Source organism: Rhinatrema bivittatum, chromosome 9 (genome assembly GCF_901001135.1).
Source record: "Rhinatrema bivittatum chromosome 9, aRhiBiv1.1, whole genome shotgun sequence".
NCBI lineage: Eukaryota > Metazoa > Chordata > Amphibia > Gymnophiona > Rhinatrematidae > Rhinatrema > Rhinatrema bivittatum.
In genome coordinates this window covers 115074643-115146731 of record NC_042623.1, presented here as the reverse complement: position 1 = coordinate 115146731, position 72089 = coordinate 115074643, and the positions used below count along the sequence as shown (strand labels likewise).

General features: G+C 43.7%; 1 protein-coding gene across 1 annotated transcript; it reads right to left on the bottom strand.

The window, feature by feature from the left end:
* Nucleotides 1-19828: 19828 nt before the first annotated feature.
* Nucleotides 19829-68704, bottom strand: ATP23 (ATP23 metallopeptidase and ATP synthase assembly factor homolog). Its single transcript, XM_029615883.1, is given in 9 exon segments — nt 19829-20306; nt 20309-20332; nt 20335-20407; nt 20409-20432; nt 42465-42548; nt 55440-55577; nt 64342-64423; nt 64516-64561; nt 68438-68704. Coding segments are annotated over 9 exon segments (699 nt in total). The 5' UTR covers nt 68589-68704; the 3' UTR covers nt 19829-20229.
* Between the last annotated feature and the right edge of the window lie 3385 nt (nt 68705-72089).

Here is a 72089-nt window from a genome sequence, read left to right as displayed (position 1 = left end):
TTCCTCCAGGGGTTCTGACTCCTCATCTGAGATGTCCATGTCCCCGAAGGTGGGGCTTCTGGGTGGTGGGATCACTTCCCTGGGCATGGAGGGTCCCGGCCTGTTGAGTTCCTCTGGTGGAGCCTGAGGCCGCATGATAGGAGGCCCCGGTTGCATGTGGATGAAGGTATGCAGACCTTTGAAGAATTCCACCCAGGAGATAGATGCTGGGTCTAGACTAGGGGGCGCCGTGTTCCTGGGAAGCCCCTTTGATGGGGGGTCCCGCTGGGACCGGCATACTTCTCGAGAGGCTGGGGTCCGGTACCGGCTGGGAAGGGCCATGAGTTGGGACCCCTAGGGCCTCTTCGCACTGTATACACATGGCCGTGGCCTCCTCATGCTGTGCAGCTCTAATGTGGCATGCTGGGCAAAGGCCCTGAGCTTTGAGTTTATTTTCCGGTGGTGCCATGGCTTGTGCACGTACAATACAGTTGTGTGTTCCGGTGTGTGTTGAAGTTGCGCGAATAGGTTTGGTGCGCGCATGCAGGGAGATGTGCGCACAGGTTGAAATTATGCGCCCGGCACAGTAAGCGCGTGGCTAGGCGCCACTGTGTGCACGGATCAAAACAGCGGCCAGGGCGGCGAACAGAGCCAAAATGGTGACGGCAACCACGCAAACAATATGGCGACCACCTCGGAGGGTCTCCACATGGGAGGGCCCTCTGATTTGACCGGGGTCTAGCCCTGCTAGGGCCGATCAACCCGGTGGTATTGGTCCCGGCTGGCGACCTGTGCGTCTCCTCAAGCTTCGGAGACCGGAGACTTTTAAATAGATTTCTACCTTACCTTGTCTCGGCGCTTCCTGGTTTCATTCTGGGCGGTCTCCTGCTGCGGGGGGAGAGGGGCTAGGTCCCCGCCGAGGGTCGGCCGCTGCACCGAGGCTTACCGAGGGATCGCAGAAATCACCTTGGGAAATCTCAAATGGGGGAGGGACCCAACGGGTGTCACCACAGGAGAGCGGGGCTTGTCTGTAGAGGTAAGATTTTCTTCTTAATTTGGTTTTTTTGGTAAGATTACTCTAACGCTGTGCTAGCGTGCATAGAGTCCCTAACTGCTATGGAGACAGAAAATACTGAAGAGCTGCACTTCAGGCAGGGGTATATGTACTAGGGCTGATGTCAGATTGAAATCTGATCCGTCTCCAACTGCTATCAGGAGTACACTATACCCATTGGCCCTGAGTCCATCTACTACACGCTAGGAAATTTAAGTTATCAGCTGAGTCCAGATATCCCCCTGTTTAAGTATTGGGTGTGCCACATAGAGAATAGAAGGAATGGGGTCAGCCACCTCCAACTTAATCTGCAGGCCTGTATGTCCTTTTCTCCTGCATCGATAACAAATGCCTCAAAACTTCTAAGTGCAGGCCTTCTGTTTAACATCCTCTCACGGATGAATGCAGTGGCGACATTTTTACTCCCCCTCTCTTCTGGATTATTTGCTCCACTTATCTGCAGTGGTCTTTTTATCACCTTCTTTTTCATTCTCATAATTAGAGGGAGATTTAGGTTGAGGATTACAGTGTTTCCAAAGAATTTCTAATTCTTCATCTTTATCAAGTAACTGTTTATTTAAACAGGTAATTTCAGACTTTAAAGCCTCATTCCGAGTACTAGCAATTTTTAGCTTCTCAATGAAATCAGCCTCACTCTGCTCATAGCATTGTCTATCTTCTGCCAAGTTGGCAGAAGATAACTTCTCTATTATCCTATTACAGTTTCCTTTTTTTAATTTATCCGTCAACATCTTAAGGCGTTGTGACCAAGCACTTTAATATCTAACAGTAGCCATATTAAGGCTGGGCTCTGCTTATTCTAATTTTTGCAAGATTCAAAAAATTGGCAATTATAAAAATATATCACATTTTCATACATTATACCATAATTAGTGATATATATTGATTAGAAATGTTTTATTGTATACAAAAATTTTATCTAAACACTTCAATACATTTTACAATATTTATTCTTCATCGGATACATAGAGTCAATATCAAATTTTCAAAAAACACAATCATTAAAAACTACCATTCATACACACATCCATACAATTTAAAAAATCTCTGACAATTTTGCACTCCCTTTTTTTTTACACCATTTCCCCACAATTTGATGCTTCCTTTTACACTTCCAACATGTTTCACCACTCAATAGGCTTCTTCAGGGGAGCATAATGTGAATCATTACTAACACCAATCTTCTCCAACAGTTCACCCAAATGTATCCTCTCTATAAAAATAATATTCCAATAACAATTATTAATCATAATTTTACAACATTTATCAGAAGATTACTCTTTTAATCAAAAAAATATTCTATCAGCACTGCTATACAAACCTCTCTCTTCAATTCCTCTTAATTCTTCCACTTCAAGGACAAGCACAATTTCTCCACAATTTCACCTTTGTTTTCTAAAACAATTACAAAAAAACCCACAGAAATGCCCCTACTTCTTCAGAGTTCAATTTCACCCATCCTCACAACAAACTTTAAAGGACTGAAAAAAACCTACCTCCCAAGTGCAGCACACCCAATCTTTCAACAGGTTCACAACACAATTGTAAGAACCTTGAGAAAATGGAGCTTTTTGATTGGCTGTGGCCGATTTCATAAGGTATAATGGAGAGCCTTTGAGATAACTCCGCCTTTTAAAAACAGCTGAGTGAACGTAAAAACGTTTAGAAAATGGAGCTTTTTGATTGGCTGTGGCCAGATTTATAAGATGCAATAGGGAGCCCTTTAAACAATTCTTCCTCTTAGAAATAGCTGTGAGATGGGATGTAAGAATGCTGAGAAGTTGGGAGCATCTTTGTGCTCTTTTTGGTGGTAGGTTTCCTTGAATTGTGTTCTTTTTGGATAGGAGTTAAAATTAACTTTTAAGAATTGGCTTTAATGTTGCTTGTGGTCTTTTAGAAAGGAAGCAAGAAACAAAAGTAAAACTGTGATGTGGACCCGTTGAAAAATTGGGAGTGCTGCACTTGGGCGGCAGGTTTTTTTCAGTCTTGCTTTCAGTCCTTTAAAGTTTGTTGTGAGGACAGATGTGTTATAGTTGAGCGGTGTTTGGGTGGATCCTTGGGTACTGTGGCAGATGACCACGCCCATGGGGAGAAGCCCGGTGAGGAGCCACAGTATTAGGCTAGATACAGAACCCACAAACACAGTTAGTTCTTTATTATACAGCTTGAAGAGTACCACCAGAGGTGGCAGTAGTGAGGCAGCCTGGTAGTTGCAGTCTCAGGGACCTCGGCAGAGGGAGCCCTTCTCACTCTGTTGGTCTCCGCAGCAGGTTTCCCAGCAAGGTAGTACTGTGGATGAGATAGACTGAGAGTTAGAGTACTCACTAGGTGTTTGCTGTAAGTAAGTATGCATTTCCTCCAGGTTGTAGAAGAAGGTACAGGCACCGAGGCAGGGAGAGCAGGCCCTCGAGGAGCGAGTACCTGTTCCCTGTAAAGCACCTGAAATAAAGCAGAGGGCCCCCGAGGAGTGGGTACCCAGGTTAGCAGTTACCCCATAGGGCAAGGAGAGAGCTTCCAGCGGCAGCACGGAAGCGACAGAGTAGCGTAGACAGGAATGGATTAGAGTCCTTGCTAACTCAACGAGCTAGCAAAATAGAATAGGTTATATACTCGGATGGCATGATGTCAGCAAAGGGGGGACGCCCTCGAGGTTCGCGCCAAGGTTGGAATAAAGACGTGGGTGACACGCATACGCGCGCACCCTAGTAGGTACCTGGGAGGAGCATGGCGGGAGGCTGCACCATAGCCATTCCGGGGACGCCGGAAAGATCGGCTTGTAGATGTGGCGGTAGCCATCTTTCATAGGTAAGCAGGAGGAGCCGTGAACAAGGTGAGGCAAACGGGGTGAAGCCGTCTAGCACTGACGGACGCAACAGTACCCCCCTTCAAAGGGCGTCCACACTGTTTCCTACCAGGTCTTGGTTTCTGAGGATGCAATCTATGGAAGTCTTGTAGCATCTCTTTATCCAGTATGTTAGCCAATGGAGTCCAAGAGTTTTCTTCAGGTTCATAGCCTTCCAATGTTAAGAGGTATTCCCATACTCTGCCTCTTTTTCTTACATCGAGAATAGCATCTACCTTGTATTCAATGTCTTCTTCTGTATCTATAGGTGTAGCTTCTGGTGTCTTGTTGGAGAACTCACTAAGGATCAATGGCTTCAATAGTGAGATGTGGAATGCATTGTGGATCGTCAATGTAGGTGGTACCTTCAGACTATAGGTGAGATTGCCTAATCATCGGAGAATGGGAAATGGTCCAACGAAGCGAGGAGCAAAGCGAGCTGAAGGTAGTTTAAGTCTCAAGTGCTTAGTGGATAGCCAGACTTTGTCACCAGGCTGGAAATCTGGAGCCTTGCAGTGGTGAGCATCATATCCTTTTTTAGCTCGAAGTTCTGCTTTAAGAAGCATCTCCTTTGTCTGAGTCCAAAGTTGTTGGATATCTTTGGCAGTAGACTGGGCTGCCGGGGATGACACTGATAATGGAAGTGGCAGTGGAAGTCATCTGTAAACCACTTCAAATGGTGTTGATCCAGTGGATGTTGCTGGATGAAAATTGTTGGCAAATTCAGCCCAGGGCAACAGTTCACTCCAATCATTCTGGCGAGTGTTCACGTAGGCACGAATGAACTGCTTGAGTGTCCTGTTCATTCTCTCTGTTTGCCTGTTAGATTGTGGATGGTATGCTGAGGTGAAATAGAGAGAAATATCAAACTTTTTGCATAGTGCCTTCCAAAACTTAGCTGTGAATTGGGCTCCTCGATCTGAGACTATGTGCTTAGGCATGCCATGTAGGCAGAAGATGTGCGTGATGAAGAGCTTGGCGAGCTCCATGTCGGTGGGTAAGCCAGGGAGAGCCACAAAGTGAGCCATCTTTGAGAACTGATCTACAGTTACCCAAATCGTGTTGTTTCCTCCTGAAAGTGGTAAGTCTACCACGAAGTCTGTGGCAATGTGTGTCCATGGTTCGTCTGGTACTGGCAAGAGTTGGAGTAGACCCCAAGGACGACTGGTGGCATCTTCTGTCTGGCACAATTTGCATAGGAAGCAACATAGGAGAATGTGTCTTCCTTCATGGTGGGCCACCAATAAACGTTTTGTAGCTTAGAGTTCTGCATTGGCCAGGGTGTCCTGCCAGTTTAGAGTCATGAGCCCATGCTAACAACTTCTTTCTGAAGTTCTTGGGTATGATGGTTTTTCCTGCAGGTACTGAGTGAGTAGCTGCCAAAATAACCCTTTCTGGGTCTATGATGTGTTGCGGTTCCTCTGGAATGTCCTCTGAAAGGAATGAGCAAGACAGGGCATCTGCTCTGATATTCTTATCTCCAGGGCGGTATTTTAGCACAAAGTTGAATCTGTTGAAAAACAGAGACCATCTCGCTTGTCTATGATTTAGGCGCTGAGTGTGGCAGAGGTACTCCAGGTTCTTATAGTCTGTAAAGACAGTGACTTGAGGTTGCGCTCCTTCGAGCCAAGGGCACCATTCCTTGAATGCCATCTTTATAGCCAGGAGCTCTTTATCTCCTATTCCGTAATTTTTCTCTGCTGGTGAAAAGTGACGGGAGAAAAATGAGCATGGTTGTGGAACTTTCGAATCACCGGCCTGACTTAGTAAGGCCCCTATGCCAACGTCTGAGGCATCGACCTCAACGATGAAAGGCTTGGTGGGATCCAGGTGTTGGAGACACGGCTTACTCGAAAAGGCATCTTTTAACTTCTGGAATGCAGCTATTGCCTCCGGAGAACAATTTGCAACATTGACACCTTTCTTTGTCATAGCTGTAAGTGGAACTGTAAGTGAGGAGTAGTTCTTGATGAAAGTCCTGTAATAGTTGGTGAAACCTAAGAACCGTCTGAAAGCCTTTAGACCGGTGGGTTGTGCCCATTTCTTGATGCTCTCGAGCTTCTGTCGATCCATTTGAAAGCCTTGGTTGGAAATGATGTAGCCCAAGAAAGGCACTGATTCCTTGTGGAATTCACATTTGGATAGCTTGGCGTAGAGATGGTTCTCATGGAGTCTTTGCAGTACTCTTTTGACATCCTCCAAATGAGTGGTCATGTCTTGAGAGAATATCAAGATATCATCTAGATATATAAAGACACACTTATAGAGGAGATCCCGGAAAATGTCGTTCATTAAATTTTGAAAGACAGCCAGGGTGTTGCACAGGCCGAAGGGCATCTCTAAATATTCAAAGTGACTGTCCTGGGTGTTGAAGGCCGTTTTACATTCGTCGTCAGCTCGAATGCGAAGTAAGTTGTAGGCTCCTTTCAGATCAAGCTTAGAGATCTTGGCTCCCTGTAGTCTGTCGAATAACTCTGAGATCAGAGGCAGGGGATAACGATCTTTCACTGTTATCTCGTTGAGACCCCTGTAATCTGTACATGGACGCAATGTTCCGTCCTTCTTCCCCACAAAGAAGAAGCCTGCGCCAGCAGGAGACTTGGAGGGATTTATGAAGCCTTTTTGGAGGTTTTCCTGAATATATTCAGACATGGCTTTATTCTCTGTCATGGAGAGAGGGTACACCCATCCCTTGGGTGGTTCAGTGTTAGGCTTCAGGTTAATAGCACAGTCATAGGGTCTGTGAGGTGGTAGTACATCCGCAGCTTCTTTTGAAAAGACATCTTGGAAAGATGCATATTGAGGCGGCAACCCCGGCATTACTGGGGTGGTTGGCATGCAGGGTATAGGAGCGACCTCCATTAGGCATTTACCATGGCAGTCTGGACCCCAATGTGAAAGTTCCTGTGTAGCCCAATTGAATTGAGGCATATGCTGCTGCAGCCATGGTATTCCCAGTACTATAGGGTGCATGGCCTTCTCTAAAACAAAGGAGGAGATAGTTTCAGAATGGAGAGCACCGGTCCATAGACATATTGGTTCGGTGAGTTGGGTTACTTCACCAAGTAAGGGCTCTCCATGAATGGACGACAGAAGTAGTGGAGACTTCATAGTGGTAGTGGGGATCCGCAGGTGCTCCACTAATCGTTGTAGAATGAAATTGCCTCCTGCCCCAGAGTCCACTAGGGCAAGAGTCTGGTACTCTAAGGGTCCGCAGATCAAGGATACAGGAAGAGAGAGTGGAGGAGAAGGAGCAGTAAGACCTAAGAAGAGTCCTCCCGCAGGACTTAGGTCTGCCAGTTTCCCGGACATATAGGGAATGTTTGAACAGCATGGCCCGCTTGTCCACAGTACATGCACAGCCCCAATTTCTTCCGTGTTCTTCTCTTTTTGGATGTCAGATGGCTGCGGCGTAATTGCATAGGTTCTTCTTTGCCAGCAACTGAGACCGAGGGAACAGGCCTGGGTATGGACTTAACTCGTGCTTCACCCTGAAAGGGTCTTCTGGGAGTCTTGGTCTCTTGAACCTTGTCACAAAGTCGGCGATCAATCCTTGTTGCCAACTTCACTAGTTCAGCCAAGGTCTCAGGCATCTCACGAGTGGCGAGCTTGTCCTTCAGACAAGAGTTCAGTCCTTCAAAGAAGAGTGTCTTCAGGCATTTTGGGTCCCAAAATAATTCAGAAGTCTTGAATTTGATAGCGAAATCAGCTAATGGTTTATTACCTTGCTTCAGGTGAACCAAAGAAGATCCTGCAGTGGTATACCGGGCAGGATAATCGGAAACTGATTTAAACAGTTCGAGGAATCCTTCAAGGTCATGAAGGATCGGATCCTTGCACTCCCACAGCGAATAGGCCCAAGACAAAGCTCGTCCAATTAGATACAACAAGATATAGGTGGTCTTGGCATACACTGTGGGAAAATGGCTGGGTTGCAGGGAAAAGTGCATGCAGCACTGGTTAATGAAACCCTTGCATATCCAAACTTCCCCCGAGAAGTGGGTAAGAGCAGTTAGAGGTAAAATAGTCTTGATCTTCACTTCAGACGGTGTAGCTTCTTTACCTGTGGAGGTAGGTGGGTTCATCTGCGTGTGCAGTAAGTTGAATGCAGCGGTCAACCCCTCCAGCGCATTCTGCTCTTCGGAGATTCGCTGGGCTAGGCCTAGAATGGCCTGCAATGCGGTGAGCTGAGCTGGATCCATGGAGTTAGCAATCTGTTATGGTTGAGCGCTGTTTGGGTGGATCCTTGGGTACTGTGGCAGATGACCACGCCCATGGGGAGGAGCCCTGTGAGGAGCCACAGTACTAGGCTAGACTCAGAACCCACAAACACAGTTAGTTCTTTATTATACAGCTTGAAGAGTACCACCAGAGGTGGCAGTAGTGAGGCAGTCTGGTAGTTGCAGTCTCAAGGACCTCGGCAGAAGGAGCCCTTCTCACCCTGTTGGACTCTGCAGCAGGTTTCCCAGCAAGGTAGTACTGTGGATGAGATAGACTGAGAGTTAGAGTACTCACTAGGTGTTTGCTGTAAGTATGCGATTCCACCAGGTTGTAGAAGAAGGTACAGGCACCGAGGCAGGGAGAGCAGGCCCTCGAGGAGCGAGTACCTGTTCCCTCTAAGGCACCTGAAATAAAGCAGAGGGCCCCTGAGGAGCGGGTACCCAGGTTATAAGTTACCCTGTAGGGCAAGGAGAGAGCTTCCAGTGGCAGCACGGAAGCGGCAAAGTAACGTAGACTGGAACGGATTTGAGTCCTTGCTAACTCAATGAGCTAGCAAAATAGAATAGGTTATATACCTGGATGGCATGATGTCAGAAAGGGGGGGGGGGGGGGGGGAAAGACGCCCACGAGGTTCATGCCAAGGTTGGAATAAAGATGTGGGTGACACGTGCACCCTAGTAGGTACCTGGGAGGAGAATGGCGGGAGGCTGCACCATAACTGTTCCGGGGACACCGGAGAGGTCGGCTTGTAGACGCACAGTAGCCATCTTTCCTAGGTAAGCGGGAGGAGCCGTGAACAAGGTGAGGCAAACGGGGTGAAGCTGTCTAGCACGACGGACGCAACAGGGTGGAATTGAAGTCTGAAGAAGTAGGGACATTTCTGTGTTTTTTTTGTGATTGCTTTTAGAAAACAAAGGTGAAATTGTGAAGAAATTTTGCTTATCCTCGGAATGGAAGAATTAAGAGAAATTGAAGAGAGAGGTTTGTATAGCAGTGCTGACAGAATATTTTTTTTTATTAAAAGAGTAATCTTCTGATAAATATTGTAAAATTATGATTAATAATTGTTATTGGAATATTATTTTTATAGAGAGGATACATTTGGGTGAATTGTTGGAGAAGATCGTTGAAGATCGTTGAAGATTAGTGTTAGTAATGATTCACATTATGCTCCCCTGAAGAAGCCTATTGAGTGGTGAAACATGTTGGAAGTGTAAAAGGAAGCATCAAATTGTGGGGAAATGGTGTAAAAAAAAGGGAGTGCAAAATTGTCAGAGATTTTTTTTTAAATTGTATAGATGTGTGTATGAATGGTAGTTTTTAATGATTGTGTTTTTTGAAAATTTGATATTCACTCGATGTATCCGATGAAGAATAAATATTGTAAAATGTATTGAAGTGTTTAGATAAAATTTTTGTATACAATAAAAAATTTCTAATCGATATATATGTCCACTAATTATGGTATAATGTATTCTTATTTTTGGGCATTGTGGCATGGATATACTCAGAAATCTTATTTTCTACACCATCAAAATAATTTAAGTCTGCGGCAACATTAGGACACAATACTGGGTAGTGTTCTTGGATCTCTTTAAATTGTGGACTTGATTTGGGAATCCTGGCCGCAGGCGGCCACAGCCGGGTCCCCCCCTTACCTTCTGGCTCGTGTCCTTCACCGCGGCCTACTCTGTTCTGGCTCAGGCCACATTGGAGCCTTCCTGCGGCGTCCTCCCCATGAGGGAGAAGGCACTGGCATCCTCAGGCTGCTCTGCCCCTTAGGCACGCACTATCCTCTCTGGCATTTACAGGGGCTGTGGCGGGAAACCTCAGCCCGGCCCCAAAACCCACGTCATCAGCTAGGGACTATATAAGAGTCCCGAAGATCTCCTTGCCTTGCCTTGGCAACAGGTCGACTCCTTGAGTAGCTAGTTGCTGATCCTGCTTGTTCTTGCTCCTTTCCAGTGTTCCTGCCTCCATTCCTGCCTGCTCCAGCTCCATGCCTGCTCCCGTGTTCCAGTTCCCACCTTTGTTGCTTCTCCGGTTTGACTTTGGCCTGGTTCCTGATATTCTCTGTCTGCTGCCCGTTCTGACCCTTGGCGTGTTATCCGGCTTCATCTGTCTTCTGCCTGCCCTGACCTCTGGTCCACCTCCTCGTCTTGCACCTCCGCTGCCTCCGATTTTCCAAGCCTTCAGCCTGCCCCGATCCAGACTATTCTCTGGCCGCCTCTTCGCCAGGAGACCTTTGCCTAAGTCCTGCCAGCGCCGGCACCCGGCTCAACCTGCAGGGAACGAGGGCTGGTATAAGTGAAGGTCCTGCCAGGTCTCCTGGTTCTGTTCCGCCTCCCGGCTACGAGTACCACTGTAGGCCTTCAATGGATCCGCCATACACTCTAGCCGGCCCAAGGGTCCATGTTCTCAACACTTGAGATGCATGTAATACTTGTATATTTTCATTATTTTTTCTTTTCTTTAATTAAACTTTCTTGGTTATATGCATTATCTTTCAAGTGTATTTTTGGAATTGCAATTTTGAAAATTTATAAATAAAAAGTAAAAAAACCCAAAACATTAGGACCCCATGGCTTCTTTCCACAAGCTGCTGCAATCTCCAAAAGGTATTTTCTCTTTGTTTCTGCTTTTAATTCTAACTTAGTGTCCTTTTGATTCCTAACAAATGACACTTTCTGTTGTGACATAGTGCTACAGTTAAATACACACACCGAATATTCTGTACTCAAAAGGTTTTCTTATGCTCTATCCTGTTTTCTGCAGATTACAAGAAAAATCTTAACACAAACTAGAAGGTCCCAAAATATACAAATCTGCCCTTCACATTAAAAGATCAAGGAATACACAGGCACAAATTAAAGATTCATATAAACCTTTCACCTGGAATCTAAAATCCTCGTTGCCATTTTTGTTACAGGTTCAGACCGTACACACTAGTATCCTGCCCAGGAGCTCTGACCTGGGGGGCTAATCTCATATAAACAAACACAATTACTGGGATTATACCTAGGGGCTTGAACCCAGGAGCTTATCCCCTACACAAAGCACCATTCACAAGCTTTGATTCAGTACATCACGGTTCCAGGTAAGAAAGAAAGTTTATTTGAGTAATAGGAAGATAGAACAAATAAAACCAGATTGTACAAAAGAAGTAATGGCAGATAACAATTGCTACATAGATATAAAAAGCTTATATTTCCTAAGGATCAGCCATGCCATCATTTCCAGGGCACTCTCTCCCCTTTCTTTCTCGCTGCCTCTCCTTGTATACTACAAATACTTGTGAAAGCAACAGTGTTCCCTCCCTCTTGAGTTTTTATCATATTTCACACAGCAATGTGGCCTTCATTCTTTTGCTCACGCTTTAGTATAAGTTAATTTCTAGTTTTCTCATCATAGACTTAGTGTAGAACTACATAAACAGACTCTTGCCTGTTTGTAAACATTTCACAGTGCAAGACAGTAAACAGTTCACCTAGAGGTTGGTCTGTGGCCTTCAAACTAGTTTGTGTCTGGGTGAAAACTCTGAATTCATACAGCCTAAATACTATACATCCTCGGCAAAAGTAACAAAAAAATGACTCCAAGGGAATAGCCAATTCTTATCACGGCGTGATAGCAGCATGGGATCTATTTACTGTCTGGGATCTTGCCAGGTACTTGTGACTTGGCTTGGCCACTGTTGGATAAAGGATACTGAGCTTGATGGACCCTTGGTCTAACCCTGTATGACAATTCTTTTGTTCTTATTACTCCAGAGGACATCATAAGCCATCTAGGCTTCAGCTTCCACAGTCCCTAAACTCTTTCCAGTAACAGAGAACTGGAAGGCTCATCTGCATACTTCTTCCAGCAGAGGACATTGCAAGCCATCAAAGTTCAGCTTTCACAGTCACTACACTCTTTTCAGTAGCAGAAAATTGGAAGGCTCATTTACATACTTTTCTCAGCAGAGGACATCACAAGCCATCCACACTTCAGCTTCCACATCCCTCTCTTTCCACTAGCAGATCAGAAGGTATGTGCCAAAACACTACTTTCGATACATTTTCAACAACAGCTTTAGTTTAGTTTGAACATTAATACTCTCAGAAATTTTAAATCACTAACAGGCCGATTCAGTAAAGTCCATGGGAGAGCGGGAGGTGCACGCACAGGCCACTCGCCTGTGCACGCAATGCAGTATTTAAATTAGGTCCAGTGGTAGAAACGGGCAAAAGGAGGTGCTAGGGACACTAGTGCGTCCCTAGCACTTCCTTTTGGCCCGGAGCGGCGGCTGTCAGTGGGTTTGACAGCCGATGCTCAATTTTGCTGGCGTCGGTTCTCAAGCCCACTGACAGCTACAGGCTCGGAAACCGGACGCCAGCAAAATTGAGCATCCGGTTTTCGACCTGACAGCCGCCACTCTACTTCAAATTTTTTTTCTTTACTTTTTTTACCCTTCGGAACCTCTGACTTAATATCGCCATGATATTAAGTCGGAGGGTGCACAGAAAAGCAGTTTTTACTGCTTTTCTGTGCACTTTCCCGGTGCCCGAAGAAATTAGCGCCTACCTTTGGGTAGGCGCTAATTTCTGAAAGTAAAATGTGCGGCTTGGCTGCACATTTTACTTACTGAATCGCGCGGGCATACCTAATAGGGCCATCAACATGTTGAGGGCGCTATTAGGTTCGGCAGGTTGGATGCGCGTTTTCCACCCCTTACTGAATAAGGGGTAAGGGAAAACGTGCATCCAATGACAAGTTAACAGTGCGCTCCATCGGAGCACTGTACTGTATCGGCCTGTAACTGAACACAAAAGATACTGCAGTTTAGTAGCAACAGAGGGATAGCCAGTCTTTTGCCTAGAGTGCCCCATGTATTATCTACCAGTTGGTGAGAAGTTATATGTATGCTCTCAGTGCAAAGAGCTACTAGAACTGAGAGAATGAGTGCATTCTCTGGATAGAGTGGCTGGGGCTCAGGCTGGTGAGGGAAAGTCTGTGCTGTGGCTGGAGGAGAAGCCTGGTAGGGCAGACTGTGCTGAGGTTGTGAGGAGGGGGTTTTGTCAGAGACTGCAGGCTGTACTGAGGCTGCTGGGGTGGGCGAACTGGCAGGCTATAGCAGGACTACAGGTTTGGCAGCCTGCACTGGGGATAGAGGGGGAGAGCAGGCTGCTTGAGCTAGGCAGGCTGTGCTGGGACTAGAGGGCATTAAGAGCCTCTGGAATTTTTATGGGTGGCTGTACTGCTGCTGGGGCTGGGGATAGCCTTTACTGCTCCTAGAAAGAGAGGGATGTGGAAATTGAAGTGTGGATGGCTTGTAATGGCCTCTAGAGTTCTCTGCTGGGAAAAGTATGTAAATGAGCCTTCCAATTTTCTGCTACTGAAAAAGAGTGTGGGGACTGTGAAAGCTGAACCTAGAAGCTCGCACTGTGATGGGGCTGAGTAGGCTGTACTGGGGATTCAGATCGGCAGAGCTAGCGGGGGGGGGGGGGGGGGGGGGATTTATAGGGGCCCCTGGGGAAGTTTCATGGGTGTCAGCTAGTCTAAATAAATAGGGTCATGCAGACCAGTAAGTATCTTAAGAAAGGACTTTAGATGCCTCTGACTCTTTTGTTCCTTTTGTGAAGGCACAGTCATTAGGATGATAAAAGACAGATAAAGACCCCTATCAGACCTGGAAGGCAAGAGACAGGTGATTGAGGAACCTATTTCTGTGCTGCATTGAGAAAGGGGAGCTTCAGAAGCTCAAAAGGGTGCTGATATACATATAAAATGGAGAGAGGGTATTGTTAAGGGATTCTGAAGAGGATAAGGAGATAAAAATCAAACAACTGTATCATCTGCTGAGGATAAAACCTACTAAGAATGCAAGGGAGCATATGGTTTGTGAAGAGGACCAGTGTAGAAACAAGCAATGGAAGGTGGGCTGCAAATACTTAGACATTTACTATGTGACTGTTTATCCTTTCCTTATATTCTCCAACAAAATCAGTGTGCTTGAAATAGGAATTTAGAAGCTTTTTAAATGTTACCTTATACAACAAAACCCTGTTGTATTCCATAAAGAAGGGTGACATCCTGTCCCTCGAATTAGTGAAATTGGAGAGTAGCGCATTATCGCATGGCAATAATTGGTCTGCTGGTTGCACCTAATCTTGTCATTAACACCACCACAGTTGGATGGAGCTTTTGGTACAGGCCTGTTAGCCAAATTCACCGCCACAGTGGCAGTTGCTGCCTTCTTGCTGTTAATGTCGCTTGTGCATCTGAAATGGTCCAATGCCCTCAACAAATGGTACTGCAGTCAAACATTTGTGCTGGCTGGCGCTTCACTGCTGCTACAGGGCCAATTCTTCAGCTCCTAAGCCTGCTGCTACTGGAGTTTGATGACGCCTCCTTCCCCCATAGTAGCTGAGGGCCTGCTCCTGCCCATACTCAGCATACAGCCAGCTCAGCTGATGTGGTGGAAGCTGCTATACAGCTTTCCTTCTGTTAGTATGCCTCCCACACTAATTTGGAGTCCTGTGGCATGCCAATCTGCTCCTATCACTCCTAGGGCTTTGCTGACAGCTTGTTCTTCATTCCAGCACTAGGTGCTGCTTCCCACTGGTCTGCAGGGGCTGGCTCTTAAAAGCATTCCCTCACTCAAACAGCTTTGAGAGTTGAAGAGAAAGAGAGGGTAGTGTTGCACTTGTTAAAAAGAAACAGTGTTGTCAGATATGGTTTAGGGAAGTGAAGAGGGGAGAAGGGATTGTGGATGTTAAGACTCTGAAATGTAATTTTTGACAGACATTTTCTAGTCTCTTTATAATGCCTACCTCTATTCATTAAGCACTAAAAACAATCAGAGAAAGCAACCAGTAATTTTCCTTCATCTCCCCACATTCCTATATAGAATAGGAATGGATAAGTATTGCAATGATCCTACAACTAGCCAGACAGTAGGATGTAGCTTCATGCAAAGATGACCTGTTGACCTTAGTTAGGCATAAGGTGCTTTATAAAAGTGACCTAATTCTTTTCTAAGAAAAAGCATAGTACTAATAAGTTTAAGGAAGAGGAGTCTCACCCGGCAACTAAAATTAAGCTTCTTGCTTGATAATTATATTAAAACCATCAGGCTTGGCTAATGTATTACAGTTTTAACCAGTTAAGAACATAAGAACATAAGAAATTGCCATGCTGGGTCAGACCAAGGGTCCATCAAGCCCAGCATCCTGTTTCCAACAGAGGCCAAAACCAGGCCACAAGAACCTGGCAATTACCCAAACACTAAGAAGATCCCATGCTATTGATGCAATTAATAGCAGTGGCTATTCTCTAAGTAAAATTGATTAATAGCCATTAATGGACTTCTCCTCCAAGAATTTATCCAAACCTTTTTTGAACCCAGCTACACTAACTGCACTAACCACATCCTCTGGCAACAAATTCCAGAGCTTTATTGTGCGTTGAGTGAAAAATAATTTTCTCCGATTAGTCTTAAATGTGCTACTTGCTAACTTCATGGAATGCCCCTTAGTCCTTCTATTATTCGAAAGTGAAAATAACAGAGTCACATCTACTCGTTCAAGACCTCACATGATCTTAAAGACCTCTATCATATCCCCCCTCAGCCGTCTCTTCTCCAAGCTGAACAGCCCTAACCTCTTCAGCCTTTCCTCATAGGGAAGCTGTTCCATCCCCTTTATCATTTTGGTTGCCCTACTCTGTACCTTCTCCATCGCAACTATATCTTTTTTGAGATGTGGCGACCAGAATTGTACACAGTATTCAAGGTGTGGTCTCACCATGGAGCGATATAGAGGCATTATGACATTTTCCGTTCTATTAACCATTCCCTTCCTAATAATTCCTAACATTCTATTTGCTTTTTTGACTGCTGCTTCATCGTGCGTTTAATGATAAATGAGGCTGCATGAATGTTCTTAATCTGCTCATTAAAAGATATATGACGATTTATTAATTGAATATTCAATTTTTGGAATATGCTCTTATGTCTAAAATAGTAAATGTACCATTAATATTTGATATTTTGCGGCTTGGTTTCTGTGAAGCTGAAATCTGTTGTTTGTATTTTATTTTGTTTTTATTATGTATGTATCCTTGTATATCGCCTAGGCCTTGTTAAGTGTTAGGCGATTAATAAATTTTAATAAATGAAATGAAAATGAAAAATGCTGCAGCACACTGAGCTGACGATTTTAAAGTATTATCCACTATGATGCCTAGATCTTTTTCCTGGGTGGTAGCTCCTGGTAGGGAACCTAACATCGTGTAACTACAGCAACGGTTATTTTTCCCTCTATGCAACACCTTGCACTTGCCCACATTAAATTTCATCTGCCATTTGGATGCCCAATCTTCAAGTCTTGCAAGGTCCTCCTGCAATGTATCACAGTCTGCTTGTGATTTAACTACTCTGAATAATTTTGTATCATCTGCAAATTTGATAACCTCACTCGTCGTATTCCTTTCCAGATCATTTATATATATATTGAAAAGCACCGGTCCAACTACAAATCCCTGAAGCACTCCCTTGTTACCCTTTTCCACTGAGAAAATTGACCATTTAATCCTACTCTCTGTTTCCTTTTAACCAGCTTGTAATCCACGAAAGGACATCGCCTCCTATCCCATGACTTTTTAGTTTTCGTAGAAGCCTCTCATGAGGGACTTTGTCAAATGCCTTCTGAATATCCAAATACACTACATCTACCCGGTTCACTTTATCCACATGTTATTAACCCCTTCAAAAAATGAAGCAGATTTGTTAGGCAAGACTTCCCCTTGGGTAAATCATGTTGACTATGTTCCATTAAATCATGTCTTTCTATATGCTTTTATACATACCAACAATACATACATACAACAATAACAATACAACAATAAGTCCTTTAGAGGAGGTTTAAAGCTGGCTTTGTTACAGATCTCATTAACTGGAACAACAACAACAATCTGTAGTAATACATGAGATATGAAAATAATTTGTTTTCATTTGGTAATGACAAAATGATTATGTTCTTTTGCATCCTTAACTATACAAAAATAATCAGAAATGTCTCAGTCATGCTACATAACCAAGTAACGAGTATTTCTAGCTAAAGAAAAAACTTTAAAATTACATAGCTGTTGGCAGTTACATCTTCTAAATCAGTGGTTACCAAAACCTTGTTTCGCAGCATTCGTGGCACAGGGTTCATTTGTTGTGGCACCACCACAAGCTTTTCCATCATCACTTTTTCTTACCACCCTACCCCCACTGGCATATCACCTTCCCTCTCCCCCACTGTTTGGCACCATCACCCTTCTATTATTCTTCCACCCCCCGGCATAATCATCACCTTCTCCTCCCTTCACTCCTCTACCCCCCCCCCCAACATATAATCACTTCTCTTCCCTCAAAACTGGCATTATCTTCTTCAACTGTCCTCTCCCTCCAACCTTGGTTTCATCACTTTTCTGTTCTCTCTCTCCCTCCAATCCGCAATAACACCTTCCCTCTCCTTCACTCCCTGGCATAATCACCTTTTCTTCCCTTCCCTCTTTACCTGTCTACCCTCTGGCATCACCTTCCCTCTCCACCCATTCCCTGGAATCATCTTCCTCCCTCTTCCTCCATATTTCCCACTCCCCTAACATCACTTTCAAACTCTCACCACTTCTCCCCCCCTGCATTATCATCACCTTCCCACTCTCCTCCTCACCCTAGCAGTATCATTATCACCTTCCAACTCCCTCTATCTCTACCCCCATCCCCTGGCATCACCATCAACTTCCCTCTTCCTTCAACCTTCTCCATCTTCTGACATCATCTTCTCTCGCCCTCCAACTCCTGGGATCTTAACCTTCTCTTCCCTCTTCCTCCACCTCCAGCAATAACTTTCTTCAGTTTCCCTCCACCCCTAGCATCCCTTCCCTCTCCCTCACTTTTTGGCATCATCATCTTTCCTCTCCCTCCAAACCCCTGGCATCATCACCTTTCCCTCTCCCTCACTTATAGGCATCATCAATCACCTTTCTTTCTCCACCCCCTGGCATCATCCCTTCACGTACCCTATTTCTCCACCCCCTGGCATCAACCTTTCCTCTCCCTCCACATCTTCCCCCACCCCCTACATCATCACTTCCCTCTCCCACCAACTCTTCCCATCACTCCCAGCATTACCTTTCCTCCCCTTCCACCTCTTCTCCCTCACCTTCTGGCATCATTCTCACATTCCCTCTCCTTCCCACCCCTTGATATTATCACCTTCCCTCTCCCTATCCCCCCACTCCTTGGCATCATCAACTTCCCCCTTTCTCCACCCCTCTCCGAAATCTGCTGACAGCATAATCACCTTCCCTCTCCCTCACCCCGGTATCATCACTACTTTCCCCTCTCCCCCCCGCTCATAACATTCTCTTCCATTCCCTCTTCCTCCATGCCCTTGGCAAGCACCATCTCTTCTTTCCCTCTATGCCCCTGGCATCCCTTCCCTCTCCCTCACTTCTTGGCATCATCATCTTCCTTCTCCCTCCACCCCCTTGGCATCATATTCTCGGTCTCTCCATCCCCGGACTCATCACCTTCTCTTCCCATGTCTCTCAATCCTATATCAACCTTCCCTGCACCCAACCCACTGGCATCATCACCACCTTCCCTCTCCCTCCACCACCTTCATAATCACCACCTTCCATCTCCCTCCATCTCTTCTTCCCTCCTCCTTGTATCATCACCTTCTTCGCCAGCCCTCGGGCATTATCACCTTCTCTTCCCTCCACCTCCCCCTCCAACATCACCTTCCACTCTCCCTCTACTCTTCTCCCCCACACCCTTCCATCAGCATCATCACCCCACTCCCCCACCATCCTCACCATCCTCACCTTCCTTTCCCTTTACACCCCATCCACATTCAGTTGTCCCTTTCCATTTTCACTCCCCCATCCTGGAACAGCAGAAATCTATGAGCAGGCTCACCTAGTGCTACTTCTTCCTACTCTGCTGGCTGCCCTATGCAATCAGAACAGCAGCAGGTCAGCACATCTGTTAAGACTATAGAGCTCCATATAGTTTCTATTGCAGAGGAGAAGCAGCAGCAGATAGAAAGAAGTAGCAGTTGCAGATGAGAGTCATCTCCATTGCCCTCGGCTGGTTGGAGGAGATCCGTAGGCCAGAAGGGAAATAGAAAATGAAGACTGAGGCCGCAGCACACCTGCACTTCAGCCACAGCATACTAGTGGGCCATGGCATACCGGTTGGGGAAACACTGTTTAAACACAAGTAGTCAAGTGCCAAATGGATAAATCTCTGAGATAATCTCAAAAGCTGGGGATTTAGACTTCTAGTTGGTAAAATTTTCGTCAAAAAATAAAGACAGATAATTGATAAAAGTAAAGTATAATGCAAGAAAATGTTTGGTAATACTCCAGAAACACTATTATTGTTATCTGATCTTACAGTAGTATCTAGTATGTCATTCTACAGTTATAATCTGAGCCCACCTGGTAACCCTGAATTCCTTGACAGTTTTTAAACAGGGCCGAAAATATTTCCAATACTACAACTCAATATAAACCATCACCTTTATATCAGTTCTGATTAAAAATGTATTCGAACCTGTGTTTTCATAGGTGAAAAACCGTAATTACTGTCAAAAGCATCCCAACTTTCCATTTCTCAACATGGAAAATACTGAGAAACAATAACGCATTGCAGGACAACTGTTTGTGACTCTGGATGAAAACAGTATAAGACTTTTATTCCTCTGTACAATATTTATATCTAAAATGTTATAAATTCAGAAAGAGGCATTATTAAGCTGAAGGGATGTAGCACTGACGCTACTAAATCAATCTCTATTACAATTACACAATATTGTTCAAACTGTTTCATGGCTTCTGATAAACAATTTTTACTAAATGTTGAGCTGAACAATATATATGATGAAGTCTTATTATATGGAACTTTTCTTACTCATTCAATTCCATGCTTATTCATATTCAATGAAACCTGGCTCTCTTATAACTGACCATCTAAAATGTTAATTTGGTAGTTCTGATCATAGGTATATCCATCTTGTCCTGTCAACACATATTCAATGTTCTTTTAATCACAGAAAAGAAATAGTCTATTTTACAAATTTGCATAATACCGGTTCCGATTCTGAAAATCTCTAAATGCATATTTTGCATCTGTTTTACTATGTGGATCCTTCCAAATGGTTCATGATCATTAAACACGTGTCAAAAACCTCATCCACTGCCTTTTCAGCAATTTCTTTGCTGACTTTTCGAACAGCCAAAATTGAACGAAAGTGCTCTGTCTCGTACGCAGACCTGAAAAATAAAATACAATAAACAGTTTCTAGCACAGAGTAAAATGCTTACTGTAAAGTGTTTTCTATAGATACCGGATGAAGTAGCCATGATGTGGGTGACTTTATCCAGCAGCAGCGAACAGACCTCTCTCTCTAAGCTAGTACCAGCTTTTGCTCTATTGAGCATGTGCAGGAATTCTCACTCAGGCATTGCCTTGTGAGCTATCTCAGTCGATTTGATAGCTAATCTAGCTAAATAGTTGATGCTCCAGGGAGGCGGATGGGTACTTAGCATGGCTAATTCATCCCTATCTAAGAACACCAGTGTTTAGGGTATGCACATTGCTTTTTCTGTCGATAAGCAGGGCTGAATTAGTCACGAATGTACCGGGTGCCAAGGTGAGTGTTTGCAGCGGAATGATTTATCGAAAAAGCAACCCAGTCGCCTTTTTGGAGCTGTGGACTACTGAGTGAACAAGCTACTGTCATCCTTTGATAAATTGGCCAGGACAATAATAGGACATAAAGGTGTGTATTGTCAACCAAGTTGCAACTTTGAAGATGTCTTTAAGAGGTACAGCTTGCAGATAAGAAACTGATATAGCCATGGCTTTCACCTGATGAACCTTGAAAGAATCCATAATCTGGATGCCTGTTAGGGAATAGCAATATGCAATACAATCTGCTAGCCAACTGGACAAAGTTTGACCACTGCTATGCCTATTTGGTTAGGACTGAAATAGAAATAGCTCTGAAGCCTGATGATGTGGCAGAGCCCTTCTTTTGTAAAAGGTTAGTGCCCTCAGGAAGAATCTAGGGAATATGATGGCTGATTAATAGGGGAAAGCTTATACTATTTTCCATAGGAATTTTGAATGGATGGCAGAGAACTACCCTATTGTAGAAAAATGAAAGGTATAGGGTGAGGAGTAATGAGTAATTAACTAGAGCTTGAAGTTCACTGACAATTCTGGCTGATGTATGCTACTACTAAGTTAGGAATCTGAGGAGAAGCCAACTCCAGTGGTTTTTTTAAACGGTGGTTTCATGAATTGCGTAGGACTGCATTTAGATCCGTATGGAACAGGTAGTTTTTGCGACTGGAGGTTTTACCTACCATAAAACCTTTCATGAACCTTGGACATTAACAGATGTGTGGAGATAAGTTTACTTTCGATCTGTGTATGGTAAGTGGCTATAGTAGTGAGATTTCACTCACTGATGATGAAGTGCTGGTCTTACAGCAGACAGAGAATAGCAAGTAGTTAAGCAAGTCTTTGGTTTGCCTGAGAATGGACTTCAAGGAATTTGCTTGATGACCATGCAAAAACTCTTTTCATTTAAAACCAAAGGCTCTTCTAAGTTGATGGTTTTCTTGCAGATACTATGTTGTCCTCCATTTCCTGGGTTAACGACATTATGGTGAATACCAAGTGTTCAAAAGTCAAAGCCTTCAGGACTGTGAGAACGGTAGTTTGGATGAAACAGGTGTCCTCTTCTTGGGTTAATGGTTCTGATCCAAGATGGATTGGAGGGAGTATTGGACTAGCTGCACTAGTACGGTGAACCAAACTTGTATGGGCCACTCTGAAGCTATGAGGATCAGACAGGCCCTGTCTTTGAGTGCTGTTTGCATTTTTCTGGATATCAGTAGGATTGGTGTGTAAAGGCATACATGAGATCTTAATTCCAGTTAAGCAGAAAATCAACCTGAGCTATTCTGAGTTTGTTGGGAAGAATGAAGAAAACTACTAGTTTTCTCTTTTGTTTCTAATACAAAGAAGGCTATCACAGACTCTGACTCCAAAAAAACCAGACTTAAATAAAAATTAAACAGGATCTGGTGGCTACACTCTCTCATCCTTCAAGAAGAGTTTCATTAGAAAAATTTGCGATGGATGCCCCCCACAAGACTGTGGAGACCTCACACCAGCCCTTTCCAGATTCAAGGGACTTGGTCATTCCAAGAAGATTTGATTTGGAACTTTCTTAGAACTGAAAGTGATCAGATATGCTCTAATAACCTTTACTCGAATGCTCAAGGAAAGTCATCCTCATTTAGACTGACAACCAGGTCGCCCATTTCTATGTAAACAAAACAAGGTGCACAGGTATGGACTCTTTTTACCTAAAAGCGTTTAAAGATATGTGAATGAGCAAACCAAACATCATGCCATGCTGTAAGTGACCTACTTTCCAAGAATCTCCAATACATTTAGATGCCTTAGCATCTTGTGATGACACATGATCTCAGCAACAAACTGTTTCTGAAGATGATACACCAATATGATGGTACAAAAAATTCTGAATCATGTATAGGACAAAACAACTAGAATATCTCATTGCATGGAACATACTACAGACTAGAGAATTCTTGGAGCCTGCTGCTAACCTCAAAGCCCCTCTCCTGGTAAAGAAGAGTTCCACAGACAGTTCCCCTTCAAAACAAAGCCTTGGACCTTGAAGAGGGGGGGATATTGTATGTTTGCCAGTTCGTGGGACACACCAAGGGCTAGTGCACTACCCGGGCTCGTCTCTCCTAGCCAAGCCTCTCCTCAGACTGACTTTGGATTGACCACAGCCTGGACCTTGACCATTCTCGCCTGCCACCTGCCTCTGACCCTAGCCATGGACCGGATCTTCCCACTGCACCACTCTTCTCGAGACCACTTGTCTAAGTCCTGCTAGCCATCGGAATCCCAGGGCTATGACCTAAGTGAAAGGGACTGGAAAAGGTGAAGCCCTAGGCCAATCTTGCACCAATCCAGTCTTGCCACCTGTCAGGGAGGACCTCCAGGGTCTCCCCTGTAGGATGAGTCACTTCCCCACAGCAACAACTGTCCATATTACTAACAATGGGATAGGAGTTCATCTTTCAGTATGACAATGATTCAAAGCACACAGAGACAGCTACACTGGAGTGGCCAGGGAACTAAATAGCAAATGCCCTTGAATGGCCTAGTCAGAGCCCCAACCTCAATCCAATCAAAACTCTAAACATTACTTGAAGATACTCTCCATCAAAACTTCCCAAGGAAGTGGAGAGAGCTTCAACAGTTTTTGTAAAGAATGGTCTAATATCAAACAAATCTAGGTGTGCAAAGTGGTGGAGACCTATCCCAACATACTCACAGCTGTAATTGTTGCCAAAGGTTCTTCCACTAAGTACTGACTCATGGGGGTGGAGATTTATCCAATTATTAGAGCTCATTTAGCTTTTTTTTTTTTTTTTTTGAGCGATATGTATATGCTTTGTCCCCCAATAAAAAATTTTGTCCCAGAAAGGTTTTGCTGAGTGAAAAAATAATCTTCATTTAAATGCATACAAAGGCCAACAATATGTGTAAAATATTCAACTGTGTGAAGATTTTTGATTGCCACTGTACACTATATCCACTGCTAATCTCTTCATAGAGAAACCTTTGACATCATGCATTTCCACATTACTACTTCTTCCTCAATGTTTTCTTTTTTTCAGACTGGCGGTACAGTCTTTCAACTTTATCTCCAGTACACAGGAGAATTAAGAGGTCAATATCCAGTGCCACTTAACCGGCTAGGTTCTGACTTAATGGCTAAGTGGCATAATCTGAAAATTTAGCCACGCTGACTGACTGCCATATAGCATAACTGCTTCTCTGGCCAAATAGTTAATCAGGTAAGTGAGAGGCAGGAAGGGGCATTCTGAGGAGAAGCTACTTATCCGGGTAAGTGCCAATTTTCAGTTTTATCCAGCTTAGTCCGGTGGGAAGTCTAGGACGCTGTTTGGCTGCCCTATAGATAGTTGGATAAACTTATCCTGCTAACTATAAAATAGAGTATATTCCGCAATGTGGGCACTTTACTGAATAACTGGCTAACTTGCACAGCTGGATAGTGACTGAATACAGACATCTAGATTTATTAACATTTGTAGGAGTCTCTGGAATGGGTTGGGTTGTAAACAGAATAAATTAAATGATAAAGCAAGTTTGCTTACCTGCAAACATGATTCTCTGCAGGATAAGTTAGCCATTATGCATTGGTGATATCATCCGATGGTGCCGATACAGACTCAGCTCTAAAACTTTTATTGAGCATGTGTAGAGTTTCCATGCATGTATACTGCCTTGTAAGCCCCTTAGACCCCTTAGAAGGATGAGAGAGTGTAGCAAGGTAGACTCTCCAGGGTGGTGGACAGGCATAAAAAATAGCCAATTCATTCTGCTGCCCACGCAGAACCCTGTTTACAGGTAAGCAAATTTGCTTTCTCCGTCAACAAGCAAGAACAAATTAGCCATTATATGTGGGGAGTTCCAAGCTGAGGATTGCAATGCAGAGCACTTAACTGAAGACAACCCGGAACCACCAAGTGAAGTGTGACTACTGGATGAACAGGCTGCACAGAACTGTTTGCCCAAAGGTACCATCTTCTTGTGACATGCTCTTCTGACAGTATTTGGAACATGAGGTTGTGCACAAACAATCAAGTAACAGTTTTGCAAATGTCTTCAAGGGATGTGGCCCTGAGATGAGCCACTAAAGTTGCTATGGTTCTCACTTGATGAGCCCTGACAGTGTGTGTAAATCTGTAAGCCAGCCAATACATAATGTGTTATATGGTCCACTAGCCAATTAAAGTTCATTTACTAATTGTCCTTCCCAATGTGTTGGGATCAAAGGACATGAACAGCAGAATCACTTGATGGTGAAGTTGAGTCCTCTATGGTAATACGCCAGGGTTCTCTTACACTTCAAGGAATGAAGATCCATTCTCCTTTATGCATATGTGGACTTGAAACGAACATGGCTAGCACAATAGCTTCATTAATGTGGAACACAGATATCACTTTTGAAATGAACTTGGATTTTGGAGAACCATCCTATTGTAAAAAAGGAATATAAAACCAGAAATAGCTTACAGGTGAGAAACTTCAAGTTCACCAACTTGAAAGGTTCGAAAGGAGGTTTCATGCGCTAAGCCAGGAATATTCTAAGGTCCCAAGATACTGGATGTTTATTTACTGGAAGTCTGGAATGCCACAATCCTTTCATGAACTTAGATACCAAACAAGTGGAGAATGATTGAAGCCCCTTCCAACTGCTGGTGATATGCTGCAATGGTGCTGAGATGAACCTTGACTGAAGAGGTGCTAAGGCCTGAGGAAGAACAGATATTGAAGCACGTCCCTAAAGCCGCATAAGAAGGGATCCAAGATGGCTAGTCCCACACCAAATCGAGAACCTCTTTCACTTAATACTGTAGAAAGATCCATCTTTCTAGCTGAAATCCGCACATTCGCCACCTCCTTTGGAAGGTGCAAGGAAGAGACTTTGGCATGTTCAACATTTGTGCTGTGAGGACAAGGGATGTAAGATTGGGAAAGCAGAGCCTGCCATCTTCCCATGTGATGAGAAGTGGAGAAATCCCCAACAGAATCAGAGACAGACTTAACAGATGGATGGCATATAAAAATCACACTTCCAATAGCTAGGCTGCTGTAATGAGTATTATCCCTTAATTGTCCCAAAGGATTTTCTAGACAGTCCTGGTGATTACAGGACTAGGTGAGTACATATAGGCCTCCCTAGCGAGATGCAGGTGAATTTACACACTGCTGGATACTAATGTTGGGCTTAATTTCTTCCTTGGTCTCGGGGGGGGGGGGGGAGTTTGGGGGATGTAGTGCAGTGGCTGCTGGATGTATGAGTTGTGTGTGTGAGAAAGAAAGTGTTTTGTGGGGGACGGGAAAATGATTAGGCTCGGGAGTTGTATGACTGTCTTTGGGGTAGTAGGCCAGATTGACATTGAATGTGTAAAAGGAAAAAGGAAAAACAAAGGACTGGGGCTTGTGAAAGGCTATGTTTTATCTTAAGATTTACACTTTTTATGGTGATTGTCATTTTATATTGCGGCTTGACTCACTAGTAATTGTTTGTTTTTGTATACTGTTCAGCGTGCTGCTCTCTTTGCACGGCCTTGTACAACCCTTGACCAATAAAAATTATTCTGCCAAAATAAATAAATAAATAAAGCAATGTTTCAGTCTAGCAGAAAAGAGTTGGGAGCCTCTCTGTAGCTGTTCTGATTCATGAAGTAGAACATTTTAACTTTCCTGTTGACTTCTAAGGCAAACATCAATCACCAGTTTCCCCTAGTGACTGGACAATTCTTCTACAATTCTTTAATCCAAGGACCATTCATGCTGTTGTAACATTCTGCTAAGGTGGTCCGCCAACGTATTCTGGATTTCCGGAAGACTGGTCACCTGAAGCTGGGATTTGGCCATGACCAGATTCAGATGGCCTTTTGGCAGAAGGCATAAGAACCAGTACCTCCCCTGTTTATATAGAATATGGCCATTTGGTTGTCAAGTCTTCATTAAATGCTCTTTCCCCCCTGAGAGGAAATGAGAGAAAGATCTCAGAAGATAGTGAATAGCTTACAGGTTCAGGTTCAGGTCCAGATAACTCCAATGGTGACCAAAATCCTTAGGTTCACATAGCACCAGTGGACCTAAGGACACATTGGTGGAGGTGTCAGTAGATAGGATCACGTGATACGGTAAGACTCTTAATGAAAGACCTACCTTTAGAACTTTGGATTCATTCACCACTAAAGGAATACTCTTACCTCAGAGATTTGGTGAGACGGTGATTGATAGAGCTGATTCCATTGGCTTCTGAGACTTCAGTGAAGGCCTTGAAAGTGCAGAAGAGTCAAAAGATACCACATGCATCATAGCTGTAATGTGACAGAAGAGCCAGGATAGGCAGTGCTGATGCTTGGTCCCAATGCAGGAAGAGACCTTACAAGGACTTTCAACAATGCAGCTCTTTTGACGGGAAGAACCTGTTTTTCTTTAACAAAGAAGAATTGTCTGGAGGGAATTAATCTTGAGCCTCTCCTGAACCAGCAGCTCATTCAGTCTTCACAAATCCAGTGTCTTTTCAGTAGCCAATATTCCCACAATTTTTAGGACCCACTGATCCTTGGTGATCCAGAGCCATTTCTGGAAGGAAGGACTGAACCTCTTCCCCACTGGAAGAATTGGGTAGGTGTGCTTCATAGTCATAAAAAAACAAAACACTGATGCTTGGCTTAGGCTGTGTCTGCTGCTGAAATTAGGTTGATATCTTTTCCTCTGCTGACCTTGAGCTGGCAGTCGCTGATACTAGAGAGTGGGAAGAGATCAAGGACACTGAAAAGCGCAGAAAGGATGTCTCTGGGAGAAAGGGCCCTTGTTAGAGAAATACAGCAATTGGATAAGGGCCATTTGATCCCCCTTCACAGCTGATAATGATTAAAAGGCTGATTGATGCTCCTTAAAGACACAATTGCTTGAACTTTTTCAGGCAATTATTTATTATTTATTTATTTACGGGTTTTTTATATACCTGGGCACGTAAGTAACATCACCTCGGTTTACATTCAAACATTAATTCAGCATAGTGCTTTACAATATAACATTAAAACTGAAAGAATACAAATCCATGTAAAAACTTTGTATAATGAGAATAAATATCAGAATATGAGTGTCTGTGGGACTAAACTAGAACGCAAAGCAAAGGACTCAGTTCAAGAATAGTAGGCTTTTTTGTATAACCAGGTTTTTAAGTTTTGTTTAAATTTTTTGTAGCATATTCCTGGCGTAATTCTGATGGCATGGGTGTTCCATATTCTGGATCCAGCAATGATGAATGAACGTTCTTTTGTAGTGGACAGATTAGTCAGGTTGGGTGCAGGGATCTTCAGTTTAGCTAAATGCTGGAATCTGGTTGGGCGGATTGATGTTTTGAATTGTAGGTGATCAGTGAACCAGTTCATATATCTGTTGTGGATGGCTTTATGAATCAGCGTCAAGGATTATATATTTATTCTGGATGCCACGGGTAGCCAGTGTAATGATTGAAGTGCTGGAGTGATGTGCTCATGGCAGTCAGTTAGTTGTTTGTTGATGATTTTTTCCATAATTTTTGAGAGGAAGGGTAGGTTTGAGACTGGGCGATAGTTAGCTGGATCAGATGAATCAAGGTTTGGTTTTTTTTATCATAGGAGTTATAATAGCATGTTTGAGTACAGAAGGAACTATGCTGTTGGTGATTGATTTGTTGAGAATCTTTGCAATGGGTTTTTGCTATTGTTGAACGTATTAAGAGAAGAATCTTGGTGGGCATAATGTCTGTGGGGTGGAAAGCTGGTTTCATTTTCTTTAGAATTGGACTCAAACTTGCAATACCAGTAGTAATCTCAAGAATTATAAAGCTTAGATTTCGGATTTATTATGCATTGCAGATGTAAGCTTGGTTTGTGTGAGAATGGAGAATCGTCTGTATAGGTAGAGGAATTGTTGATGTGGTTGGAATTGAAAGTTAATGTTTGAATCGGTGTAAATATGAGACTGAATCGCATTAAAATAGATTGTATTTTGTTATAAAAGATAGGAGCTAGTTCTTCAACATTTAGAAATCACATCGTGGTTGTTTTGGTTAGTGTGAACTGGAAACAGTTACAAGGCTTTTGACAGATTGGGAAATAATGCTTGAGGGGTTGATTGATATTGATGAATTCTAGCAGCGTAGAACATCTTTTCTTGCTTGTTTATCAGTGGTTTTGGCGATATTTGTGAAGCAAGGATTTGAATTTTAATAAGTAGTAGAATTTTGGTTTCTGCGCCATTCTTTTTCTGCTTTATGGAGCTCCGTTTCATAGTTTTTAGTACAGGGGGTGTACCAAGGTTTTTTTTATTAACTTATCAGTAGTAATTACTTTAGACTGAATAGGACAGAATTCCTGCTATATTACTGGTAATGTTAACCAAGATGATGTAGCTGTTTCAGCATCTGTGAGATCTAAATTTTTAAGATCTTCTGACATCACTTTATTAATTTCATCTGTTTTGACCTTGTTTCGGAAGTTGATAGTTTTTTTGCTGTAGGCAGTAGTTGGTGAGTGTTTTAATTGTGTCCTGTACAGGTTGTACCCTGTACAGGACATAGCTGTGAAATGAGCATGCAGACCCTCTAGAACAGGAGTGGGCAAACTATGGCCACGCAGGCCAATCAGGCCCTCACTGCTTTTTATCCAGCTCAGTACATGTTTTTAAAATTAAACATTAGATGTGGCCTACGATGTTTGCCGAGTGCAGACGTTCCGTCTGCAAAGGCTCATGAGGTTCCCTTTGAATGATGTGCGGAAATTACACAATGCCAGTCCTGGCCTTGTGCTGGTGTCCATCGGCCACCCAAAGGGGGGAGGAGAGAGTAAGCACGCGGCCAAACACTTTCCTCTCCATGAGGGCGGGTAGGCAGGTGATTGTCTGCACTGTGTGGCATCCTGAATAAAAAAGTTTACCCCTTTCTAACAAGCCATGTCTGCTAAAGAGCCAGATCCTCCATGACCATGGGTCCCGGAGTTAAGAGACCCTGCACCTTCGGGAGGCGCATGGGCCAGCCCACCTATAGCGAGCAGATCAGCATACCCAAGGCCTGTGTGATCCATCTGGCACACCAGTATGACTCTATTGTGCTCCAGCTCTATCCGCCATATTAGTCCTGCCTATGAGCACCCACATTGGGAAGATGTACAGGAGCTCTTCCTCCAGCCTGGAATGCACCAAAGCGTCCATCCCCATTGAACCCTGCTCTCTTTGTCAGCTGAAGAAACAATACACCTTTGCGTTCCGCTGATTCGTCATCAAATCCACCCAGGATGATCGCACTTGTGAAAAATCCCACGAAAGGCATCCAAGCTTGCTTTCTTCCCCGGGATCTAGCAGATTTTGGCTATAGGAAGTCTCCTACACCTTTTCCTGGCAGTCGATGTGAGCTGCCAAATAATAGCCCGAGATTATTTCTCTGCCCACGGGAAATGAACGGCATCTCCACCAAGATCTTGTGGCTTCTGTTTTCCCCCTGCTTATTCACAGATGCCACTGCAGTGGCGTTGTCTGAGAAGACCCTAAACAGCCCTCTCCCAAAGCAGTGAAAGGAAATGGAGAAAAGCCAGGTGAAGTGCCATGATTTCCAGCCAGTTGATGGACAACGTGGCCCCCTCCGAAGACAAAATTCCCTGGGCCACCTGATTCTGACAAAGAGCCACCCAACCCAAGAGGGTCGTGTCTGTGGTGACCAAGACACAAGTCGGAGTGTCAAGGCTGACTAGATTCAAAAAATGGGAGGGATCCAACTGCCAGAGAAGTGATTGGTGCACCGTCTGGCTCAGAGGGAGTCAAACTCTGTAGTCCTGTGACAGCAGAGACCACCGAGTTAGGAGTGTCTGGAGAGGACACATGAGAGCCCTGTCCCATGGTACCAAATTCAGAGGTGCTACGATCAGCCTGAGCACCTGCAAATAATCCCATGTGGAGGGAGATCAGCAATTCCAGGAAACCCTGGACCTGACTGATTATTTTGTGCACCCTCTCATCCATGAAGAACACTTTTCCCACTTGTGTGTCGAACTGTGCCCTCCAAGGGTTCCAGAGACTGGGTTGTAGGGTAGTTTTAGCAAAATTGACTACCCAGCCCAAGTCTTCTAAAAACCAAACCACTCGATGAGTCACACGCTCTGCCTCCTTATGAGATGGCACTCTAATAATTGAGATACAGGTGGATTGTAATTCCCTCGTGCTGAAGAGCTGCCACTACCACAACCATTACTTTGGTAAAAACCTGTGGCGCAGTCGGAAGACATAAAGATAACGCTTGGAACTGTAAAAAAGTTCTCACAGTACACAAAAAAGTAGATACCTTTGATCCCTGTCCCAAATTGGTATATACAGGTAGGCTTCTGACAGGTCCAGCAAGCATAGGAACTCTCACTGTCGAATCGCAGTAAGAAAAGACTGCAGAGGTTCCATACAAAAACGTCAGACCCGCAGATAGTGGTTCATGCCCTTGAGATCCAGGATGACATGGAAGGATCCATACTTTTTGTGCACCTCAAAATAAATGGAGGAACGTCCTTGATCCCACTCTGATGGGGGCACAGGGCCACTGCCCACAAGAGCTACAGTTTCAGCGGGTTCTTGAGGACCGCTTGCTGCTTGGCTGGAGCAGAACATAGCAAGATCATGAAGTCATCTTGAACAAATTATCTCCACACCCATTGATTGGTCATTATATAGGTCCACTCCCTGTAGAACTCCAGTAGAGAGCCTCCTACAGGTGTTAAGAGCGAGTGAACCCTTGGAACCTCAAAAGGAGGCTCTACCAGTTCCTGAGGAAGAACCGGCTTCGCCTCTTTGTCTTCTGCCTCCATGAAAGGACGGACCTCGGCAATGTAGCGGAGGCAGTACCAAAATATTGTCTACTTGGCCAATACCACCATGAAAGCCAAAATTGTATGCAACCTCTGCCAGTCCTATAGAAGGAGAGGCCCTTATCTTCCAGCAAGCACTAGGGCTTAGGATTACCAAGATTCTTAATTAACTGGTCCAGATCCTCCCTGAAGAGAAGCCGGTCCTTAAAGGACAACTTCCTGAGGAGAGTCAGACTTAAGAATCAGCTGCCCAACTGCTTAACCACAAGAGCAGACTCACCTTGCCAGACAGGGCCATCAACCGGGTGGAGCTCCGTAAAAAATTATACAATCATCTGCCAAGAAGGTTGCAGCAGACTCCATTCTGGCCTCCTCCTTGCTCTCTGGAATCTGTTGCGAAGGAGATCCTGCATCACCAGGGCAAAGCAGACAGAAATCTGCACTGCTGTCACTGAAGAAATGAATATCCGATTTGCAAACCCCCCCCCGGTCCAGGGATCACTCATGGGGTCTGAAAACACGACTCGGTCTATCCACTTCCACGTTCTCCATCCCAGCCAGATGCATGGTCCTGAGCACCATCCTGTGGGACAGGGCCCATGACCAGATCTGAACTGCTTCCTGCCACAGGAGGTACGATCCCATTCGTCTCTGCTTGTTAACATACCACATCACCCCCTGGTTGTCAGTTTGGATCAGGACAACTCTGTTGACAGCTGATTTCTGAAAGATCATAGCACGTACCTGATTGCCCAGAACTCCAGGAAATTGTTTTGGCAACAGCTTTCCTGGCCAGACCAGAGACCCTAGGTGCTGTGCCCATCTACATGACCTCCCCAGCCCAGGGTGGACGCATCCATGGTTAGGACAATTTGGGTGGGAGGTCTTCGAAAAGAGATCCCCTGTTCCAGATTTGAAAGTATCTGTCACCAGGACAAATGGTCCCAGAGGGGTGAAGTGACTGAAACAATCCTGGAGGTTCTGCATGGCCTGGTGCCACTGTGACCTCAGGGTCCATTGGGATCTGTGCATGTGTAATCGTATCAAGTGAGTGACATGGTCGGTTGCGGCCATATGGCCCAACAGCCTCAATATGTGCCAGCCTGACACCTGCTGGCTCTGTCAAAGTGATAAGGCAGGAAAGCCTTGGCCTGAGCCATGTCTAGCAGGGGTCCTATGAAGTCCAATTGAGGTGACGGACTGAGATGGACCGCCGGGTAGTTGATGATGAACGCTAGTGACTCCAACACCCGGATGGTCAAGTGCATGGACCTGACGGCCCCTGCCTGAGATGTGCTGTTGACCAACCAATTGTCTAGATAAAGGAAAACATGCAACCCCGGTTTCTGGAAGTCCACCATCACAGGCAGGCATTTTGTAAAGACTCGTGGGGCAGATGGTAGCCTGAATGGCATCACCTGGTACTGGAAGTGTGTTTTCCCATCACAAATTGGAGATAATTCCGGTGAATGGAGAAGATCTTGATGTGAGTGTAAGCATCCTTTAGATCAAGGGAGGGGGGGGTGGGGGGGGGGGGGGAAATCAAGGTGCCCAGGGAAACTATCTTGAACTGTACTTTTTTGACAAATTTCTTCAAGGCCCTTAGGTCTAGGATGGGACAGAGTCCTCCTGTTTTCTTTGGAATCAGGAAGTATCTGGAATAAAATATCTGCTCTCTTTGCTTCAGTAGAACAGGCTCGACTGTTCTGGCCGTTAAGAGGGAAGAGATCTCCGTTAGAAGTACCTCCTGATGCACTACCATCCCCCAAAATGAGAGGGCAATTTGGCGAGACACCAAATAGGTTCAATTGGTATCCTTGGTGGGCGATGGAAAAAACCCACTGGTCCTAGATTATACTGGGCGACTGGTTTGTGAAGAACTGCAGCCTGCCCACAACCAGCAAGTCCAATATTTCTGGTACGGGAGACTGGCCTAGACTCCCTATGATCCAGTCAAAACTCCGTCCCCGGAGTTGACTGAGGTGCCGTCTGGGGCTTGGGGGTGACGTATAGTACTTCCTCTGGCGAAAGAAAGACATCTTCTACCACAAACTTGCAGACCTCCTAGACGAGGAGGACAAGACTGGAGTGCTGGTGGAGAGTTGGAGGATTTCATGATTGTCCCGGAACTGGGCCACTGCATCCCTCACCCCTCTCTCCGAAGAGATTCTTCCCATTACATAGCACATCAGTGAGACGTTCCTGTACCACCGGACAGAGATCAGAGGCCTGCAACCATGACATTCTGCGGGCGTCGATTTCTGCTGCAGAGACCCTCCATGCCATCTCTAGAACACTGTAGGTCGCTAGGTCCTCATGTTTTCTGCACTTCAGGCCCTTATGCACCAGCAACATGAGGGTGTCCTGCTGCTGCTGCTGAGACAGCTGCTTGGCTACCTCCTGCACCTGCTTCCAGATTTCCCACGAGTACTGGTTTATATAGAGCTGACAGGATGCTATGTGGGCAATGAGCATGGCTCCCTGAAACACCTTTCTCCTAAGAGCATCCATCACTCTGTGGTACTTCCTCGAGGGTGCCGAGGAATGCGTCCGAGAACGCTTGGCTCTCATTGAGAGCAGATTCAAACACCACCGACTGGTAAGGCAGCTGTCGCTAATTGAATTCAGAAGTCTTCTGGATGAGGTAAAACTTATCAGCCTTATATACGGAAGGCACTGTGAGGGGCTATTCCCATATCCTCAGCAGCAACTCCTTAAAGATATCGTGTACCGAGACCGCCACAATCTCTTTAGGAGGCTCCAAGAACTGGAGGATCTCAAGTATTTTGTGCCTGGCATCCTCCTCCATCAGTAACTGAAATGGGATGGCGTCTGCCATCACCCTCACAAACCCTGAGAAGGTTAGGTCCTCAGGTAGACTTCTTTCACTCTTCGGGAGGAGAAGGGTCTGTTGGGAGATCCTCAGAGCCCTCAGAGTAAGACTCTGTGGTGTCATCCCCCCAAGGGTCATAGGGACCCTCATCCTCACTGTAAGTAATAGGGGATGGGGGCCTAGGCGTTCGGCCTTCATCCAGAGGTGCAGGCACCGGTAGAGCTGGACGGGGACTACAGGCCTTGGCGACTCCACCAGCCTGGGCAGAGCTTCTTCCTCCGGGGAACCGGTAATGACCACCGTATCGATAGGGGGAAGCTCTGGTGCCCCGAAGGGCATCAATGCCGGCCCAGGAAACAAAACCTGCTGGGTCGGTAATGCACCAATGAGTGCATTGAGCTTCTCCAGTAGTGGTTCCACTACCAGTTGGACTCACTGCTCAAGCTCCTCCTCGAACACTGCTGAAGCTAACATAGACTGGAAGGGAGGGGAGTGGCTGCAAGGCGGATCGATGACTGCATCAGGAATGGTGGAGATCGCCACGGATCCCCAGCACCTATGGAGGACTTGCACTCCTCATTGTGGGGTTGCTTCGGGGGCATCATAGCATGCACCAGTGCAACCCCATGCTTAGCACTGTGCATCGATGGGGACTAGTGCTGATGCTTCTTCAGCTTCCTTCGATGCTCGGCACGGTCCTTTCCTGGTGCTGAGGCAGAGGAGGATCCTGATGTCCTCGGCCTAGAGGAGCTCGATGGTGGTCGGTCTTTGGCTCCCCTATCAGCTGATGGCACAGATGGACCAGATGGTCCTGCTGATGTCGATGGCAAGGTGTCCATTGGTGCAGCTCTGAGGTCCTTCGATGCCGATGCCACCAATGTCGATGGTTCAGTCTTCCTCGACCCAAAGAGTTGTTCCATCTTGTCTAGCTAAAGACAATGTCCCTTTGGGGTTATCTGTGCATGTTGGCAGCAATCCCGGATGCTATGCGATGCTCCTGGGCAAAGGACACGTCTCATGGGGGTCCGTAATGGACATGGTCCTTGGACATCGAGGGCGTACCGGAAACCAGTCGTGGCCATAAAGGGTTAAAATAAAAGGGACGCAAAATCAAAATCGATGGCAATGGGTATCAGTGGCCGGTGGGCACCGAAGCACTGCTGCCACAGGGGAATTTACCGTAAAACGAAAATTACCGATAAAGGATGAAAACCCTGACTAGGAACGCTATCCGGGATGGGCCTAGAGGGACACAGCGTTGAATGTCGAAAAAAAACGCAAAAAGAAGCAATAAGAAAACATTTTCCAAAACTAGTCGAAAAGAGCTCACCAACCATGATGCTGCAGCTCCATGGAAAAAGAGAGACTAAAGAGGGATCCCACCTGGACGCATGGTATAGGGCATGCTGGGCATGCTCAGTGTGCCAAGTCACATTTCTAGAAACTCTGACATAATTTTTCCTTGCCGGGGCTCCATCTGATGATGTCACCCATGTGTGAGGACTACCATTCTGCTTGTCCTTGGAGAACCATTGAATATGCAGGAGAAGAAACTGAAGGAGCCCAAAGGTATTCGTTCTTGGGTTTAGAAGAGTATCAGATGGAACCCCCGTAGAGTTGTCCTCATGTCTTGATCACAGAGGAACACTTAGCAATGACCTCGATAATGAAAGCAAATGAGATGGAGATATCCGCTGGTCATGAGGGGAAACATTCAGAAGGAACTCAGAGTGGACAGAGTTCACTTTTCACCCTTGATCTGTGAAAAGACTCCCCTGCAGGAGGAGAATCCACTAACTTATGGTGAGGATTTCCTCCTGATGCTGGAATCTCTTGTGATCCGAGGGTCGGGATAGGGGGAAGCCTTCTCTGACTTGTAAGAAATAGAAAAACATCGAATCCAGCCTCGACTGACGCTTCTTCTGGCGCCGAAAGTCTAAAGATCCCTTACTCCCAGAGAAAGAGCAGCTCTGCTGCCTGCTCTTGTGCTGAGGCTTCAGGGTCTTACACAAAGCTCTTATCTTCCAGACATGGTACTGCTGAACCCTCAGATACATCCGACCATAACTGGGACAGGTAGGAGCATCAAGATCTGGACTTGGGCAGTGACAGCAGACAGAATAGGTGTCTGATGGACATGCGAAGCCCACATCTTCAGTTCTTAAACTTGCGAACTGCAGGTTTTTTGGCCTTGGGTGTCTCCATTTTCTTTTTTTCTTAAAAATTTACCTTTTTTCCTTCTCTTTGGTAGAACTGAAAAGTTTTGTTGAGGGCCTGCCAAGGCAGTGAGAGAAAAAGATCTGCAAAATAGAGACAAATAATTTTTCAATATAGACTGGTAAATATGCTTGTGTGCTGGCTTGGATAAAAAGACTGAGGGGCTCACAAGGCAGCAACTGCATATGCGAACTCCTGCATATATTCAGCAATACTTTTTACTGAATGCTTGAGAGCCGAGTCCGTGTTGGATTACAACACCCACACGTTATGGTTGACTCATTTCTGCTTGTTGATAGAGCAAATGAATTCAAGTGAATATAACACATATACTTTATATGCTAAAGGAAGAAATGTCATTTTACATCAGATCTCAGAATTGTTTTTTAAACTTTGCAAGGAACTAGCTCCGTAGTCATAGATAAACAAATGAAATCATTGGTCCAAATATAAATAGCTAACTTTTGTGATTCATTCACATTTTAAAAAGTCAAAAGACCATCTCATGACAAAAAAACAATAAAAGCAAATTAGTAAACCATCCCCAACATAAAACATGTTCTATTTTGTATGTGAAAGAAATTTAGCATACTTGGGCAACTCAAAAGGAATCTTAGTGGCAGGGCAAGGAAAAGAGAAAACTAGAGATTAAAAAGAAACTCTGGCAATATAGTAAGCAGGTAGAAATGGGCAAATGAGTGAACTAAATGATCCTTATCTGTCAATACCCTCTCAAGAGGGAAAACGGTACTTAACACTTCAAATGTTCTAATGCTATCATATAAAATTCAAAAAACTGCATTAGAGGACACCAGTGCAGAGCAATTTGTCTTGCTAACATACTGATCCATTATAATTCAAACAAGAAAGCAAGGGATATTTAGCAAAAACCAGCCACATTTATTTTCCTTCCTCCCAGAATTTTCTACATGCACTGCTTGCTTTAATGCTGATCAATGTGAACAGCATCAGCCAAAGTATCCAAGTGTATTAGCCTGACGAGATTGCAAGTCACTTAATCACAAACTGATTGGGGAGAACGAGAATCGCACCTTAATTATACCTTTTAGGATTACATATTTATCTACCTCAAATAGTCCTGAGCTCATAGTGGAACCTTACCAACATTTTGCATATTGAGAAATTACTACTTACCTGATAATTTCCTTTTCTTTAGGATAGAGAGTTGAATCCAGAACCAGTGAGTTATACACGTCTACCAGCAGAAGGAGATGGAGCAAAGCTGCCATCACAGTATATAGATATATCCCTGCAGTGACATTAGCCTTCCAGTATTTTCTGTAAAAGCCAACTGTGGATAGACTAACAAAAACTTGATTAAAAGATAACCATTCCAGGCAACAGGAAATACTGAGCTCAGACAAAGAATTAACTTAGAAGATGTGGTAGACCTGATTGACAAACTGAAGAGTAGTAAATCACCTGGACCGGATGGTATACACCCCAGAGTTCAGAAGGAACTAAAAAATGAAATTTCAGACCTATTAGTAAAAATTTGTAACCTATCATTAAAATCATCCATTGTACCTGAAGACTGGAGGATAGCTAACGTAACCCCAATATTTAAAAAGGGCTCCAGGGGCGATCCGAGAAACTACAGACCAGTTAGCCTGACTTCAGTGCCAGGAAAAATAGTGGAAAGTGTTCTAAACATCAAAATCACAGAATATATAGAAAGACATGGTTTAATAGAACAAAGTCAGCATAGCTTTACCCAAGGCAAGTCTTGCCTCACAAATATGCTTCACTTTTTTTAAAGGAGTTAATAAACATGTGGATAAAGGTGAACCGGTAGATGTAGTATACTTGGATTTTCAGAAGGCGTTTGACAAAGTTCCTCATGAGAGGCTTCTAGGAAAAGTAAAAAGTCATGGGATAGGAGGTGATGTCCTTTCGTGGATTACAAACTGGCTAAAAGACAGGAAACAGAGAGTAGGATTAAATGGACAATTTTCTCAGTGGAAGGGAGTGGGCAGTGGAGTGCTTCAGGGATCTGTATTGGGACCCTTACTTTTCAATATATTTATAAATGATCTGGAAAGAAATAAGACGAGTGAGGTAATCAAATTTGCAGACGATACAAAATTGTTCAGAATAGTTAAATCACAAGCCGTGATAAATTGCAGGAAGACCTTGTGAGACTGGAAAATTGGGCATCAAAATGGCAGATGAAATTTAATGTGGATAAGTGCAAGATGATGCATATAGGGAAAAATAACCCATGCTATAGTTACACAATGTTAGGTTCCATATTAGGTGCTACTACCCAAGAAAGATCTAGGCATCATAGTGGATAACACATTGAAATCATCGGTTCAGTGTGCTGCAGAAGTCAAAAAAGCAAACAGAATGTTGGGAATTATTAGAAAGAGAATGGTGAATAAAACGGAAAATGTCATAATGCCTCTGTATCGCTCCATGGTGACACTGCACCTTGAATACTCTGAACAATTCTGGTCGCCGCATCTCAAAAAAGATAAAATTGCGATGGAGAAGGTACAGAGAAGGGCTACCAAAATAAGGGAATGGAACAGCTCCCCTATGAGGAAAGACTAAAGGACTTTTCAGCTTGGAGAAGAGAGACAGCTGAGGGGGGATATGATAGAGGTGTTTAAAATCATGACAGAATGGGTAGATGTGAATCAGTTATTTATGCTTTTGGATAATATAAAGACTAGAGGGCACTCCATGAAGTTAGCATGTGGCACATTTAAAACTAATCGGAGAAAGTTCTTTTTCACTCAACGCACAATTAAACTCTGGAATTTGTTGCCAGAGGATGTGGTTAGTGCAGTTAGTATAGCTGTGTTTAAAAAAGGATTGGATAAGTTCTTGGAGGAGAAGTCCATTACCTGCTATTAATTAAGTTGACTTAGAAATTAGCCACTGCTAATACTAGCAACGGTAACATGGAATAGACTTAGTTTTGGGGTTCTTGCCAGGTTCTTATGGCCTGGATTGGCCACTGTTGGAAACGGGATGCTGGGCTTGATGGACCCTTGGTATGACCCAGTATGGCATGTTCTTAATACTAGTCTAGAGACTGGATTAACAATTACCAGTAACCCCTGGACACATAGCCCTGTAGGAGGACCATAGCACAATTATTCGGCAGCCAAGGGTGAGAAGCTGGATTCATCTGTCTATTCTAAAGAAAAGGAAATTATCAGGAAAGTAGTAATTTCTCATTTCTTAGTGTCTAGACAGATGAATCCAGAACCAGTGGGATGTACCCAAGCGACTCCCGAACAGGGCGGGAGGCTGCCTGCGGTCCAGTCAAAACCACACATGCAAAGGCTGCATCCTCCCGGGCCTGCACATCCAAACAATAATATCTGGAAAAAGTGTGTAAGGAGGACCACATCACAGCTCGGCAAATGTCAAACGGGAGACAACAATCTAACCTCCTCTCAGACACTGCCTGAGCCCTAAAGGAATGAGCCCTGACCTGACTAGGCAACAGCAACTCAGCATCCACATATGCAGCCATGACTATCTCCTTAATCCAGCGAGCTATTATAGCCCGCGAAGCCGGCTCACCCTGTTTACTTCCCCCGTGGAGAACAAAACAGGCGATCAGTCTTCCTGAGAGGTTTAGAAACCTCCAGATACCTCAAGATATGCCTCTTGACATCCAAGGGCCATAAAAGGCGATACTCCTCTGCATCTCCTTCCCTGTCCAGAGATGGCAGAGAAATGGACTAAGTCAAGTGAAAATCTGAAACCATGTTTGGTAAAAAAGGAAGGAACAGTACCATGGAGTCACTTGAAGGAATGCCTCCCAGCAAGACAAGGCTTGCATTAAGGATATCTATGTGCTGAACAAATTGCCACAAGAAAAACAAACATTTTCAAGGTCAGTAACTGCAAGGAGAGGTTACACATTGGACAAAGCGTAGGATTCACTAGAAAATCCAGAACCATATGGTGTCCACTAAGGAATTGGAATCGCAAGGGAGAATGAAGATATTTTACTCCTTTCAAGAAACGGGTCACATCTGAATGAGCCGAAAAGGGTCCACCATTCACCTGACCCCTGTACTTTTAAGAAATTAAGGGTTAACCCTTTACTCAATCCATCCTGCAAAAATTTCAAAATGAGGACTTTGACCAAACAAAGAACAACCCCTCAATCTTCACACCAAGCCTCAACACTTGCCAAATCCGCACATAGGCTAAGGAAGTGGAAAATTTCTCACACAGCAAAATGGCGATCACTGCTTTAGAATACCCACTCTTCAGTAAGCGATCCCTCTCAAGGGCCATACTGAATCAGATCTTCTTGAAGAACAGGCCCCTGCCACAGCAGATTTCCGTGCGCCAGAAGCGCGAGTCCACCAAGAGCCTTCACAGATCCGCATACCATGGTTTCCTGGGCCAATCTGGGGCCACAATCTGCAGAATACTGGTGGGCTAATGCCACTGCAGGGGTATATATGCTGTGATGTCAGCTTTGCTTTGTCTCCATCTGCTGGTAGAGGTGCACAACCCACTAGTTCTGGATTCATCTGTCCAGACGCAAAGAAAATAGTTGATTTCGCTCACATGAGTTATTTAAGGTGCTATAACCTCCTTTCACAATAAATTGCTTACATTCAGTGCATATATAAGGTTTAACTCTTATTGTTCAAGACCTCTTTTCTAAGGCTCTAATGTTAGGGTGCTTTGAAAAGGTTTTTCCTATAAAGCTATTAATACTGTACTGTGAATTTACACTGATTAGACTAGCAGAATCATTGAAGGTTGCAGATATGACAAAATATGCTGAAATGCAAAAAGTATGTTGAGTTTAGTCTTAAGTTTCATTCCTGTTTTCAGGGCTCAATTTATAAGAAATCACATGATTTACAAGAATCCCATCTGATTAATATATATGAGATAAAAATATAATACCATATTGTGTTGTCACCCAATTTGGAAAATGTTATGAAAACAAAAACTAGCTCATTGGTCTGTAAATTGGATTTAACCTATTGTGTAAACAATGTGCCTCAAGACTGCTTCTAAATTACCTTGCTGGTAATTTTGCATTCTCCTGGATTATTCCAATATTTTATCTAAAATAAAAGATCTTTCTTAAGCTGCAGGTATGATTTGGTTATTTTGATTAAACTACAACACTATGGAGCTACTCCCTAACAAAGGAAAAAAAAAGAAAATTATGTAAAATTATACAAAACTATGTTCTTTGTTTTAGCCTGTACTTGGATGTATATGTGTTCTTCCACTTACTTGAATTCATATTTTAATGTTTTTTGAAGGATGGCTCCTCAACAAAAACAGATATCTACAGTTTATTTTTGCCTTAGCATACAGGAAACTGTAAAATGTGTGGTGAACGGTTAGTAAGTGACTTTTCTGTTTTGAAATAAGAGCTGAAACTTTCATTGGATTTATGTGGATCTCAGCAAAATTTTCTGGGAGAGGTGGAGCGATCAGATTTTTGCTGCAAATCTGAACAAAGAATGTTGATGAATTCAAACACTATGAAATCTACCTGCTTTGAATTTGACTTTGAACTGGCACATCTAGTAGTTGCCACTAACATAAAACTTGAATTTAGAGGTAAGAGAAAATGTAAGCCAGAAATTTGCCAGAAAAGCCAAGAGACAAAAGGGTTAAAAGAAGAATAACATAATAAACCATTTTACTTTTACCTTGCAATGTGGGCTTCTAGATGTGGATCAGATTATTTTGTGGCAAAGCAATTATTATTTACAATCAAGTAACATGTTTACCTGATGGTGCTGTTTTAATCCAAATTTAAATCTTAATATTTCATTCCAGAGTGAACAGTCACCACTGAGGTTGGCAGCGCGAATCTATTGTAAAAATAAAGCATTAAATGATTTTCTTAATATTCATTTCCTTTTTTTCGAAAGAATCAAGAAGTCATGGGTACAATTTGTGTACTTGTGCGACCATTCACTGATATTTTGTGTCAGGTGGAAATAAATTGTTTCTGAAAGGGGTGTGCATATAGTAACAACTTACAAAGATTTGTACAAGTTGCAAGCAATGCATTTCTTATTTGCTATCCTAACCCTTGCACAATACTGAGACTTGAACTCCCCAATCTGATAGCTAAAGAGGCCACAGTAAACAAGCATGGTCTCCACACCTCACAAATCCTGGGCCAGCTAACAAAACATGGTATTGAAGCTCTTGAGCTGAAGGAGGCATTCACCCAGTAAAGACTCCAATAAACACTGGAATTGACCCTTGAACCTGTCACCCACGAAGTCTCAGGTCCAGTTCTAAAGTATTGCTTTTTTTACACTAAGGTATGAAGGTGCTAAATGCACTAGCCACATCATTTAATCCTAGTCTCACACATATTAAAACATCTCTTTTGGGAGACAGGTCAAAATTGAAACAGATAAGAGGAGCAAACTTATAGGGAAGCGTCTCTTCTGCCTTAAAATTTAGTTATGTCTTCATCTGCATGCCATTTGAACTAATCAATTATCTGGGCTATTCATATAGAATATGAGAGATGTGCACGAGAACACGCAATAGATATCATGCAGATGAAATTTTGTGTCAACCACTAACTTCTCTAACAGAGGTGCTCCTCTCCTCCAGTAAATCTTCTATCCCTCATCCCCACTTATGACTTTCTTTCAATCAATTCTATAGTATTCCTTTTTGCAGACTCTGCCAAAAAGTTTAGCATTGTCTCATCATGCTCTTTTCCGTTATTCCTCACATAGCCAAGATCTGTTCTACTTTCAACCACCACCATTTCTTCAAAATTCATTAAACCTAGCTTTCACTCACCAGTGATCATGCCATTTCCTTTTTCAGCTAAAAGTTTACATCCACTGAAAACAGGGCAAGCATTGCTTTTGACATCCACCTTTCCTTTTGAGATTGTGCACTTGAAGTCTGCCTCAAAGGCAGCATGGCAATCCCTCCCATGGTTCACAGACTGCAATGACCCTTGCTTCTGTATTACTGAAGTATTATTCTTGTTGGTCTGCTAGACTCCTGGCTCCAAAACTCAACAGCTCACCTAATCTACCACTGTCCTTGACTCACTCCTGCATTTCCTCTACTTGCTCCCAAGCAAGGATGCTAGTCAAATTTTGATGCCAATTCAAAATCTTTATTCTTACATTCCAATGCCTGCATGGCCTCATGCCTTTTTAGCTGACACACTTCCCTGGCATCTGCATCTTTAGCCATACTCTGTCCCATCCTATGAAGTTAAAGGGAAGGAAGCTCAAAAGGACTGTCAAAAATATTTTCAGGGTCCAAGATGATAGAGTGAAAGCTGCACGAGCATGCCTATGAATTTCAGTGTTTTGTTTTTTTTTGAAGGCCATAGCATGAGGAAAAAGATCCTCAGAGTCCTTCTTGCTTTCTTCTTCCTTGGAGGTTACAACTGACAACTTCATGCTTTGGAGCATTGGCAGACCTACAATCTCCAGCATTGAAACTAGTAGAGGGAGTGACCACCTGACTGGATTAATCTCCCTGACTCTGCTTGATAATGGTATTTCATCGTTGTTGGAAGGTGTATGAAGTGATACAAACAGATAAATGCATTGGTGACCATCAATGATACTTATTCCAGCACTACCTTCAGGGGAGAGGGCTCCATTTTCTCTCTCTGTGGTGAAGAAACCATCTGTAGAAGAGGAATCTGGGTGAGCTGCAACTACTGCTGCAGCTATGACAGGAGGGCCTGGTCTGGAGCCAGCAGAAACAGGACGGTGTCTCTGAGGAAGATCTGGGGGCAACTGCAGGCCCCCTGGAATTTTTCCCTGGCTTCTTTGACTGCAAATCAGGAGGGGAGAAGTCCTCTTACAATACTAGCAGTAATTACCTTTAACTCCATATCGTCAACCTTGGAAAGCCTGGGGTCTATTACCAAATGTTCTTGGGTATTCTTATCTTACGTGCTAGTGTGAACTCTTGGGAACAGACACAGTACACATTTCTATTGGAGCATGAGGAACCTGCTGGGTTCGATATAGGAGACTAGAGAGTTTTTAATGAAGTGATAGCACAAAATAAAACAGCTATTTACTTTAAGAATGAGTCTCTTGAAAATTAGTCTAAATAATTCAATCTGCACTGCTTAAAATTTCCCCAAGACAGCTTCCTGCTCACTAGCAGATATCTTTAAGAAATATGTGCTGGAGGTATTGAAGATTTCATCAAAAGCTATGCCCCCAGCAAACAGATTTTATATGCCTACAAGGAGAGTGAAGAGCAAACAGGGGGAAATACAGGATAAAACCCAATAAACTCTAGGCAGTTTGGATATTATTGGACTGTTAGAGGACTTGCTTCCTGAGGAGTCACATAGGGCTACTCTATTAATTGCCTTGTGTTTGAATATTTATTTTTATATACCGACATTCACCCAAGGGTATCACATTGGTTTATATAATATCTAGTGAGATAGTGTGATAACAGGTCATACTATCTTTACATTGAGACATTGTAAAATTACAGCAAAGTAAGGTTTTGTAATGTATAAAATTATAACATTGTAAAATAAAAGTGATTTGTTATCTTAACAATATAACAGCTAACGCTTATTTGACTATTGAGGGTTCTCATTGTGGGTTATGTGCGGGGTTAAAGTTCTGTTTGGTAATGGTTGGGGATGACACGGGGTTAATTCTGCAAATTTTTTTGGCAACAGAGTGTCATTGGGTCATAAAGTTTGGGTTCTCCCAGACCTTTGTAGAGTCACACAGGAGAAGAAAATTATTTTTGGCTATGTGTGCCAAGAGGTGAAAACTTTAGGTGCAGAAATGTTTCTACTTTATCTCTTAAATTACCTTATTAAATTGGGTAATATGAGATTTGGAAGTTTTTTTTGACCTGCCTCAGCTTTAAATTTTTCCTGGACTCTGGAAAGGTACTAGGAACTAGCATGGACATTGCGAAGCCTAGTAATGTTTGATCGTTGCTTTGTTTGGGGTATCACTATCTTTAAGTTGAAATACTAAATGAATGAATGAATTCATTCAATTATATGCCAGCTGCATACTAAACTTTTGTCGTTTTCCTTTTAATGATTCCTTTACATTTCTGGCTCCTGGGTTTCCTTGATTGTTGTAGCGGACTAAGGTAAAAGTGCCATAAGATATTTAGAAAACATGTGTTGCCTTATATGGAACCTTGTGGAGGACTGATAGCCGAATGTCATCCTCCAACAGAGACAACAAGGGGTTAATATCCCTCTCCAGCCATGTCATCTGACATTGTGCAGGAGGAATAGATCTGAAAGTGCTTCTAGACAGGATGTAACCATATCAGGCATTTATGTCAATCTTACCTGATCATTTCAAGCAACACATGCCTCCTTTAATAAGAATGCCATCTCCTATCCAGCTCATATGCACAGAAGGATAAGTGCATATATATATATAATAGATTTATGTTCCCTGTATGTACCCAGATCAGTCCAGAATTCTGGGTTTTGCTTCCTCTCCATTTCTCTGTCTCCAGCAGATGGCGAAGGTGCAAAGCCTGTAGTCTGAATAAAAAAAAAATAGAGAAGACAAAGTCTACAGAGATAACCAAGGACCCTTTATTGCTCTGCCCTTCTTCGCTGGACAGGGCTGACAACTGGGGGTCCCAGTTCTATCGCCCTGAGGGACAGCCTGAGCCTGCAGCCATTCTTAAGGGAAGTGCTTCTTTCTTGTATATTAAAGTTTTGTTAAAAAAAACAAAGCATATAGAAACATAGAAATGACGGCAGAAGAAGACCAATCGGCCCATTCAGTCTGCCCAGCAAGCTTCACACATCTTTCCTTTCATACTTATCTGTTTCTCTTGGCTCTTAGCCACCCTTGGTTCTATTTCCCTTTCACCCCCACCATTAATGCAGAGAGCAGTGATGGAGCTGCATCCAAGTGAAATATCAAGCTTGATTAGTTAGGGGTAGTAACCGCCGCAACAAAACGTTTAATAAATAGCAGGAGCATTGGGAAAAGAAATGGGTAGGTAATTGCTGTGGGATGGCACCGCTTTACTCCAGCTCAGCTGTTTTAGCATTCATTCAGCTCTCTATTCTACCCTACCTCTTGCGCCTTTCGGCTCTGTTCCCGCCTTCCAATGGCAGTTTTCATGCCACACTGCGCGGCCTGGGCGCATGGCTATCCCACAATGGAAAATTCTCCCGGTGCCTCTCCAGTGGCATGGGCTTTGCGGGGAGCGCGGCAGAGATTAGGCAAGGTTCAGCGCCATGAGCCTGGGAGGTTCTTGCTGGCGCGGCAGCCCGTCAGCGATCCCTTCCCGCTGAACGCGGGAACAGTGGCTATATTGATCAGTTTCAGGGATGCTGTGTGGGCCACAGAGGGGGAGGGGGTTTTCCATTCGACTTTGTCTCTGGTGGCAGGCACCTCCGGGGGTGGTCCAGATGCTGGAGGGCCCTCTTCAGGCACTGATGAGGGCTCCTAGGGCGATTCTAATGCCTCTTCTAGTTTTTCATTGGATTTTGTGCTTCTTTTGCATAAAGCTTACAAAGCCAGGAAGTACGGGTGGCGCAAGGCTAATCAGGCGGCTTCAGTCAGACCTGTGAAGAGGCCCAAGCCCTCAGGGACTACAAGGACCACAAGGGTTAGGCGTGTCCCAGGAACCCAAACACTGATGCCCGCAGCAGAAAGCTCCTCAGAGGATTCAGGGGTGGATGATCTGCATATGCACGACCCTCGGCTCTCGTATCTCAGTTTGGTGGATCAAGATCCGGATCAAGGGTTATCAAAGAACCCGGCCGTCGATGGCAATGATACCATGGTGGTACAGCTGTTCCACAAGGAGGAATTGGCTCCCCTTATACCCGCTGTTCTGCAGGAACTAGGTATAAGGTTCCGTGAGAGGGAGCAGTGGACCCGGTCATGGTTGGCCTTGGAGTCCCACAAGATCTTTTTCTTTGCACACGTCAGTTAGCACCTTGCTGTTTAGGGAGAGGGATGCTCCTGAGACAGGCCTGAAAGTCAGTAGAGCCATGGATAAGTTATATCCTTTGTCAGAGGATGTACTTGAGCTTCTGAAGGTCCCGGTGGCCGGTTCTGCAGCTTTGAAGGACGTTCAAGATAGAAAGCTGGAGGTCCACCTCAAAAAGATTTTTGAGGTGTCGGTTCTTGGTGTTCGAGATGCTGTGTGTAGCAGTTTTATGTTGAGGGTCAGCATACACTGGGTGCAGCAGTTACAGGCTGACAGGTCCTTGTCTGAATCGGAGATGAGACAAGCAGAATGTCTGGAAGCCGTAGTGGCGTATAGTGCGGATGCCTTATATGATCTCGTCAGGACCTCCTCCAGGACTATGATGTTGGCAGTCTCGGTGACTCCTCTGGTTGAGGAACTGGTTGGCTGATGTTTTGTCCAAGTCCCAGTTGGGAGCTCTCCTCTTTGGTAAACACTTGGAGGAGAAAAGGTCCATAAATTGCCAGAAGATAAGCTGAAAGTGAAAGGCTCCTTTCCTTCCAGTTCCTACTTCAGAGGGAATCAGTGGTTTCGGCCACTCAGAGCATCAGGAAGTTCTGAGAGATAGTCCTCGGCTAGGCAACCGTCATGGAACCAGCCCTTTCAGAGGCGTAGGGTGGGCAGAGATGGCTCTTCCCTCCGCGGAGGAGCCAAATCTGCACAATGAAGCAAGGGTGGTCCACTTCTCAGTTCCAGTTATAGGTGGCCGGTTGGCTGTGTTCTACGAGGAGTGGACCAATATCATTTCAGACCAGTGGGTCTTAAACGTGATATGTCAAGGTTATGCTTTAGAATTTGCTCGGTTGCTAAGAGATTGGTTTGTCTCCCCAGGCACTCATCGAGAAAAGAGGTTGGTGCGAGAAACCACAGGTTGTCTTCGCAAGCTCGGGGCCATTGTGCCTGTTCCCCTGGGAGAGCGAGAGATGGGCAGTTATTTAATTTATTTTCTAGTCCCCAAGAAAGAGGGCACGTTCCATCCAATCCTAGATTTGAAGAAGGTAAACATAGCTCTAAATGTTCCTTGGTTTCGGATGGAAACCCTGTGTTTGGTGATCGTATTGGTTCACAAAGGAGAGTACCTGGCGTCGCTGGATTTGACAGAGGCCTACTTGCATATAGGAATCCGGTCCGATCATCAAAGATTTCTGAGATTTATGATTCTGGGGGAGCATTTTCAATTTTGCGCCCCGCCTTTCAGTCTGGCGACGGTGCCCAGGACTTTCATCAAGGTGACGGTCGTGGTGGCAATGGCTCTCCGGAGGGATGATGTCCTAGTGCACCCTTATCTGGATGACTGGCTGATTCGGCAAAGTCGGAGATTCTTTGTCAGAAGGCAGTGTATGTAGTTCTCAACCGCTTGGTTCGCTAGGTTGGATAATCAATCTGGCCAAGAGTCATCTTGTTCCTTCCCAGGATTTGGAATTCCTGGGAGCACGTTTCGATACCAAGGTGGGAAGGGTTTTCCTCACTGAAGACCAGATTTCCAAGCTGCAAGCTCAAGTTTGCAGATTATTGCAGATGCAAGTACCAAGGCTCTGGGATTATTTGCAAGTTCTCGGGTCTATGGCCTCCACTTTGGAGTTGGTTCTATTAGCATTTGATCATATGAGGCCTCTGCAGTTGGCTTTATTATCCCACTGGGACCAGTTGTCAGAACAGTGTCTGCTTCTTCTTCCGCTTACGGAGTTTGCTCTGTCCAGTCTCTCTTGGTAGCTCCGGCCAGACAAGCTGAGGAGGGGCTGTGGACTTGGAGATCCCAACCTGGACGACTGTCACCACCTATGCCGGTCTCTCTGGTTCGGGAGCGGTGTGTCAGAACCACTCTGTGCAAGGCCAGTGTGATTGGTGGAGGAAGCCTAGTGGTCCATCAATCGTTTGGAGATGAGAGACATATGTTTGGCCCCACAGGCGTTTATGCCCCTGGTGAGGGGGAAGTCGGTGAGGATCTTGTCAGACAATGCGACAACAGTAGCCTACATCAAATCGACAGGGGTCACCAAAAGCTAGCAGTAGTTCGGGAAGCCCGGGATTTGATTGGCTGGGTGGAACAGCACCTGAAGCAGTTAGCAGCCTCCCACATAGCGGGCACTGCCAAAGGACAAGTGGATTTTCTGAGCCGGCACCAGCTGGACCCAGAAGAGTGGAAGCTGTCTGAGGAGGCCATATGCCTCATCCACTGCAGGTGGGGCACGCCATGCGTGGATCTGATGGCAACTTCTCTCAATGCCAAGGCTCCGTGGTTCTTCAGTTTACCAAGAGAAAGGGGAGCAGAAGGTGTGGATGCCTTAGTTCTAACCTTGGCCGATGGGCATCCTTCTGTATGTGTTTCGGCCTTGGCCATTGGTTGACAAGATCTTGCGGTGCGTAGAGGCCCATCCAGGCAAAGTGATTCTCGTTGCCCCAGAATGGCTGAGGTGTCCATGGTTTGCGGACTTGGTCAACCTAGCAGTGAATGGTCTGATAAAGCTAGCTCATATGCCTAATCTGCTGCGTCAGGGACCCATTTGTTTGGATCAGGCAGATTACTTTTGTCTAGCATTTTGGCTTTTAAGAGGCAGTGATTGAGGAATAAGGGTTATTCAGAAGGGGTCATCGCTACCCTCTTACAGTCTAGAAAGACTTCCACTTCCCTGGCGTATGTGAAAGTATGGAGAGTTTTTGATACTTGGTGACGGGGCAGAATGTTGATCCTAGGCGAGCCTCAGCGGTAGATGTTTTGGCCTTTCTTCAGGAGGTTTGGTTAAAGGTTTGTCCTTTAATTCCCTCATGGTTCAAGTGGCGGCTTTAGGCTGCCTTCGTGGTAAGGTTCGATGAGTATCTCTGGCAGCACATCCGGACGTTGTGTGTTTTTGGGAGCGAAACATTTGCGCCCTCTGGTTCGGAAACCTTGCCCTTCCTGGAACCTTAATGTGGTGCTTAAGAGCATGTGTGCACCCCCTTTCAAGCCTCTGAAGTGAATTACTATGAAGGATCTCACTTTAAAAGTGGTCTTCTTGGTGGCAATTTGTTCGGCTCATCGAATCTCAGCTTCAGACCTTATCATGTAAGGAGCCCTTTTTGAGAATTTCTGATACGGGCGTGTCCTTGCGAATGGTCCCGTCTTTCCACTTAAAATCAGTCAGTGGAACTTCCGTCCTTCCTAAATTTGGATCCTACAGCACCTCAGGTGAAAGAGTTAAGATGGTTAGTCTTGAAGTGTGCTTTGTTGCAGTACCTGAAGGTCACAAACAGCTTCTGCTTGTCAGATCATCTCTTTGTGTTGTGGAGTGGTGCCAAAAAGGGTCATAAGGCATCAAGAGCCATAATAGCAAGGTGGCAGAAAAAGGCTATTAGCTCCACATATATCTGTCAAGGTTGTCCTGTTCCGGAGAGGCTACGGGTGCATTCTACCCATTCTTAGGCAGCCTCCTGGGCAGAGTGTCATCAAGTTTCACCACAAGAGATCTGTATATCAGCTACTTGGAAATCGTTGCACACTTTCGCCAAGCATTACCATTTGGATGTTCAGGCCCTGGAGGCCATGGGCTTTGGTGAAAGTGTACTTCGAGCAGGACTCTCGCAGTCCCACTCTATTTAGGGAAGCTTTGGTACATCCCAGGAGTCTGGACTGATCTGGGTACATACAGAGAAAGGAACATTGGTTCTTATTTGCTAATTTTCATTCCTGTGGTAGCACAGATCAGTCCAGAGTTCCCATACTGGAGGAAAGGGGGAATTACAGTCCACTTGATTAATTTTTGTGATTTTCTAAAGAATGGCACAGGTTTTTTGTTGATCCTAGACAGGGTTTGTGGGGATGCAGTTTGCATTCTCAGGTTTCCTCTGCCCAATGCTCGTTAGGGTGTTGCTTTTGTTTCTTCATCTGGCTTGGGTGCTGTTCAATACTGAGGGACTGCAGGTGGCATCTCGTGTTAAGTGGCAGTAAAACTCTCTGTCTCCATCTTCCAGAGGGGAGGCAAAACCCAGGAGTCTCGACTGATCTGTGGTACCACAGGAACGAAAAGTAGCAGGTAAGAACCAATTTTCATATACACACACATACATATAATTTTTCTTATTTTTGCATTTCCCAAATACCAATAAAAAAAAAAAATAAATAAAATATATATATATATATATATATATATATGTGTGTTTTTAAATATTGGATGTTGTTCTGTTCATCAGTTGTTCTGAAATATTAATTCTTTTTATTAGTATGGTTTTACAATTATAAATGATGCTTTAGATTTCTTGATTTTATTGCTTGATGTTTTCTGAGGAATGATGATGTTTCTGTTTTTCCACTGGTGCACTACATACAAAGTATGACTTGTTGCGATTTCCAGTTCAGTTTTTGTCTGCATGCTTCTATTTATTATCTTTTTATTCTGTATTTAGCGAGCGGTCTGTCTGTGTTCATGTGTGGTTTCTGTGTAGGGATCTACAGCAGCTAGGTTTGTTCTGTTTTCCTGATAAGTGATATATTTTTGTTTTTAAGGCCTGGTGATTTGCAATGCTGCATTTTCATAGGTGGGGTTGTTACTGTTTTGAGTGCTGGCAGTTAGTGCTGTTTTGGAATGGGAGGTTTTTATATTGTAATTGTATTTTAGTTTGCTCATGGCTTTCTGAAGACCAAGCCCAGACCAAGCCCACACCCAATATGCAATACAATAGTCATAATACCACATGTTCCAAGTGTCTTTTTGGCTTTTATGCAGGGTTTTCTGGTTGACAACACAGCGGTGTATGCAAATATAATATACATGTTGTGATATTTTTCCTTCCAAAGACTATACTTTATCCTTTTTCATGTAAAATCTTGTATTACAATCAAATGCTTAATTTTAAACTGTGTGTGGAGAGGGCTGTGGTGGGGGGAAGCTTGGATGCAAAGCTGTAAGATTTATTTAGGATGCCTAATACCCTTACAGTGGCTCCAATTAGAAAAAGAATACAAATTAAACGCTTAACTAAAACAAAAAAACCCCAAAAACAGAATGAGGAGGGGCCAGCATGGTAATCGTTCGTACAAGACAGCAAAAAAAAAAAGCTGGCACTGGCCCTGCGCAGCAGTGCTCTGTGGTGATGCACTAGAGGGGTTTCCCATCCTTCCCCAGTGAGAAGATCCCCATGTGGAAGTGAATGGAAGGAATGGGTTGAGTGAATGAGAGGGAGGTATGGGGTGAGTGGCAGGGTGGAGGTGAGTTACAGAGGGAAGGGGGAATGAGGAAGTGGAAGAGGGAAGGTAAGAAAAAAAAGAGGGTAGAAGAGTTTTGTGAGAGAGGACAAAGTCTGTGTGCTCCCTGCTCACCTCCATCTCTTCTGCACTAATCCATGACAATCAAAAGTTCCTAGGTGTTACATCAAAACATTTCTGGCAGTAGAAGGTGTTGGTGTGGCTGTTACTGAGGTGACCCAGAATTTGAATTTTCTTTTGTATGGTAAGTTGAGGTGGGTCTGTCTCTTAGAGAGTGTTATCTCTTTTGGGTTCCTTCGCAGGGGCAGTGGTGGGGGAGGCACATCTCATCCTATCCCATCCATCACCTCAGGCAGCAGATTGCCATGAGCTGTTCCTAACTGCTGGCATCAGTTACTGATAAAGTAAAGCTCTGCTCCTGCTCTGGCTGCCAACATTCTGAACTGTCTTCCATAGTCTGACATCAGCATCAAAGATCTGCTCAATGTCGCATATGTTAGCATACCAAAAGAGATGTTTTGGGTCTATGCTTTATTGATTATAAGTCAGGCTGGGAAGACAGCTCAGAGGTTCAGTCATATAGTAGTAGCAAATTTTCTGATGTACCACCAACTTCAGCAGTCACCTTATGCTCCTGAATACAGGTGTGTGCGAGAAGAACAGACATAAAACCTGCAGCAGAGACCAGTTCTGTTTGGCAATAGTGTACTCCATTCCTGAAAGATGGTCTTATCAGACAGGTCAGCTTCCTGTCCAGCTATCACAAGACCAGATCACACACTGAGATCATACAAAGACAGATGACTCTCCGGGGGGGGGGGGGGGGGGGGGGGGGGATTCAGCAGTCTACAGTGAAGAAGAGATCCCATTTTATGCTCCTGTTTGACTATGTGTGAGCTCTTGGATATGCACATCCTGGCTTTTAAAAACGCAAGGGAGAGGGGCTCAAGAGGGCGGCAGTGAAGATGATCCATTAACACCAGCAGAAGATGACACCCAAGCCATCGCTCTCTACCCCTCTCTACAGCACTGCAGACCAGGTTCAGCATACTGGAGGTCACTGCACATAAGAGTGTCTCCTGCCTGTTGCACAGGAGCCCTTGTTGAACCTGTTTTTTTCTTCTCCAGGTATCAGACCAAATCCTTTTGGCCCAGCAGGTTAAGGAGTCCCGGACATGTGCCCCCGTCCACAGAGACAGCCTTCGTGAACTCCTGTCCCTCTAATGACTATGACACAGATGTTTCCCATGGTGAGACCGACAGTAAACTTCAAAGTTAAGGAGAAAGTTAACTAAGTTTATTAATAACATCCTAAGCAAGTCAAGTTTATTCTAACGTGTATTGCTTTGAGCTCACTTATAGCATGCTAAGCTTTAATCATTATAAGTACTTGCAAGCTGTGTTAAGGATTGTAGTATAACTTTCTTATCTAAGAGACATAAGTTGTGTGTATTATTCCATTTCTAAATCTGAGAAGGTTTGGGACTCCTACGTTAGATGGAAGAACTCCAGATGAATTTTTATATCTTGTATAATAGTTCCACATTATTCTCTATTGCACAACCCTTGTTGTGGAATATCTACTTCTTGAACCGTGCATTGTATTGAGCTATGTTACGAATTTGGGAGGGGGAGGAGGGAGAAATAGATGAGGGTGAACGGGAATTGTGAGTGGGAAATCACATTGTGTGATACTATACTTGCATTGAAGATATATTGTTGGTTATGTATCAAGTATGTGACAAAAATTTAAATTGAAAAAAAAGTGTGAATTATTCTGAGTAGTGGGTCTGACATATCTGAAAATAAAGGTCGGATTCTGAAATAAACAGTTGTCCTTTCTTGGGCTTCTTGGATCATATATAAAAGGTAAATACATGGTAATTTTCAGTAGTGATGTTCCTCCCGAGAAAAAGGGGAGGAAAGTGGATTATAACCCACAGGCTATGATATACTTTTAGAATTCCTTACAGACTCACTTTAAAAAGTGATAATTTTAGGGATAAGATCCTTTAAGCAGATGACTGTCTTTATTGTAAAATTATATTTTACTTTTAACCACATAATTTTAAATCTTAAACAGATTACATATTTAAAATGTATACAAAGCAATGTGGACAGTGTGGCAAATCATGGTAACTTGATTCTTCTTATATGCTGTGTTTAATTTATCCCATCTTCCTAGGTTGTTTTACTTTGCCATTTTTCATTTCCCCAGAATACAATTGCCTTCTCCTTTTCTCCTCTCTCACTCGGAATGCAATGACTTCCCAGTTAAAATGTTCTACTTAAAAAGTCTTACTTTTAAAAATCACACATTCTCTATCTGATCCAGTAGATTTCTCTGCTTTAGCTCCTATGAACTGGATGTAGGAACTGAATGCATGTAAGAAGTGAATAAATAGAACAGAGTTGAAGCCTCAATAATGGCAGTACTGTTATAATTCAAATTTCACTGTTGGTCACAATGGTTATCTTAGTCACCAATATGAAAAATTAATATTAGAAAACAAGGTATGAGATATCGAGAACCAGAAATACATTTTTAAAACCAAAGGTCTACAAAACAATATAAAATGCTTACCTCTGAGCAGGCTAAGTGTTTGACGTTATTGAACCAATCTACATGTGCACGACAATGGTCAAAAGCATGAATCAGTTCATGTGCAACCACTCTGTTCATATGAGACTGATGGCGAATGTTATTCTGACATAAAACAATCTGTAAGCAAGAAATATATGAAAAAATCAGGTAATTAGCACACTTGGCCTTTCTAATTTATGCACTGTAATGCTTGCTAGTTAAAGTCTCTTAAAAAGGCAACCAATAGTGGAATATTTTATTTTCTGTTTTATGCCTGAATGTGACATAGGCCTCGAGTACAACAATTTTGACGTAGCTTTTCTATAATATTTTATAATTACCTATGGGCTCCTGATCAAAAAGTAGATACTATCATTAAGTAGAACTTTTAAGAAATTGCAGATTATTTTTGCGACTGTTGGGGCTGTTGTTGTGGATGGGTGGGTGGATGATATGAAGGGTAGGTCAGATACGATCGCTGCTGATATGGTTGCCTGCGAAGAGGGGCGAAGTATCGTCGAGGAAATGCGGCGTGGGCCAGTGGGTTGGTCAAGGATTGCACCGCCACACTTTGTTCTTTCAGCTGGGAGATCATTTCTTGTAAGCGGCTGCCGAAAAGATCATCTCCCCAACATGGAAGGTTGGCCAGCTTTTCGTGAACGTCTTCACGTATGGCACTGGCTCAAACCATACCAAGCATCGTGCCGATGCTCTGGACGATGTCTCTAAGGCTTCATATATGGTACAGAGGAGATGGCGTATACCCTCCTCCATATCCTGAATCGGTTGCAGTGGAGAAATCGCTGAAGCTGCCTCTGGTAGAAGACCTTTTACAAGTTGGAGGGATTCGTACAAATATTGTACTATATAGAACTGGTGTTGGTGGATGCGAGCGCCCAACATGGCAGATTGGAAGGATCTCCTGGCAAACTTGTCGAGGTATCGGTGGTATTTCCCCAGTGGCGTGGTGGAGTGTAATCTTGTTTTCTTCTCTTGCTGCATCGCTGACTCTAACACAATGGAAGCATGTGGCAGTTGAGGTGGTGTGTGAAAAGGGGATTGTTTCATGCAAAACTTTAAGTCTGTCTTCCTGGAAACCGGTGTCATGGTGAACGGTGTTTTCCAGGATTTCTCCAAGAACGCATCTAGCATGTGGTGGGATGGGAGAGCTGTTGGTTCAGAGGGAAGGTCAAATATTTTTAAAACGCCTAAGGTTTCTGCCCTTGGATCCGGCAGCTTATGGATCTTAATGTTAAGGGTGGATCCGACTTTGTCAATAAATTTAGAATAGGAGAAGTCCTCCGGGCGGGGGGGGGGGGTATCCCATGGACAACCCTGGTGACAAAGGCAAGAAGTCCAGTTGTGGAGTCGACTTTTGTGAGGTTTGGGGGCAGGGGGAAGGAATATCTTGCCCTAGTAACTATCCTGAGATAGATGAGAGCATCTTCGGTGACATATTGGGGGAAGGCTGCCGCGAATGTGGTGGAGAAACATGGGGGCTGATTGGGATGGGATGCAGGTAGGAGAACCCCGTCTGGAGAGAGGAAAAGAACCCTGTGAGGGCTGCCGAAATCTGAGAGATTGCTTGTTGGGACATGTCTGGTACTGGGGGTGGTAGAGCCGGTGGCTGATCCCATTTGCGGGGCTGTGGAACGGCTGCCAGGAGAATATCAGAATTGGAAACCTGTGGGCGTCGTTTCTGAGGGCTCAGATACTCCCGCACCCATATTTTCTTACACAGGGATTCTTGCAGCTGCGTGGAGGAGCGACGTCTTTGGGAAACTGATGAGAGGTCAGAGTAGATCCGTACAGACGATGAAGACTAGGAATCTTGGGAGGGGGAGGAAGAAGATACATCCACCCATTCTTCATCTGACCTGGTAGTTTTAGGGTCTGATGGGTAGTTTTAGGGTCTGATGCACTTATGTGCACTCTGGCTTTTTAGGGTCTGATGCACTTATGTGGCTCTGGCTGTGGAAGTGGAGTATGATTGGAGGGGACGTCACTCCCTGGATCAAGTCTTGGTTCTTGAGGATGCTGCAAGGGTGGCATTGCCGTGTGTGTTGGAGCTTTCTGCGTCAGTGGACACACCGATGGTGAATGCTTTGAGGGCTGCTTCGACGCTGTGTGCTTCGATGGCTGCGCTGAAGACGTCTGCGTTGATGGGCGCGTTGGTGACATCAATGGTTGCGTCGAGGACACTTGCGTCGGGTGCGTCGGCGTGGTAGAAGGCGCATCGGCGCTTTTTGGCGATGAAGGCCTCTGAGTCAACGCAGACGCTTCCAAGGATCGAATCAAGGCTTGTGGTGCAGCTCACGGTCTGCATGTCGCGGTGCGTCTCTATGTTTCCTTTTGGATTTTTCACCCCCTGTTTTTGAGCCATGGGGCCCCAGAGAGGCTGCCTGTTTCTGTGAGCGGGCCTGTGTTAGCGCCGGTCCCGGCGAGGAATGGGCCTCGGGGGGGGGGGGGGGCATATGAGCCGTGCCATGAATCTGTTTCTCATTTTTTTGAGCTCGTTGTTGTTGGGCCCTAGGCGACATGCGGCCACAATGTTTGCATGTCGCCTGGTCGTGGAAGGGCCGAGGCAAACATAGCAGGCCTAGTGTTCATCAGTTATGGACATACTTTTGCCGCAGCTACACAACTTGAAGCCTGATGGTTGGGGCATGTGCTGCGGAGTCACTCTGCTACTTTTTCTAGTTTTTTTTTTTTCATTTGTCCGGTGAGGAGAGACACAGCTCCGCGTGCGTTTCCGCTCGTGGAAAGGACTGAAGAGAATCTGCTTTCCTGCGCAGGAACACATGTGCAGCCGCAGAGCCAAGCTCTGTAGCAGCTTTGGCAAGCTCCACCTCTTGACACCTGACGGATGTTCCCATCACAGCATGGCTAATTCAGCTCTGCTATCAAAGGGAAATAAGTTTTATTGAGGTGGCAGTGAAGTGAGTACTTTGATCAAAAGATGATAAACATTTATATAACATGGAGAAATTAATACTTACCTGATAATGCACTTTCCTCTAATGATGGCAATCCATCTCCACCAGAGGATTATGCACCTCTGCCAGCAGACGGAGATGGAGAAAAAGCTGATGTCACGGCTACATAGTCCCGCCCTAACGTCAGCCCGCCAGTATTCTTGGGAAAAGCCAAACTGTGGACAAACTAATTATACTTGAACATTATCATCAATAATCAACCACTCATGCTTCCAATCGAATGGGAACAATGAGCTCAGATAAAAGAAGTAAAAAAATGCACTAAACTAATGGGCTAGACTAGCCACTTACCAGTCTTCATCGAAAAGCAGGAATCACACTCTGCAATGTTCGCCCTGAAAAAGCTAACCATAAAATTCAACATCGATAGCCTATGGTGGGCATGGGATTGACCTGCCATCCTTAGAAGAAAGGAAATTATCAGGCAAGTAGTAATTTATCCTTCCTCTGCACACTGGCTTGGTAAGATCAGCCTTCAAAATAGCATCTGCTGACCAGTTGCGCAGCCACAGCTGTCGCCTGGCCACAATAACAGAAGCAGACCCTCTGGTGGCTGTGCGAAACAGGTCAAAGCCCGCATCAGCTAAGAGGGTAGCACTTGCATCCACCTGTCTGAAGCAGTGCTGCCAGATTCTTGAGAAAGACACAAGGTAGTTCGAGCTACCAGGGCACAAGAAGCAATTTTTTTTTTTTTTAAGTTCATCACCACCAGCTGAAGGCATGCTTTAACATAGTCTCAATTCTTTTGAGCATCTTTAAGTGATACACCTCTCTCTCTACCGGGATGGAGGTCCGATTTGTGACCAAAAACACGAAGGCATCCACCATAGGAAAACGCACTTGTTCTCTGGCCTGCGAATCCAAGGGATATAAACAGATTGAGGTGTGCCCCTCTTTTAAAGGACGCATCTGGCGCACCCCATACCAGATCAAGCAACTCTTGAATCACATTCAAGAGGGGGGAACAAACATGAGGCTTTGCATAGGTTAACCAAAATGGAGTCCTTCTCACCCCTGAGGAGTCAGCCCCAGCTACTCTGAAGATCTGCAAGGTCTGAGTGATCAAACTCAGCCACTCATCTCAATGAAAGAAACGGAGAAGATTCCTATGTGGCTCCAATCCGGGGGAACATAAGAACATAAGAAAATGCCATACTGGGTAAGACCAAGGGTCCATCAAGCCCAGCATCCTGTTTCCAACAGGGGCCAATCCAGGCCATAAGAACCTGGCAAGTACCCAAAAACTAAGTCTATTCCATGTTACCATTGCTAACGGCAGTGGCTATTCTCTAAGTGAACTTAATCTCCCCTTCCGCAACAGGACAGCCACCATCATCAGCATCGGTATTATCTCGATCCACATGCATTTGAAACTTGTCAGGTCGTGCTGTACCATGGCACTTGCCCATGGTGGCAGGCAGCAGAAAACTCTTGAGCACACAATCCTAAGCTAGTAGGTATTGAACACAGGCAACCTCTCCTGTAGAAATGTCTATAAGTCCTGGAAGAATTCCACCCAGGAAAAGGAGGAAGGGCCTATTCCAGGCCTCATAGGCCCGAACCTGACATCCGGAGAGCTGGTCTTCCCTGACGACTCAGCTAGTGGATCAACTGAAGGAGGGAGACACCCGCCTTTTGTCACCTTCAGTCCCACTCCTGTCAGACCGTGCAGATGGAATATCGCCAGCAAATTCAAGAGGCAAAACCTCATGAGCATCCAGGCAGCGCTGACACAGGCTTGTAGAAAGTTCCGGCTGTATTGCCCTAATGGCATGCAGCACAAATAAATAAGCGCTTAAAAGTTTTTTGCTGCCGGTGCCATGGTTGAAATGCGTTCAGGCAGGTATAAGACCTCGCCCAGGTAGACGCACAAAGAGAGCGTCTGGTTATCTATGCCCAAAATGGGTGCACAAACAATGTGCGCCCAGGCACACGTGCTTAGTATTTTCGCCATTGTAGGTGCGCAAACCGTGTATCCAGGTACATGTGTTCAAGGAATACCCAAGCTAGGTGCACAAGCTGTATGACCAGAAGGAAGGATGCCTAACTTGGATGCACAGGATGTGCAGTTGCACATCAACGGCACACAGGGAAGGTGTGCGACCAACTGTTGTGGCCTACCATGCAGCAAGAAATCTGAGAGCGGGGCCTAGCCACAAGGCTGCTCATCCTATAGTGTTTGACTCACCTCCATACCTCAGATGAGTGGGAATGCCAAACTAAAAGGAAAATAGACCCGGTAGGAAAACTCCTCACTAGTGCGTTCTTGTTCTGCTTTTTTTTTTTTTTACAGAAAGTAAAAATTTTACCCAAGCTCAGCCTTCCTTGGCTGAGAGCAGGAACGAGTCCCAGCTATGGGAAAAGAGGGCGAAAGCCTTCACTGCCAGGCCTCTCTCGGCCTGCAACCGTTAATGTAATCTCAAGTCCACACCACCCCAGGCTACCGGACTGAAGGCATCTTCTGAAGGAGGGACCGAATGGTTTCACCACAGGAGGCAAGCGGCGCTATATAAGCGTCTTCTTGATGTCTTCTCACTTTTTTTTTTTTTTATAACTCATAAGCAATTCCCATAGGGAAATGCATATCCACCATCTGCTGGAGACGGAGAATACTGGCGGGCTGATGTCGGGGTAGGACTATATAGCCGTGACGTCAGCTTTTACTCCATCTGCTGGCAGAGGTGCATATCCCACTGCTGGGATTGACCTATCAATGTGCAGAGGAAATTATAATATCTAGTTTTAATTTTTTACTTTTACCAATGTATTTTGTGTTGTGTCTTCTTTCTGTATCACTTATACCTAAATCAACCCTAAAGAACAAGGAAGGCAGGCATTTCAAGTCAATTTTATATGACACTACCAAAATGGCTGGGAGATGCCACACTGCTAACTCTTCCTCTGCCTAAGCCTTTGGGGCACTTGCTCAAAATGATCATCCTTCATAAGTTGCTGCCAGTGAGATTCTGAAAACAGTTAGCTGAGACTGTGGTCTACATATTCCAGCTAATGAGATAGCCCATGGATAACACACACAACAAGAGATGTCACCTGCTGGATTCCACAGTTAAGGGAGCTGAAGGTGGCTGCCAGGCTAAAAGCATCCAGTGATACAAGGGGTATATAAGACATAGAGACCATGCCTGTGATGAAGAATCAACACGGGAACCATAGCAGGAAGAAAGACATTGCTTCGCAGATGGATGGAAAGTAAAAGCCAAGCACGACTAGTTGCAAATAGCACAACACCATCTAATTTTCATCAATTTAATTAAAGACTGATATACAGCCTTAGAAAGAAATGAGATTGCACTCTAAACACAGAACAGAGAATCCAAGCACTCCAGAGCTTGTAGCAAAGAGAAGATGGCTGTTGGTGGCAACTTCCTTCTACATGAAACAGAAAGATGCATCTGCTGACTAGACTTGATTGCCCAGGGAGTTATGCTGCCTTCCATATGCCCATATCTAAGACAGAACAGAAAGGATGCTATGGCTATGCCCAAGGAGATGAAATATGATTTCTTTTTTTTTTTGCAAAATTCTATTTGCTGCTTCAATAAAAAGTAACAAACAATGTTGGCCTTTAGACATTTCTTATACTAATATACAAACATGAATATATAGATAACAAAGCAATACAAACAAAGCATGAAAAAGAAACATCTTAGAGGGCATTACCCCAATCTTTACAATAACAAAATATGCTGCCTAATTTTTCTATGTATGTAAATCCATCACAATTAGAAATTGACTGTTTGTTTAGAGCAATCCCAGATCTGTTGGGGTAAAGAGTTCAATGGACCTTCTAAGAGCTATGGTCCATTCCAGGTAGAAAGCAACAGCTCTTTTGCAATCCAAACTGTGCAGGGCTTGGTCTTTTTTTATAAACATGTGGCCCAGGAAAAAAAAGATGACAGGACGACTATTTAAGGTTGGAAAACTGACACCACCTTCGGGATGGAACTTAAGTTGAGTGTATAACACTATCTGACTATGAGGAAACTTAGTATAAAGTGGATGTCACTAGGGCCTGGAGCTCATTGACTCTTCGGGCAGTAGTGACTGCCTTCCAGGTCAGCTACTTAGGTTCACAAGAGTTTAGATGCACAAAAGAGGCTTTCATCACCTGGGTTAGAAGCAAATTGAGATTCCATGACACTGTGGGTGGCTTCATTGGAGATTTCAATTGAAACAAGACCTGCATAAATCCGACAGCTAAAGGCTGAACATAAATAGAGTTTCTGTCACATCAACTTGCAAGCTTCAAGTCATCAGAGATGACAACGCCCAGGTCTCTTTCCTGTTTGGCGATTGCTAGTTCTTTATCACCAAAATAAAGTATTAAGCTCTTGGATTTCTGCATTCTAAAAACACAATTATGCATGTTTTTTTAATTAAAGTATAGAAAACAGTCAAAAGTATGGTAGCTAATTTTTTTAATATTTTTCAATTTATTCATTCTGGCATTCTGTTGCAAATGTTCATATAATCTACAAAAATGTACACATTCCTTTTTAACACTTCCCCAACATCATTTACAAAGACATTGGAGAAAACAGTTTTTTTCAGGGGGTTCACCAGCTGCAGCCCTTGTTCTTTTTGTTCCCATTTTAGTTTTGAATGCAATTAAATGAAAATCCTACTTAAGTATATGCTGTATTACACAGCATATGCTGCTATATTAATATTAAGCTGATATGCAAAATATGAACATAAAAAAATCTGGTAACAGAAGGATTTTAAAAAGCAAGGTCTTGACTATAATAAATTGTAAACTCAAACAATTACTATCAGTACCAGAAATATGAGTGAGAAAGTGTCCAAAAAACATGCATCGCTCCTTCAATAGTGGACTATTTAAGTAGATTTGTATAAAAACAACTATTTTTATTTACAAGTCAAGCATGGCAAAATCCAGTGCCAGGACTTACAATGTTACAAATTTTTCATGCACACTAGGCCAAAGTAATAAAATATACTGACCAATGGGAAAAACACTGTGACCTGCATAAAATATGAAACTGTAATCCAACCTTTGTCCTAGCCCTCCTCCTAACCCCAATCATGTTCAGTTCCCTTCCTCTCTCTTCTTTTAGCCTCTCCTTTCATGTCTTCTTCTTCTCCCTCCTAGTCGTCTTAGTTGCAGAGAAGCTACACTGTGGCCCCCTGCATTAGTATAACCTTATGTGGTAACGAGCAGCGATTCCCATAGGCCCAGAGACAAACTAGACTGACTCCAGCCTTCTTAAAACAGTATCTCTTTATTATAACTTAACACATGCATAACAGTAGACTATCTTCTCCTCACACCATGTACATTCTTTACTTACAGTGTGTTGCTTCATCTCAGCTCAGTGTTTGAACAGTGTTACGTGCAGGAGCTGCCTTCCTCCCAGAGACCTGGATGGTCTGGTTATCCCCAGCTGGATCCCAGCTCTTATTCCCCAGTCTCTGGTTACACCCTCTGAACTCCACAGGCCCTGCAGGATCCCACCTATACAGCATACTCTTCTTAAGGTATTTAAGGTGAACCAGGTAAATAGGGGAATACCAGGGGCACTGCCTCACACCCTAATGGAAAGGTGACTATTTTGTTGACTGTACTAAAGATGCACATACGCAGCTCAGTATAGGAAAGCAAAAGCAGGGAAATACTGCTGGCAAATGAGACCTGAATGATGGTCCAACTGAAAATGTAGACCATCTCAGTAGTCAAGAGGCTAAAGACAATCAGAAAATGGGACACATGACCAAACTTCAGCAGTACTAAGGCAGAAATCTAACAAAACATATTTAGCCATCATCTATCCAGCAATAGTCATAGGAGTGCCAAATCTAACAAGGAACTATACTATTCTGCACATATGTCTTCTTAGCATAGAACCATGCAGTTTGGTGCCTACCTCAGAAGTTGAAGCATCAAAGCCTCCACTGACTGACCCATCACATTCTTCACAGGAAAAATGCCGATCCTTGTAGGCTGTGCTGAAAAGCATTTAAGTTACAAACTAGGTACAAAAGAATCACTATGAAGACAGAAATAGCATTCAACACATGCAGTAGTATGAACAACTTACCAGCCAGATTGTTTCATAGCATCAAGGAGAAGTTTTGCATATGGGCCTGAAAAATAGGGTGGCTTGAATCAAACTCCCTAGAAAACATGCTTTAAACAACATTTTAAAGACTTGATTATGGCCATTTAGAAAGGTGTTGCTATTATGTTGGAAGCATTTGTGGTTTACATGATACATACTTTCTGTATTTACTAGTTATTGCATACTGTGGATGTTGACATTGTTCAGTTGAAGTGGAATTAAGGGTCAATAAACTTTTTTATTGGACAAACAATATATCTGTGAAGAGTTTGAAAGAGTTATCTTCTCTTCATTAGGTTATCCTTTAGTGTGGTATAATCTCAATCCCATCAGTATCATTGGTCTCCTCCCCTGCTGCTGACTAGAGGCCCCAAATTTTCTTCAGCCATCTACTACTCAATATCCTGTGATTTAGGGAATCCAGAACAACTGGGAAGGAAGGAATGATTGTAAGGGCAACTAAACATTTTTGTTAGAAAAGTAAATAAAGGAAAGGGGAAAAAGAGACTGTAGCTGAGAAAGTAAGAAAAAAAAGTTAGAATTCATAAATTATAAGAGATCACAGAAAGAGAAAGATTGGCGACAATATCTGGAGAAGCAGGGAAAGTTGTCAAGACAGTGAAGATGCAAATGGAAGAAAAAATAGAAAATATGGTAAAATGGGGACAAGGCTTTTTTTTTTTTTTAAAGATATGTTAGTGATAATAGGTGGAAGTGCAAAAGTGGCTTTGTGAGATGCAGAAGTGAAAGGAAGGAATACTTAGACTGATGAGGAGAAAATGGATATCTGTTTGGTGTTCACTGAGGAAAGGCCAAGAGTAGGACCACAGAAAATGGAAAAAAAAAAAAAAGCATGAAAGTAAGGTAAACCTCAAATAATTTTCTGAAGACTATTTGCGAGGAGCTAGCAAAAATAAAAGTAGATAAAAGATGGATCTTGACAAGATACATCCAAAGGTATTAGAGAAGCTCCTGCAGCTCTGCTGCCTTATCTTTTCGATGTTTCTTTAGAGTTGGGTACAGCCTCGGAGGACTGGAGATAGGTGGATGTGATTCAACAAAACAAGTGAAGAAAGAATGAGGCTGGAAATTACAGCGGGTTATTCGTAACTCCTGGCTGAGTAAATGAATGGAATCACTGCTAAAACAGAAGCTACTGCAGATTCTGGAATCCAATGGATTACAAGATCCAAGCAACTTAGTTTTACTAGAAGCAAGTTTTGTCAGATGAATATGATCAATTTCTTTAACTGGGTGACCAGAGGTGAATTGGGGAGAACACTAGACGTGGCCTACTTGGGTTTCAGTAAGGCCTTAGATATACCGTATTTTTCGCTACATAAGACGCACCTGACCATAGGTTGCACCTAGGTTTCAGAGGGGGAAAATTAAAAAAAAAATGGTGTGCTAAACCGGCTCTGTTCCCGGGCGTCTGTACGTCTTATGAAGCAAATTAGGGGAGTGCATAAAAATTTTTTTTTGTCCCCATTTCATTTTCGGGTCTGGGGAGGGCCATTTCGGTCCACTCCCCAGATCAGAAAACTTATTGTTCTCTTTCTGTGAGAAACCCCCCTCCCAAAAAAAACCTACCCCAACCCTTTAAATGTAATTAACTACAACCACCCACCCGCCTGACCCCCCCCCCCCAAGACATGTGTGTGTGTGTGTGAGAAAGAGGGAGCCAATGTGCAGGGGTGTGTGAGAGAAAGAGATAGGTAGCCTATGTGAGGGTGTATGCATGAGAGAGAAAGGGAGCCTGTGTGAAAGGGGTGTGTGCAAGAGAGAGAGAGAGAGGAAGCCTGTATGAGGGGGTGTTGTATATGCATGAGAGAGAGGGAACTTGTGAGTGTGAGAGAGAGGGACAGAAGGAGCCTGTGTGAGAGGCAATACTGAGAGAGGGGTCAAACTCTGGGAGTGGATATAGAGTGGAAGGGGTTGAGCCTAGCGGGGAAGGGGAGAGATAGAGGAGGGTGAAGGAGTTTGGGGGCCTGAGAAGCCAAAATGAAAGGAGACAGGCCAGGAAAGCAAGGAAGGGAAGAAGGGACACTCTTACAATGTACTTCTAGGGAAATTCTGCTCAAAATATTTAAAACTCTACATCTTTAACTAATAATTTGTTTCTGTATTATATTTTAAATGAATTACTTAAAGTTTGTCATGTATATTGTACTATTTTAACCAATATAAAGTATGCAGAATCTTCAATTTTTGTGCGCAGAATTTTAAAAATGTGCGTGCAGAATTTTCTATTTATTTGTGCAGAATTTCCCCCAGGAATAAGGTGTGGAAAACATGAGGAGGGATCTAATGAAGCTTGAGGAATAACTAGAGTTTGGAAGCTAAGATTTAATGCTAAAAATGGAAAAGTCATGAATTTGGGCTGCAAAAGCTCAAGACAGCAGTAGAGTATAGGGGGAAAAATCTTTCTAAACATGAAACAAGAGTGGAATTTGGGGGATGATCTTTTCTGATGATGCTGAAGTGGCCAAATAAGTGGATAATGTGATGATAAAAGCCAGAAAGATGCTTGGATGCATAGGGAGAGGCATGGTCAGCAGATTTAAAAAAAAAAGGAGGTGCAATTCTCCAGTAACACAGTAAATGATGGCAAATAAAAAAAAACAAATGGTCCATCCAGTCTGCCCAGCAAGTTGCTTAAGGTAGTAACTATGCAGGCTACTTCCAAGCGGAAATGTTAAACCTAAAGTTAAACATGAGTTACCCCATTTCTTTATTTCCAACCTCTAATCTCTAGGGATCCAGTATTTATCCCATGCTCTTTTGAATTCCATTACTGTTGTCATCACCATCTCTTCCAAAAGGGAGTTCTGCAGTTTTGGAGACCACAACTTTAAAAGGATATAAACTGGATGGAGTTTATCCAGAGGGTGGCTACTAAAATGGTCAGTGGCTTTTGTTTTAAAGCATATGGAGATATATATTTAAAGATATAAATATATAAGCCCTGGAAGAAAGGCAGGATAAGGGAGATATAACAGAAACATTTATCGTAAATAGCTTCAAGGTATCAAGGAACAAGAGGCAGACCTCTTGGAACAAGGTGAAGGTGAAAGGGAGTAATCTAAAGAAATATTTTATGGAGAGTGGTAGATGAATGGAACAACCTTCCAATGAATCTGGTGGAGACGAGAACAGTGTCTGAATTAAGGAAAGCATAGGATAAATATAGGGAATCTCTAAGGGAGTGGTAGGGACTGTAGAGTTAAGTAGTTGATGTGGATGGGCAAACTAGATAAGCCATATGAATTTTTTCTGCCATCATGTTTTTGTTTCTGTAACAGCCTTCTTGCTCTCTAAAGAGCAAGTGTGCTTGGAGCTAACCATTTACCAAGAAGGTATCAGTAAACAGAGTTTTTACTAATTTTTGAAAAAAGGCAATTCATGAAAAATAAATGAATATTCCTAGTTGACCGGACCAAAGAATTCCACAGTTTTAAAACCAGTTTTTTTTTTTTTAACTTCCAGTTCAAAACAATACACACAGAAAAACTGAACTGAAAAGGAATGGCTCACATATGTATTACAAGAAGCCAGGCAATTATCATGCAGTCTTTTCCAGCTACTAAGTCTCCAGGAGAATTTCTGAGCAAAGGGAGCACTGGATTATTTTACACAGTGAAAGGGACCTAAATCTTCCTGTCTCTCTAAGGTTTCAGCTATTGTTGTTCTACTGAATCCTACACTAATTTACTACATACCTCAACTACATTATGAGCTTAGAGAGCAGAAAGTGATCGAGGTGTTACCGGTCTATTTCAACAAAATATTAAGAAAAAAAAGTGCCTCGTGGTGCAGCAAATAAAATTGCACCTGTTTAGGGTGTTGGGGAGGGGGGACTTCAGCAGAATCCCCAGACGCTGGCTTCAGCTCCTGCACCTACTTGTATCCAGGGCCACTTTCAGCATGACCTGACATTTATGGTTGAAGGTGAAGAGACTCTGTGTCAGGAAACCCTTCTTCCGCTTCCTATCTTGCCTCTCCGGGAACATCTGGTAACCATATTCCTCTTCATCTTCTTTCGTCTGGTCCATGATCTCCCTCTTTCCCACGTTATTCTCCGCCTATAACCCCGGCCCCTAGTAATCTCCGTAATCGTCACCGTCCAGGCCTCCCGCGATCAGCTCGCACTGCACGTAGTCGAGGCCGAACTTACCACGTGACAGGTGACATCCAATGAACGTGGGGCCACTGAGCGTTGCTATGGCGCCCGAGGCAGCTACCGGATCGGTGTGATATGGCGCGTTGCACGCCGGGAAGGTTAGGCCTCGAGCGCGAATCTGAGGCGCTGGGCTCCCGGTGCTCAAGTGGGCTCTCGGAGCGGTGGTTAACGGCAGTGGCGATTTTTACTACTCGCGGGATACGGCGCGTTTCCCACCGGAGACGGCAGGGAGCCGTGTCTTAGGTAGGCCTGTTTGGGTTTTAAAATGGACGAATGTATTAAAGTCATTCAGTTGCCACATGCGCGAGGTTTGTAATCAATCGAGTAAATAGTGGAAGGCGGCCACATAGGGTATGTTATAATTGCATTATGAGATCCGTAGTAAATAAAAAAAAATAGCTAGTTTATAGGGCTCTTTCTGCTCAGAGCAGTGACTTTATTTACACACTTTTTCTGCATATATATATTGAAGAGGACATTTATTCTTATACTAAATAATGTCAATTAGTTAAATAACTAGTCCCACGATTAAATCATTTTTTCACCGCTCCAATTTTAAATCTGATCTTTGTGTGTCCTGACTTGGAAGAGAGCACCTAACAATGTGACCGTCACAGTGCCCGTTTAAGCTGGTTGCGTTTACTTGCATGTTAGTATTGACAGGTTTGTCGGCATGAGGTTTTCAGAGTTCATTTTCTTCTTGTTAAGGATTGAGAAAATGATGTATAGATGTCTGAGAAATCTGTTTATCATAAGAATAAAAGACTTGCCTTACTGGGTCAGGCCAAGGGTCCATCAAGCCCAGTATCCTGTTTCCAGCAGTGACCAATTCAAGTCACAAGTACCTGACAGGGTTCCAAGGGGTAGACAGAGTCAAAGCTGCTTATCCTAAGAATTAGTAGTGGACTTCTGCAACTATACCTTTATGGCTTAGAAATTTTCCTCAAGGAACTTGTCTAAACCCTTTTTTAAAACGCAGCCATACTAATAGCTTTACCACATCTTCTGGCAATTAATTCTAGAGCTTAATTATGCACAGAGTAAAAACATATTTTATTAGTTTTAAATATAATCCAACAAACATGCAGGAGATGAAATCAGCGCTCCAAGAATTATCCACACAAAAGAAAGGGGAGATGCAGAGTAGATAGATATACAGTTCAACCGACTTAGTTAATGAATAAAGTAATTTTTTATTTTATTTTTCTATGAGTTCAAAGTGGCTTGGAAGTGGTTGAAATTATACACTTTTTATTAGTCCCTCCCGACGCAGCTTTGGGCGAAACACGGGTCCGTGTCGTGGGACCTTGTTGAGGACTGTTTCATATTGTAATGAGCTTTGGATGAGCCGCTCTACTCTGCATCTCCCCTTTCATTAGTTTTAAATATATCATCTATTAATTTTATTGTGTGTCCCCTAGTCTTTGTAATCTTTGAAAGTGAAAATAACTGATAAATGTTACTTGTTCCACTCCATTAGTTATTTTCTAGACCTCTATCTTATCTCCCCTCCCCCATCTCTTTTCCAAGCTGAAGAGTCCTAACCTCTTTAGCTTTTCCTCATAGGAGACTTATTTCATCTCCTTTATCATTTTGGTTGCCCTTCTCTGTACCTTTTCTAATTCTGCTATTCTTTTTTGAGATGAGGTGACAAGAACTGCACTCAGTACTCAAGATGAGGACTCACCATGGAGCAATATGGAGACATTATACTATTTTCTGTTTTATTCTCTATTCCTTTTCTAATAGAAACATAGAAATGATGGCAGAAAAGGACCAAATGGACCATCCAGTCTGCCCAGCAAGCTTATGGTAGTATCTGCTGCGCCATGTAGGTTATCCCAATGCTTATAGGTTTCCCACACCGTAAAAGTCAGGACCCTCAGTTGCTGGTTGAATCCAATTCCCCATTATGCCTTGCCATTGAAGCAAAGAGCAATGTTGGAGTTGCATCAAAGTATCAGGCTTATTGGTTAATGGTAGTAACCGATGCATCTAAGAGTTACCCCCATACTTATTTGCTTCCCCAGACTGTAAAAGTCGTGGCCCTTGGTTGCTTTTCGAATCCAATTCTCTTCCCCCTACTGTTGAAGCAGAGAACCATAATTCCTAGCATTCTATTTGATTTCTTAGCTGCTGCTGCACACTGAATAGAAGATTTTAGCATGTTATCATCGATAATGCCTTGATCCTTTTCCTGAATGGTAACTCCTAATGTGGAACCTTGCATTTTTTAGCTATATTTTAGGTTACTTTTCCTTAAGTTTCTCACTTGTCCACATTGTTTCATTTACCATTTGCATCCCCAGTTTCCTACTTTTGCAAAGTCCTCCTGTAATTTCTCACAATTCTCTTATGATTTAACAAATTTGAATAATTTTGTGTCATCGACAAATTTGGTCACCTCACTTGTTCCCATTTCTAGGTAGTTTATAAATGTATTAAAAAGTAGTCCCAGAACAGATTCCTGGGGCATTCCACTATTCACCTTTCTCCATTGGAAAAATTTACCATTTAGCCCTACTCTCTGTTTTCTATCTTTTAACCAGTATGCAATCCACAATAGAACACTGCTCCCATCCCATAACTTTTTAACTCCCTAAGAAATCTCTCACGAGGGACTTTGTTAAATACTTTCTGGAAATCCAGGCATACTGTATCAACTGGCTCTTATCCACATGTATATGGTTAAGTCTTTCTTATTCATTTTCAACTAAGTATAACTAAATGCAAGAACATTGGTGAACTCTGCTTTTTTTAAAATAATTTTTCAATTTGCAAATAAAACAAATGTACTTATTTATGATTACTCTGTAGCTATGCCACTCTTGTGTATATGCACTCCATCCTTGTTATAGATGAAAAATCATTTTAGAAAAAGAGGTGAACCACAAGCAGACCAATGATTACATTATGTCGGGCTAGCAACAATAATTGCCAATGAGCGACAGCCCATTAATATGAAGGTCTTACTATAAGAGTAATTTACCCATTCATTCATTTGTATAGTGACTCCATGGCAGAGTTATTTGTCTCGGAGAAGTTAATATTTAGGAGAAATGTAGTACCTCATTGATAATTTATTTTGTTGCTCATGGAGAAGTATATTACAAGGAAGCAATCGTATTCTTTTAAACAGTTTTGCATAGTGATCATCAATAAATACTACCCCTAATTCCTATCCCAGAGCCTCAAAACTGGGATATAATAGTGAGGTTGTTGTTTCTATGTCATCCTATGGTAGAAAAAGGAGCGAGAATAGCAAGTGGGATCCAAATAGTCGAACATACCAACCAATAATATTATATTCTCCTGTTGCCAGTCATCCAAGTACAGCGAATGTATATAGTGCCTGGGCCTGTAGGTATGCATA